This window comes from Pieris rapae, chromosome 13 (genome assembly GCF_905147795.1).
Source record: "Pieris rapae chromosome 13, ilPieRapa1.1, whole genome shotgun sequence".
Lineage (NCBI taxonomy): Eukaryota > Metazoa > Arthropoda > Insecta > Lepidoptera > Pieridae > Pieris > Pieris rapae.
The window spans coordinates 7,080,820-7,140,200 of NC_059521.1; the positions used below are offsets into that span (position 1 = coordinate 7,080,820).

At 31.8% G+C, this 59,381-nt stretch overlaps 6 protein-coding genes across 9 annotated transcripts; 3 read left to right on the plus strand and 3 right to left on the minus strand.

The window, feature by feature from the left end:
• Nucleotides 1-876: 876 nt before the first annotated feature.
• LOC111004199 (sodium-dependent nutrient amino acid transporter 1) lies at nucleotides 877-9,344 on the plus strand. The gene is made up of 13 exons (XM_022275103.2): nucleotides 877-1,209; nucleotides 4,094-4,358; nucleotides 4,580-4,796; nucleotides 5,638-5,681; nucleotides 5,764-5,911; nucleotides 6,242-6,320; nucleotides 6,674-6,777; nucleotides 7,046-7,238; nucleotides 7,401-7,577; nucleotides 7,763-7,862; nucleotides 8,178-8,357; nucleotides 8,599-8,693; nucleotides 9,086-9,344. The coding sequence occupies exons 1-13, from the start codon at nucleotides 1,096-1,098 to the stop codon at nucleotides 9,251-9,253; spliced, it is 1,884 nt and encodes a 627-aa protein (XP_022130795.1). The 5' UTR covers nucleotides 877-1,095; the 3' UTR covers nucleotides 9,254-9,344.
• A 136-nt stretch (nucleotides 9,345-9,480) lies between these two features.
• LOC111004202 (E3 ubiquitin-protein ligase RBBP6) lies at nucleotides 9,481-31,200 on the minus strand. 3 transcript variants are annotated; one of them, XM_022275107.2, is made up of 18 exons: nucleotides 30,680-31,200; nucleotides 30,371-30,602; nucleotides 29,808-29,919; nucleotides 29,578-29,705; nucleotides 29,194-29,360; nucleotides 28,683-28,773; nucleotides 27,914-28,011; nucleotides 27,060-27,104; nucleotides 25,902-26,039; nucleotides 23,972-24,009; nucleotides 23,733-23,804; nucleotides 23,565-23,617; nucleotides 23,288-23,395; nucleotides 22,500-22,859; nucleotides 22,233-22,322; nucleotides 20,207-20,389; nucleotides 18,507-18,572; nucleotides 9,481-12,288 (listed from the first exon to the last, which is right to left on the minus strand). In XM_022275107.2, the coding sequence occupies exons 1-18, from the start codon at nucleotides 30,843-30,845 to the stop codon at nucleotides 9,654-9,656; spliced, it is 4,782 nt and encodes a 1,593-aa protein (XP_022130799.2). In that variant the 5' UTR covers nucleotides 30,846-31,200; the 3' UTR covers nucleotides 9,481-9,653. The 3 variants fall into 3 exon arrangements, with proteins under 3 accessions (XP_022130799.2, XP_022130800.2, XP_045486649.1); XM_022275108.2 differs by lacking the exon at nucleotides 25,902-26,039 and having other exon boundaries at nucleotides 30,680-31,199; XM_045630693.1 differs by lacking the exon at nucleotides 22,500-22,859 and having other exon boundaries at nucleotides 30,680-31,199.
• A 468-nt stretch (nucleotides 31,201-31,668) lies between these two features.
• LOC111004226 (eukaryotic peptide chain release factor GTP-binding subunit ERF3A) lies at nucleotides 31,669-41,256 on the plus strand. Of its 2 annotated transcripts, none has more exons than XM_022275149.2 (12): nucleotides 31,669-32,031; nucleotides 32,997-33,214; nucleotides 34,211-34,316; nucleotides 34,666-34,812; nucleotides 34,985-35,130; nucleotides 35,805-35,959; nucleotides 36,086-36,203; nucleotides 36,655-36,858; nucleotides 37,263-37,421; nucleotides 37,737-37,841; nucleotides 38,640-38,808; nucleotides 39,282-41,256. In XM_022275149.2, the coding sequence occupies exons 1-12, from the start codon at nucleotides 31,800-31,802 to the stop codon at nucleotides 39,323-39,325; spliced, it is 1,803 nt and encodes a 600-aa protein (XP_022130841.1). In that variant the 5' UTR covers nucleotides 31,669-31,799; the 3' UTR covers nucleotides 39,326-41,256. The 2 variants fall into 2 exon arrangements, with proteins under 2 accessions (XP_022130841.1, XP_022130842.1); XM_022275150.2 differs by having other exon boundaries at nucleotides 31,670-31,860.
• A 527-nt stretch (nucleotides 41,257-41,783) lies between these two features.
• LOC111004227 (DCN1-like protein 3) lies at nucleotides 41,784-43,435 on the minus strand. Its single transcript, XM_022275151.2, has 3 exons — nucleotides 43,278-43,435; nucleotides 42,950-43,171; nucleotides 41,784-42,839 (listed from the first exon to the last, which is right to left on the minus strand). The coding sequence occupies exons 2-3, from the start codon at nucleotides 43,023-43,025 to the stop codon at nucleotides 41,923-41,925; spliced, it is 993 nt and encodes a 330-aa protein (XP_022130843.1). The 5' UTR covers nucleotides 43,026-43,171; nucleotides 43,278-43,435; the 3' UTR covers nucleotides 41,784-41,922.
• A 485-nt stretch (nucleotides 43,436-43,920) lies between these two features.
• LOC111004224 lies at nucleotides 43,921-45,983 on the plus strand. Its single transcript, XM_022275141.2, has 4 exons — nucleotides 43,921-44,361; nucleotides 44,475-44,690; nucleotides 45,067-45,216; nucleotides 45,804-45,983. The coding sequence occupies exons 1-3, from the start codon at nucleotides 44,085-44,087 to the stop codon at nucleotides 45,195-45,197; spliced, it is 624 nt and encodes a 207-aa protein (XP_022130833.2). The 5' UTR covers nucleotides 43,921-44,084; the 3' UTR covers nucleotides 45,198-45,216; nucleotides 45,804-45,983.
• Nucleotides 45,351-57,733, minus strand: LOC111004223 (lysophospholipid acyltransferase 6). The gene is made up of 10 exons (XM_022275139.2): nucleotides 57,279-57,733; nucleotides 56,900-57,039; nucleotides 56,073-56,150; nucleotides 55,642-55,733; nucleotides 54,739-54,980; nucleotides 53,144-53,276; nucleotides 51,074-51,294; nucleotides 48,865-49,065; nucleotides 48,085-48,236; nucleotides 45,351-47,431 (listed from the first exon to the last, which is right to left on the minus strand). The coding sequence occupies exons 1-10, from the start codon at nucleotides 57,357-57,359 to the stop codon at nucleotides 47,278-47,280; spliced, it is 1,494 nt and encodes a 497-aa protein (XP_022130831.2). The 5' UTR covers nucleotides 57,360-57,733; the 3' UTR covers nucleotides 45,351-47,277.
• Nucleotides 57,734-59,381: the final 1,648 nt, after the last annotated feature.

Here is a 59,381-nt window from a genome sequence, read left to right on the forward strand (position 1 = left end):
CAAACCAACGTGAAACACTTTCTATTACCCCAGAGAATGTTCGGTTTCCCGGAATGAAAACTTTTTAGGCTGATTTGTGAATTTTTCTTTAAATAATCCTCAGATTTCAAGTCATAAGTTATTAACTAACCATCAAAAGATAGGGTTTGATCGGAGAGGGGTGAAAATTACGAGTTGTATTTATTTTTGTATGCTGAATCATAAAAAAAATAAAAACAAAACATATTGTTTGAACAATAAAAATTTAGGGTTTGGTCCCACCACATATTTAGGGAAGTATAAAATAGAAGACGTCTGACTCAGACGTCTGACTCGCAGACCTTACCGATATGTGCACAAAATTTCACGAAAATCGATCAAGCCATTTCGGAGGAGTTTAATTACAATCACTGAGACACAAGAACTTGATATGTTAGATTGTGTTTTAATTTAAGTTTTTTTGGTTTAGTTTGATTTGAAAAAAAACTTAATTCGAACTTGCCACCTATCAATAAAACAAAAAATATGAATAAATAACGGAATACTGGTTAAATATATTTATAGTAATAATAAAAAAAAACAATAATCAAAATTGGTAAATAATTTAAATTTCATAAACCTTTATTTATCATATAAAGAGCAAAAAAAATTGGTACCTGTGCCAAAATACATTTGGCTGTGTTGCGACAAATGTTAACGTAAATCACGGCTCTAAGGGCACCTGTCATCGGGCCGCAAACTAATCTTTGATTAGCGCCATTGCACTTGAACACACGATCTTTATTTTAATAAAAAGGTAATTTTACTTTAAGCTTGCCATATTTATTGTGGTAATGCACTGTCATTCTTACTACGTAGTAGGTACATATATATATTTAGGCGGTTTTCAAATTTTGTTCAGTTGAAAGTGTAAACTTGGACAATGGTTATTTCCGAATAAAATCGTATCGTACACATCACTAGTTTTTGAAAACGATAGTAATAATATAATATTTTGATAATATCGTCGATTATATTACTTCTCGTTTCTTATTAAAGCGCTTAATCGTGATCAACACGTGCGCGTGAGTGATACGGTTCACTAATGCGAATAATTTTATATTTATGAAATAAAACATGAGTTCAGATCCAAGTTTTATAGAAAATGGGGCACAAAACAATAAAGGATTTGATCCTAGCCCTGAGACTGTGAGCCAAACAAAAGAATCGGATTTGGATAAAAAGTTAAGGGTAAGAAGATTTATTTGATCTTTAAAAATCGTTAGCGACGTTTTTTTAACACATACTTTATTAGTATAAGAACTGTTTAGTCGGTCTTATATGATGTAGGCAACAACAAATATGAACGTAAAAAAAATCGTAATCGCTTTTATATGAATTTTCATACTATATTTCTAGTAATTTAGTTCTTTAGTTTATTATGAAAATTAAATATTTAAATTGTCTATTTGGCCGGTATTTTAATGAAATAATGGTAATTATTATTTATTTATACTTTATCTTGGTAATGGTAAATTGATAATTTTCAATTAGAGAGCCGAAAATACGCGCGTTGTGATTTATTGTCAATGTATTATTTTAATACCCGTTATTCCGAAAGTATTATTTATTAGAAATATAGAAAATTAATTATTATACAAGACTTAAAATTAATAATTATACACATTGTCTTAGAAACTTATTACTTAGCTGTTCCCTGCGCTTTATCATGAGTTAATTTAAGATTAGTAGTCTTACTCGATTAATGGAGAAATATAATTCTGTAAAATACATGTGATATATGTTGGTATGTTCAACTATCTGAGGTAAATATTTTTTTAACTAACTTAGATTAATGATCCGTGTTTTAATCTATTATATTAGTTTGTAGTGTTAGTTGTACCTATGAGTTTAAGATAGTAAACCAATTATCATGCCTCGTTTCAATTTTTTCTTTTATCAAAAGAAATCAGTAGTTAATGCAAGTATGTAAGCACTTTAGTAGCCAAAGTCGAGTCAATAGTGTGTAAGTATTTTTACTATTTAGAGTAAATGCAATGCATATAACGAAGACGGCTTTTTTTCCTATATACCTGGGAAAGAGCATCTTTAGATTGTGCAAATAATTAAAAGTAAATATAGACACACATCACCATACAGTCGTAGGTATACAGAGAAAATACACCATTCATTAATTGTTTTCCAATTACTTAATAAGAAATGTTTAGAGAAAAATATTTTTTGGTATAACATGATAAATGCATTAAATAATCATAGCATATACGTAATAAAAACGATAATGATCGTTGAATTATTATTCTTCTTATTACCCTTGCAAGTTCATCGAATCGTGGAATTTTTCAACCTTTCTTACGTAAATTGATAATTACTTAATATAGATAAACCATAATTGTTTTCTTAATTTATCAAAATTTTGCTTTTAGAATTGCTTTGGTCAGCAACACTGTCGAATCGGATTAACATAATTATTACAATAAAATAGTTGAGATCTTTCGACTTTGTATATACAAATATATATATATATATATATTTGTTAACTATATAATTTCAATGTTTGTCAAAAGTCGACTGTGCTTTTAGTGTATAGAATATTGTCTATAGGTTTTGGCCTTCTTGAGATAATAGCTACTCTATCTATACTAACTCTGACATTTTAATAAGCATTGGTAAATCCATAACATGTCTGCGAAGTTCTGCTGTTTTGGCAAAAATAACAAATCATATATATACAAATATATGTATAAAATACAAATCGAGGTACTTTCTGCTTTATATTTTCCTAAATATGCAAACAAAAACTTTATATTTTCTTTGTAAAGTGAATACGCAAAACAGATAAAACTACAATCATTGTAAAATGTTGGCATTCTGAGATGTCCTCAAATATTTTTAAATAATAAAAATCATTAAAATATGAAAGATTTAAACTGGCGCCTAGTAGATAGTACCGATGAACCCCAAGGTAGAGCTTCCTACAACTTTCTAGAATAAATATCGCAATCCAACGAAGAGACGCTGCCAGCTTTAAAAGTACACTGTCACAAGGAACAAACTTATAAAAATTTCATTTTAGTTTTTCATTTATCTATTTCTATTTGGTAATGAAACGAACATAGGATAGCCACTTCTATCACTATTCGTCTCGCTATCACGGAAAAATCTGCATAAGCTTTAAGTATATCGACAATCTGAGTTGTAGAACCACCGACGCGTGACATTATTGATACTAATGATAAAGTAAGAAACTTGTCAAATACGTATCTGCTTTTTTATTACCATGTTTAACAGGTATTTATTATCTTTATTATTAGGCTAGGCTTCGTGAATAGTATCACCGTGTTCCAAGATATAATATCAAAGGATTAAACGGATCATTCAATTTATTATTAAATTGTAGGATTATTATTATAAGATATTTCACAGAAATTGACTTTTTTGGCGTCTTCTTGTTAGATAAATTATAATATAACGAAACGCGCCAACGTTTCATCTATCGTATTATATACTTAATATAGCCGGCTACTACCCACCCACACCCAAATTTAACCACAACCCAAACCACACCAAACCCACCAAAATTTGTGTATATGGCCTGCGATGACATCATTTTTGGGCTTCCCTATCCTACTATACATGTTTTCTAATTAGAGCACGTGTCAAGAATCTCGCTCATTTAGCCTCATCACTGCTTATCAACATTCCGTTTCTTTCAATGTTATTTATATATGATATCTTGGAACACTGTTAATAAGTTAAGAATGAAATATAGAGATAAGAATGTGAAAGAGAGAAAAAGTTTGCCGTATACATAAGTAATTTAAAGATTTTAAAAGACATAGTTAATAACGCTTGTTTATAATTTAATCTCAGATTTTCTTGACGATAAACAAATTTTATTCAATAATAATAAATCATATATAGTTTTGCTAAACACGCAATATCGCAAATGCAACATAAAAACAATACATATAGTTCTGTTGATTCTACTCCCTACTGTACATTTAATTGTTATATTTAGTACATGAATAGATAATCATACATGTCTTCAAGGTACTATGTGTGTATGGTGGCATACAGAAAATGTTTATTAAAAAAAGACTTAATTTTTTTTCAGTTAAAATCGGAAAGAATAAACAAAAGACCAAAATGGGACAATCAACTGGAATTTTTAATGTCTTGCATTGCAACCTCAGTAGGATTAGGAAATGTATGGCGATTCCCTTTTGTCGCCTATCAGAATGGGGGTGGAGCTTTTCTCATACCATATATTATTGTACTGATAGTAGTGGGAAAACCTATGTACTTCCTCGAGTTAGCACTGGGACAGTTTAGTAACAGCAACAGTATAAAAGTGTGGTCTTTGTCACCGGCCCTGAAAGGTGAGCTTTTTACTGACATTAATCATAATCGCTTTTTTTAAATAGATACTACAGATCTATGATGTGTAGTCTGTATTCCGTGGAATGTATCAGAATACGACAAAATACGTTTAAAATAAGCACTGTCATATCTGTTTTATAGATCTACGACTCGTGAAACGAGTTATTTTAAATTAAGAACGTTAATTTGTAAGTGCCTCAAACCATATTTATCATTTTAGGGACTGGATATGCACAGGCAATAGGTGGAGCGTATATAGTATCCTACTATGTATCGATTATTGCCCTCTGCCTTTATTACTTAGCTATGAGCTTTAGTTCAACCCTTCCATGGGCACTTTGTGACCCATCTTGGGACAACTGTGTACCTTCAGGACAATCTGTCAACGCCTCGCAAATACAAGGAAACGCGACTAGTAGCGCAGAATTATATTTTACGTGAGTTTTAAATTATCTACTCGATATAATCTCTGTTATTAATTATCTTTATTATTATTTATCCGATTAACATATCATATGTATGTTATATATATATGATAACTATCACATAAAATATCGCAAAGAATAATGATATGAGATATATACATTTTATCCGGACCAGTGACGTCCAGTATGATACAGCCAAACATATCTACGGTATTTACTTTTGCCTTTTTGTACCTAACTAACTTTTATTGCGGAAACCAGGAGTTGCTACGGTGACACCAATGCTACGGTGTTATTCAAATATTACACGGCATATTACATGAATCAGTCTAATTAATAAGATAGTTAGATAAATTTTTTACCTTGTACTGTTTACTGTTTTTGCATTCCGTAAATTTAAAAAACCAATGACATTACAACCGTTTAGATTATAAATTATTCAAATTAGATGATCAGCCTTTTGTGCTAGACACACGCCGTCGAAATTTTCCTTCACATACCCTTGAGGTCGTTGTTTCGATCCCCGGCTGTGCACCATGGAATTTCTTTCTATGTGTATTAACATTCTTTCTATGTGTGTTAACATCGTGAGGAAAGCGACATGCCTTAGACCCAAAAAGTCGACGTGTGTCGGGCTCAGGAGGCCGATAACTTACTTTCCTATTAGATTTAAACATGATCATGAAACAGATTCAGAAATCTGAGGCCCAGACTTAAAAGATGTAGCGCCTCTGGTTTATTTATTTTTTGTCCTTCACCGTACATGATCATAGATCATTATGATCATATATCATTATGATCATCAACACTGCTTAATAACTCGTAAATTCAAGAACAAAATTTATATTTTCAGGAAAGTTGTCTTACGTCAATCTAATGGAATAGATGATGGGATTGGTAAGATATTTTTATTTAAAATACATTAGTTGATTTTTAATATTTTCTCATAAAAAATACTTAATGTGATATTTGTCCCTAGGTCTTCCGCTGTGGGATTTGACACTGTGTCTCCTGGCGTCATGGCTTATTATTTTCATAATCGTTGCCCGTGGAATAAAGAGTACGGGCAAAGCTTCCTACTTCCTTGCTTTGTTTCCTTATGTCATCATGATAATACTGCTTATTCGGTATGTTTATTATGTAATCTAATTCATACAAACAAACAAATTACATACATTGTGTAAAAAAAACTTGGCGATTAAAAAGAGTGGCGCAGAGTTTATTGCCAGTTCTTCTCTTCCGTTCTACGCCCTTGATTTGAGAGCTGGCAGTAAATGTAAAATTTTAATCATTTAATGTATATTTCTTTATTTTTTTGACGTTCATAAGTGTACATTATGTTACCTATATGAATAAATGATTTTTGATTTGATTTGAAACTTATTTGTTTTCTAATTTATATTGAGGAGCGATTTATCTTTAAAATGCTTTATATTAATGTTCATCTTCATTTCCAGAGCTGTTACTTTACCTGGTGCCGTAAATGGGATATTGTTTTTCATCACACCTGAATGGAGTAAAATATTGGAAATTAAGGTAGCTATTACACTTATCTAATATATAAATTAAGGCCAATTCAATTAGGGTCCTTCAAGAAAAGAGCGTACCAATTCTTAAAAGGCCGGCAACGAACCCTCTGGCATTGAGAGTATCCATGGGCGGCGGTACCTATCACTTAACATCAGGTGAGCCTCCTGCCCGTTTGCCCCCTGTTCTATAAAAAAAGACATAATATTATACTTGCAAGATAAAGATACATAATTATTAGCATAAAGGCTTCATAATGTAATCCTTACAATAATGCATAATTATATATTTATATGTAGCAAAAACTACGCAAACAACAAAATATATTTCAATAAAATATCTACATTTTTTTTTAATTTTAGGTGTGGTATGCGGCCGTGACCCAAGTATTTTTCTCATTGTCAGTTTGCTCTGGGGCCCTTTTGATGTTTTCATCTTACAACAATTTTGACCAAAATGTTTACAGGTATTCTTATTATAACACGTATATTTAATAATTTATTTAATTTAAAATTCTTTTACGATTAGATTAGAATTTTGAAATAAATAATTTACATTTAATTTTCATCATAGATATAAATATAATGTATGCAGATAAGATATAATTGATTATACGAGTATTATTATCGTTGAGATATTTTAATAATATAGATTCAGCGTCGTGGGGGAACGCGCATGAATTTTAAAAAGATAAAAACTAATGACGATACTTATTATTATAACTTTTTTTTCAGGGATGCAATGATAGTCACAACACTAGACACATTCACTAGTTTATTATCAGGTTTCACGATATTTGGTGTTCTTGGCAATCTCGCCTATGAGTTAAATTACGATGATGTTAGTCAAGTCATTGGAACAGGGGGTACAAGTTTGGCCTTTATATCATACCCAGATGCTATCGCTAAGTCACCTATTGTACCACAGGTTTGTCAAAAAATGTTTTAATATATATTTGAATTATGGCGAAATATAAACCAACAAACTATACATTTATTATCCATTGTCTATGCCTTTTCGACCCTTGTATAACGAAATGCCATGATGGAATGCCTAAGAAGGTGAAAATGATGAATACTTCCTTTTCAGTTATTTGCGGTATTATTTTTCTTGATGATGGCTGTATTGGGTGTAGGCTCTGGTGTGGCTCTGCTTTCTATGATCAACACAGTACTTCTGGATGCATTCCCTTCAGTTCCTACTACACTGATGTCTGCCTCAGTTTGCGTGGTAGCGTTCCTGGTTGGACTGGTCTACGTCACGCCTGTAAGTCTAACTAGTTAAGCGAAAGATCGATAAATTCCATCACTTGAATTTCGGAAAACTCCTCCTATTTTGTTTTGGAATTACACCATTAAGATTACAATTTAAATCAATTTATTATAATATAATTAAGATATTACTACTTTAGATTAGATAATAATAATAATGTTTTCCAAAACTATTTTCAGGGAGGTCAATACATACTTGAATTAGTTGATTTCTATGGAGGAACGTTCATGAGACTCTTTTCCGCTATCGCTGAGACTATTGGAGTATTCTGGATTTACGGTAATCAATCATTTAAGTAATTGAACTTTTTCTGATATTGGCACAGAACAAGTGATTACTTGCCTCTAACAGTTAATTTAAGCAGGAATATACAAGCATTGTTTAGTTTCGACACGTATATAGGTACATATTCAGGTGTAAGAACTGCGACAGCCTTATAAAAGTGGCTAAAAATCTTCAGTGATTGTGTTGACATGTTATTTTTGTTAATGCAAAATCAGAGAAAGATGTGCAGTAATAACTATAACAAATATATTTGTCATTTTCTTGAATTCTTTTAGGATTATTACTAATGCATATATATTTCTGTTACAGGTTTAGAGAATTTGACATTAGACATTCAGTTTATGTTAGGAAGAACCTGCTCTTTCTACTGGAGGATATGTTGGAGTATCATCACCCCAGTATTAATGATTGTAGTGTTCTTTTACGCAATGATCACGACAGAAAGACTCAAATTTGGGGGCACATATGACTACCCTGAAGCTGCTTATAGTAAGTGAACTAAATAATATTTTGGTGACTTACGCCTGGGTTCAATATTACGAGGTTTACGAGATGTTAGCTATTTTTATTGCGATGATGATATTCTAAAGGTTAATAACATTTAAAACTGATTGATGATTATTTAGTTGTGTTATCTAACTATTGCAAAAATATAGAAAGTAGGTAATCAGGCTCTATTGCTTAAGAAATAACGAAACGCGTTTCTGACACACTAATTTGTAATTTTCAGTTGCTGGAAATTGCCTCCAATATTTTGGTATAGCGATGGTTCCCATTTTCATTATTGCTGCCTTATGGAAATACAGATCAAAGAGCATAGTCGAGGTGAGCAAAATAAAAACTAAACATGACGAATTAATTCTCTTTGCGCTAAAGACGTGTGCTATGTATTTAGATTGAGTTATCATTTGGTCTCCTTCTCCGTTCTCCGTCTCCTTCCTTTTGTTAAAGGAAAGACAAAAAGATTGTAATCTTACCAATGAAATCCTCCAAAAAAATATAAAATAAATAATGAATCTAGATTGCTGAACATAAATAACACAAAAATGTTGTAAACATTACATTTTTGATCTGTTAGTTTGTTATTGTCACATTACTAGAACTTGACGGTTTGCTAACCAGGTTTTTCATGACCTTGTGATTATACGTTCTCAACAATTATTACGCACATCAAAATCTTTCATAAAATAAGGTATATCACGTAAATATTTTTCCAGACTGTAAAAACAGCGTTCCGAAAGAAACCAACGTATGGACCAGTGGATATTCAAAAGCGGAAAGAATGGCTGGAATTCCGTGCAAATGCGAAGCACAACAGACAAATGCAACGAAAAGGATGGCTCAAACATATCTTTATAATACTCTTCCGTGGATACCAAAGATAATTAGAAATAAATTTAAAACTTTTAAATTATTTAAGTTAATTATAATTTATTCTATTAATAAAATTAAATCTGATTTAACTGTGTTTATTGATTTCGGAAATCTTATTTACTCCTGGTCGTTAGAAAGAATTAGTTTTTAGTTTTCTATCACTCGAAATTAAATTTAATTAAAAACTAGTCAAAGGTAAATATTACGAGTATTGTTACGACTAGAAATAAAAGATCAATTACTTCTAAGTAAGATGTATTCATCATTTATTAGTTAAACATATGACTACAACACAAATACATACATAATATTAGTTTCACTTTTAAATATTCAACCAAGTCTTAAGTTACCCGATAATAAAAGCGACGCAATTGAAATTGCGTTTGTTTATAATTTATTTAGGATTAAACATTACTTATGCTTTGATTTTTTCTTTTTCTTGCTTGACTTTTTCTTATGCTTACGTTTTTTCTTTTTTTTCTTATGGTCCTCAGAACTAGAGTCAGACTCGCTTTCACTATCGCTTGCCGCACGTTTCTTCTTCTTCTTAGTTCGCTTCTTTTTCTTCTTTCGTTTACGACCATCTGACGAAGAAGATGAAGATGAATCATCAGAGCTAGAAGACCCGGTATCTGTATCTGATCTCTTTTTAACGTTAGTTAGATCTAGTTTAATTGTTTCATTCTCAATCTTGGGTTTCTTTGTCGGTGTTGGGCCTGGGGATGCAGAACGTTCTCTTTTTTTGCTAGACTCTTCTTTGGTCTCGGTTTCAGATTCCACATTTTCATCGTAATCCGGCTCAAAGTGTGCTTCGTCTAGCGTTGACTTTTTACGTTCTTTATCGTTGGTCAAATTAAATTCAGAGTTATCACTTATTTTGCTACGTCCAAGTTTTTCGTCATTAATTTTCCTATCTCCGTGTGTTTTTTCTTTCTTTTTATCGTGATTATTTTCTGCTTTTAGATTATCCGTTTTGACTCGCCTGTCCGTATTTCGGTCTTTGGGCACAATGTTTCGGGTTTCTGATTTTCTACTTCGCTCTTTTTGCAACGTCACCCTGCGAATAGATGGAGTTTTAGATCTTGATTTAACACGTTCAACAGTGCTATGAACCACACGAGGTTCTCTTCCTTTATGAACATTTTCAACTTTTCCACCTAATCTGTCTTTCACTGATATTCGAGGGGGTGGTGTTTTAGAATTCCTACTTTGTCTGTCGCTAGATTCTAATGTTTTTCTTTCTAATTCAGTTACTGGTACAGTTATTTGAATATCATTTAACGTAGGTTTCGGTTGTTCATCTCCATATAACTTAACGCGGTCACTACTAATCTTCTTTATTTCTATTGGGCGCAACGAATTTATAGCCTTTGCGAATATTGCTTTTTCCGCCCGTTTAATTACTTCAGATGTTACTTTTTTAGAATCAGATTTTAGATCGGGAGAAGTTATTTCACCAGGTTCCTTTGATTTTTCTTGGTTGTCATCATCCACTTCCCACTTTGATAGCTCTGGCAATGGAGCCAACACCTCTTTATTATTACTGGAAGGAATTTCCATATCAACTGCCAATTCATCAGCAGCCGGTTGTAGTTCAATTCCATCAAAAGGTTCTTCTTTATTAGCAGCATCGCATTCTTTTACTTCCTCATTACAGTCACCTGTTTCTGATTTTACATAACTCTCTGTAATTTCTTTATCTACAACTGCAGCTGTTTCGTCTCCATACAAGTCAACTTTAATATTTTCTGCAAGCTTTTGAACATTTTCGTTTTCTTCAGACGAATGTTGTCCTAATTTACTTTCTTTTTTCTCTGCGTCTCCTTTCATTTCTTCCACTTTATTGTGTTCAGTAAGTTGTGTTTCTTTTTGTTCTCCATTATCCTCTTTTTTATTTTCTTTATCTTTCTTTTCTTTCTTGTCACGTTTTTTCTTCTTTTCTATCTCTCTTTCTTTTTCTTTCTCACGCTTTTTCTTTTTTCGGTCTTTCACTTTTTTATCTTTGTCTTTATGGTCTTTACTTTTTTCAGGAGATAATTTGTCTCGACCTCTGTCTTCTTTTCTATCTCTTTTGCTTTCACGTTCACGAGACCGGCCCCTAGACTCGCTGCGATGTTTTTCACGTATATCTCGAGAGCGACCTTTCTTTTCCTGTGAGCCACGCTCATGACGATCTTTATCAAAGTCTCTTGTTCGATCATAGTCACGCACACGATCATCACGGGATTCACGACTTTTTTCGTTGGCCCGCGATCTTTCTGTTCTCTCCGGTATTTCACGACCATCGGGATATCTTTCTCTAGATTTATCCTTTTCACGCCTAGAGCCAGTCCTGCGAGACGAATTATTGGAACGCATTGCTTGTCTGCCATCTCGACTGGTATCATCTCTAAATCCTTCGCGATAATTAGGATCATGGAATGGGGGAATTTGTTCCCTCGGATCAGCACTAGGTGGTCTAAAAGGTATACCACTTTCACGGAAATTGGGTGGAATATTATCTCTATAATTTCCATCCCGATACGGTACACTTCTGAAAGAAGTTTCACGAAATTGTGATGATCCACCTCTATAGTTGGCATCGCGATGGGCCACACCTTGTTCCCTGTAAGCCTGTCCATCCCTGTAAGGTAAAGAACCACCATCACGATAAGGGGCACCCCCTCTGAAGTTATCCCTGTAACGTGGGTGATCCAGATGCAGTGGTGGAGCATCGTTTGATATTGGAGCTACAGGAGCATCTCTGTAACTTCCAGTACCATCAACGTACGCCGGAGGACGATAAGGTTCGCGGAAGTTTGATGGCGGTAGCCTATCGCGTTCTGAACCAGGTGGACCAAATGGTGCTTTTTCGAAAGGTGGTGGCTCGAATCCCGGTACCGGTGGATCTACCCCTGGTGGAATGTCGTCGAACGATGGATCAAAACGACCTCGGTAACCTGGGAGAAGGACTTCGGGCTGAGGTTGGAGATTAAGACCCATGAGCGGAACAGGTTTAGCCCCAAGTGGCGGGAACGTGGGGCCAACATTGTTCCTAGGACCATATCTGCAAAAAATATGTAACATGTTAGTATAAATATATAAAAATATTATTTTAATGAAACTATTGCGAACCGAACCTGACATTCATCAATAAATAGCGGAATTCAATTTGAAAAGTCTAACATAAATTTCATGAATGTAAACTAATTTGTAACAAGTCATCTTTGTTTTACGTTAACTGATTGGATTAAGCTAATTGTATACTACAACAGTTTCTGGTCAACAATAAGTGCAATGATGATAAAAGAAATTTCTAATTCCAATATTTCAGATTGAAAATAGCACAATGCTCTAATCCGTTGATACTTATTCGATTTTGAGATAATGCTAGAAAAGTAAGTATAATAAAATCTATCTTCCACTCAACCCGCCCCTTTACACTTGAATACTTATGAAAACCACAGCACACCTAAAAAAATCTATAAATTAGAGGTTTCATTAAAACCAATTATTAAAAACAATGTTTTATTACAATAAGGTACATCGAAAAATCAAAACACAAAAAAATTAAACATTGCATTGCATTGGTAAAACAATTATATTGTACTTGTATAATGAACTTGTACATGGGGTAAAGGAAAGGAGGTTTTTACAATTACTAATTAATTAAGTACAGGTTATCTAAAACAACTACCGACCAACCCGAATTATTTCCGACATTTAAGAATTTAAAAAAAAAATTGGGTCTGTTTCACAATGTATGGATAAACTACCATCAAACAAAATATTAGGCTGTCGAATGACACGCATATACATAAGAAATTTACCCCAATTAATACAAGGCATTTAATAGCAATTAGTTGCTAAGTTTTACAATTTAAAAATAAAGCGGCTCTCACTTATAATATATGAATGTATATTTAAATCATCAATATCCAATTCTTGAGCATAAAAATCATGCTTTGGTAAATACCAACTTTCATACACTAATTTTATTAACCCATCTCGTATCTCATTAAAAGAAATTTGAAACTATATACTTTTATTTTTAATGAGATACGCTTCCAGTTTACAATCTTGTAACATCACATTTGACTTAAATGCCATTTTAGTGTCAAGAAAGTGTCCGACATTTTTTATATATATTACATAGTATATAATTGTTGTTATAAAAAAGAAATTACAAATGTAATCCTGAGTTCAACACTTATTTTTTCTTAGCATGCTTACAAATACCAGAAAATATATAATAACAAATTTTACACACATGAACACAAATTATATTAGAAAATGCACGCAAAACAGCAAATAATAATATAACTAAACAAAAAAATAACTCAAGCCTCATTAAAACAATCATAAACGAGATTACGATAAATAGGAAGACTTATAAATACCAATATTATCATTAATTTTCATAAATTATCAATAAAGACTATAGAGCATTCAAAGTAGTGGATAAAAACATTTATTTCTAGCAACTCTAAGACAACAAAGAACATTAACTTTTGCGTTTTTAAAGGCTTTTGTTGACAGTAAATTTTTGTGGTGTCAGTCAACAAGTCAGTGGGATCCAGGATTAGAGACATCTTTCCCAGACTTTATCTGGGAGCTAAGTCTAGAAGCCTTAACTGTATTATATCTAGAATGTCGAAAACTAAATTTGTATAAAAAAAATTTCGACACGAACTGTCATTTTCATACAAATTTAGTTTTCAACTTTCTACATACACTACTATTAACACACCCTGACTAAACCACCTGAGTACATCACGAACTATTTTCATTGTAATATAGTTAGTATATTCATGAATTAACATTTTATAATGTATGAGAATAGGGATGCATCTGATGCCGATACTGTTACCGATATATCGGCGATCTTAGGTCTTAGGGTTTGCCGATATATCGGTACGGACGATATTTTAATTGCAACGATACTTTTCAATATTCGCACTTTAAAAAAATAATGTAAACGCGCATCTTGTTTGATCTAGTGCGTTGAAAATGAGAAACGGACTATATTTACCTATCTCACCCGCTTTGTCCCCGCGTATTCCATTTCGCTCGACACAATAAATTAGTTGACTTTCGCCATTGAGCGTAGTATTTTTCGATAACAAATTAATTGAAATATAGAATTACAAAAATCTTATCAATGTTAATTTTAATAATTAAAAGTTATTTATTTAATTTTAATTATTACTCTTGATTCTGATTGTAAGTTTTTATATTTTATGATTACTTTTTACCTTAATTTACTTTAATTTATTAAGCGTTGGTATCGGTATCAGCGATATTTCTTTAAGAGTATCGGCATCGGTATCGTATCGTCAAAAAGGCGTATCGATGCATCCCCATATGAGACAAATCGACAGTGAAGCGAATCATTTTTACACATTTACAAATTCCCGTTCTTTCGATAACAACATCACGTGAATAACGATGTAACTTACAGTCTAATAAATATTATATTTAATCATATATTAAGCAATAAATGACAATTAATGATAATAACATCAATAAAAACATAAAACTTCAAAAAAAACTTTACATTACTTTATTATGATTAGAGTGAATAAATATGACTCACTAATCCATTAAATATTAAACGAAAATATACTCCCATCATAATAAATCATGTCATACATTATAATTTCATTCGAAATAACAATGTTAATTTGATTTAATTATATCGAAAAAGAAAAAAATATTGCCATATTTAAAAATGCATAGTTTCATTCAATGGAAGTCTTACAAGGAAAGAACATGCAAATAGCTGGCCTTATTCTATATAAAAAACTGGTTACTCAAGAACCCAAAACTTTACAGAATGCTTCTAATTCTATACCTTTTTATTTAACTTATATTAATAAAAAAACATATCTTTAGCATTATAAATATATTAACGGTGACAATTATTGTATATACTTCTTTAACCTCAAAATAAAACAAACATCCTTACACAAATATGTATGACAATTCCAATTTATTGTTTTACATAATTAAATTCATAAATCTTATTTTGCAATAATATCTGAATAAATGAAACTTATTAATATTTTTTATAACGTTTTACTAATACTATATAACATTTACACAAAGAAAATGTTTCTTCGGTAAAAAATAAATAAATAGCATTTACTTGTATCCATACATCGATAGGCATAAAAAAATTTAGGCAAAAATATTTTAGTATTTATTAAGACTACTTGCCTCATCATTTTTTTTTCTTTGTTATTTTGGCAAGCTTTTACCAAGCAATAAAGAATGAATTTATTTATATCGTATGCATGTGCACGTGTTTTAACACGTGATTTCATATCATCTGTATTGAAAAAGCATTTAATACTCTGAATTACTCCGATTTTTTTATTTTTGACGTTATAATATCTTATGTACATCAAAAAATTATAATCTAAAAATTAATTAAATTATATCTGTAGATAACAATGTAGCTGATAAATCACATATTCTTATAAAAAAAAGCAATAAAGTATCATTAAATATTTACGAGCTTAATTACGAGTATCAAATATTAAAACATACGTACCGTAGTTCAACTTCACCGGACGAGATAAGATGCACTTCGCAAATATTTAACATTCAGCTGTACCCTTTCCATATGTACTTTGACGAGTATTTTACTTATACTTATATAATAAGAAAAGAATGTGTGTACTAATGTACGCGTTAGATCTTCTTTGACGTATCGAAAAAAAAACTAAAATGATTAAGGATAAATAATAAAATTAATCAAAAAGATTTTATTAGTAAATACTAATAAAATCTTTTGTAAGTATATGAAATTGATTGAAAAACACCAAAATAATATTTATTTATTCACAGTGTTTAATTGTACTGTTACGAAACACGAGTTCTAAATATACAATTACTAGAATATACAACTTGAACATAGTTATCAATTTTCATGCCACCTAACCTAGACCTAACTTCATTCTGTTAATTTTGTGTCACGGTGCGCGCGCATCGTAAAATTACTCTCATCAATTTTTCATAACTTCAAAAATACTATTTGTATATCACAGCCTTTCAGTCTTTTGAAATCATTTTGTGTATGTATATGATGATGGACGGTAATTTTTTTAAATAATACTTGTCCCGAATATAAAAGAACTTTTAATTGGCGACTATAATTACACAATAAGACATCACAATCAAATTTTACATATTATTAAAGGGTGTAATTGTTTTGACAACATTAGACACTATACTGTTTTATGATGGGATTTATTTACGCAAATGCAGCTACTAATTAGATATGAGAAGTCATATTTAGAATTAAATTGTACAACAACAAACTTTCTTACTACTAACAAAACCGTTTCAAATAGAATGTTTGTTCATTATCTAAAAAAATAAATAAATACGTTTATAATGGAACATAAAATATACAGGTATCACTTATTCCACGTCATTAAATTTGAACCTGTAGGCATCCCTACTCATCGGCAATGAAGACAGAGGGTGTAGGCCGAGAGAGAAAAAGCCGGCGTAAAAAACTCTCGGTACTCTTTTAAAGAAGCAAATCATGAAACAATACATATTTTAATACAAATATAGCAAATTAAATAGAAATAGCCTGCCCAGCACTAGTTTCAGGCCCTTTTATCACTAGATAATCACTAACTTTATAGTAAGCCTTTTACACAGCTTTTCTTTAATACATTTAATAAATTCATTAAAAGGCAGAGATAAAGAAAATTAAATAAATTATTACTTGAGAAAAGATTCATAAATCAGATAAACTCGTATCTGAGTCAGAATACGATGGAGAGATAATAGAATATATAATAATAATGCTATACATTTTAGTCATAAATACTAAATAACAAATACATATTTATTTATTTAATATATTGTTCGGGCGCACAACAATAACACACATATTGGGTAAAAGTTATTAAAGTTACTATTTTTAATATTTTTTCGTGCCGTTTTAACTATGATATTTGTGTGGATTAATTATAAAATATAAAATTATTTGGAAGAGGTAGAATCACACTTATTTTTAGTTTCATACCTAACAATTTACGTTCCTCATTTTCAAGAAATCCTAACACGTATGAACTTTTAAAATTTCGTATAGGTATAATCATTCTGGGAAATGTATGTATGTGTAAAAGTATGACAACTAGCAGAGCTTAATCAAGGCTCGCGAAAAAAAGTCTTAATAAATATACATATTATTAATATAACAATAGTTATATTAATATACTTGGATAATACATTATTAAGGATTACAATAATAAATATACTTGGATGTTTGAACCAATTTAATTGATTTTATATTATATTTATTTAAATCGTTATTGAAATTTCAACAAAATTATTAATGTATTTAACAACCAAACAAAAATCATTTATTCATGTAGGTAATGTACACTTATGAACGTCAAAAAAAGAAATGATCTCAACACAAATATAATGGTACATAAGAAACTTCATACTGTATCACATTGACTTTATTTATAACAGTGTTTTTTGCTGCCGAAGCTAGCAAATTAATTGAACGCAGAACGGTATAAATGCAATGGTATAAAATTATATATGTATTATCACAACATGACTAGTAATAGAACAACTCTTAAAAATCATACCATACTAAAATCGGTTATTGAAGCGAGAAAACGTCGGACAGGCGATATCGGATCGCATCGAAACATCGCCCCGATGACGTCACGCTTCTTACGCATCAGTCAGCCTAAACATTGACGTCCGACCAAAAAGCGCAAATCAATAGCCAACAGCTTATGCAGCCTTCTGTATCATTTCTTATTAAAACATACAGAGATTTATAATTAAATTAACAATATTACTAATTTTAAAAATAGTGTATTTATTGCCGTCCTTTCTACGTTAGACCGAGGGCTCTCTCAAAAGTCAGCAACGTATCCACGAAAAAAAAGGAAACAGAGTGTGTCCATGGGCTGCGCTAGCATTTATGGCCGTACACAGGATCGTTTACTATATTGTGATATCTTACTTTTACTCTGATTTCTCATATCATCGTTACCTTATCAAATAACAGATTTCATTTAACTAAACATAATTATCGCATTCGTATATAAACCACACCATTGGGAAATCTTCATCTGGTACAAGATACGAAGGGATCTTCTCAGCAACGCGGCAAGAATATTCTTCATAAAACACTTAAACCTAATTGCAAAACAGGTTAATACGACTGAATCGCGACGTCCGCTTTCACTGATAAACACAGGTTCAATCCGAAATGCGCAATTTAAACTGATATCGTACCTGCCTCCGAAGGATGGCTCACTACGACGCGGCGGCGACAACAGTTCGTCGTAAACACCCGTGAATCTGTAAGGAAATTTTATATTTAAAGGACTAAAATTCGTAGCGAGCAGTGTTGGCCTAGTGGCTTCAGTGTGCGACTCTCATACCCGGTCGTAAGTTCGATCCCCGGCTGTGCACCAATGTACTTTCTTTCTATGTGCGCATTTAACATTTGCTCGAACGGTGAAGGAAAACATCGTGAGGAAACCGACATGTTTTAGACCCGAAAAGTCGACGACGTATCAGGCACTGGAGACTGATCACTTAATTGCCTATTAGATTTAAATATGATCATGAAACAGATTAAGCAATCTGAGGCCAAGACCTAAAAAAGGTTGTAGCGCCACTGATTTATTTTGATTTACCAGCGGTCCGTCACGGCTTAGCAGGGGTAGATATTAATTTGTTTTTTATATTGATTGAAAGATATTAATGTGCTCCATTTTTTCTTCGACAGTTTTCGCAGCGCATGGGATGAAATATATTTTATTGGCTTTTTTGCACCTTAATTAACATTATTATAGTTTTAGTAGGGATCCTTATATTTTTCTTACAATAAAAATGTAGCACACAAATGGTGAAAGAATTGTTAAAATCGGTCCAGTACTTTTTGAGCCATTTCATTACAAACTTACTTGCATACATTACTTTTTTTAATTTTTATTAATGAGATGAAAATGCGCTTACGCAGTCCCGCGCCAAGAATATCGAGCTTGATGCGGGGACTACACTGAAATCCCTTTGCTATTCAGAGGGGTAGCGAGACCCCACCCACTAAAAACACAACCCTTCACACGCCCTTGAGATGGGGGTTCGCCAGGCCTTCTTCTACCCAAGGGACCCGGGCATAAAAGGAATTACTGACCACATGTGATTACCATCCTCGGCTTAGAATGTATGTATGTATGTAATATATTTATTCATAAAAAGTTAGACTTTCAATTCAACTATAGATACCCTGCAAAACTTCATACGCAGTTTGACTGCAGGTAACTCGCTTTGTATAAACATAGCTTATTAATTATTAAATAAGGTTACATTAACACAAATAAATCACGTAAATATTTACAAAGTATTTAACAAGTGTTTTTTTTAATAAAATTTAGCAAGTTTAGGTTCACGTCTTATGTCCTTGGGTATACTATTAAGTATGGAACTCGTTTTTTCAATGTATATCCATAGTAATTTTAGACCATGGGTATTTCAAATTTACCTTTGGATACTGACCTTGTGCCAGTTTTACCTTGCACATTAAAATTTTACATATTTTATATAGTTTAGAGTAATCCCCTTTACATTTTACCTTTGTCTTTTTATTTAAAAGTAATTTTAGAAATTTTGTTTGCAGTGATTCTATTTTATCTGTTTATTTTAAATTTTAATTAATATCAATGTATTGGTACATTCTAAACCTACAGTCTCCTTTCTATAGTTTGATGCCCTGTGCATACTATAGAATTCACAATTCTTCATGTACGGTTTAAGCACCGTACAACCCTACCAAAGGCCAAGAATAAATTTAAAACTTACCGTCGAACCGGGAATCGAACCCAGTACCCACATAGCAGCCACATACAAAGACCACTAGGCTATAAAGTTACTAGACCATCACTACTCTACTCTAGAAGCTTCGAAAATAATTTGATAAGGATAAATACCTATGTGGCGACATCTGCCTTGGCGGCGAACGAGCACCTCGAGGCGGGGAGCGTGGCGGCGAGCGGAGCGGAGAACGCAGCGGAGTTCGCACCACCGAGTGGAGTGGTGATCGCCCAACAGGAGAGCGCAGCGCCGAGCGATAGCGCAGTGGAGAGCGGATACGACGGCGGGGAGATGGAGATCTGAAATGTATATTAATGTTCAATTTTATGTCCTCTTTAACCAATATCAATAGAATCTGGAGGTAAACAATTCGACGTATTTTTGTAGTCGTGTATTTTTTGTCATTCACGGTGATGTTTTGATAGGAAAATATTATTATTTCATTAAAAATAATTAAATTTATAAACAAAATCTGCTTTCTTATAAATTATTGTCATGGTTTATAATAAGTTTTAAGATATAGTGTATATTTATATTGATTATCTCTGCATATAAATTCGCCGAAAACGATGATAATATGTGCATCATTATCGTTCCAAACTCACTTATCAGACTCGAATTACGGCAGTTGCACACTGATCAAGAAATAATCGAAACTAGGAGTGATAATAATTCAAACCACGAAAATGTCACAAATACATTATTACTCAGAACAAAAATTAACATTAGACGCTGAGGAATTCTGAATATAAGGGTCAGAACCAGGATAGAAACAGTAAAAAAAACGATGGTCCGACATTGCGGTATGCCGATTTATAAGTTATACGGTAATGTTTTTACTTACTTCGCAGTAAAGTAAATCAGAGACTATTATTATTACTATACAGAGAGTATTTCTAGATAGTTAATTAAAGATCGATATTCAATCTAGTCGCTAGCACTATGATACACTTTGATTGTTTACCACTTATAACTCAAGACCAGTGGACGGATGTAAGTTATATCTTTTTTAGTTGATTCTTCCACGCTCCAAAATCCGAGTAGCAGAATCAGTAATAAAATATCGGATAAGTTATCGAATAACAATAAATAAGTAAATAATGTTTATGACATTTTCTTTTGAATTATTGTATGTAAAGGGAGGATAAAACTTGCTGAGTTTCTTGCCCGTTCTTCTCAGAACAAGACCTCCTGGTAGTCTTGCGAACGGATGGCGTAGTTTTGCTCTTTCGCGAATTTTGTAAACGTTTTTGACATTCATAAGCATGCCTTAAGTCGCATCTAAACTGAATAAATAAATTTTGATTCATTTGATTGATTAATGTTACAAATGAAAACAGCACGTGGTGGAAAAAACTAAGCATCATTTTACATCGAATTCGTGTCAGATCATGAAATCTTGACCTGAAAGAAGACATGCATTAGATGCCATGCTTGACATGTTACCTCATTAAAAAAATACGCTTTGGCGCTAGAGAGGCCTGATGTGTAAAACTGCCATTATTCTATCGGAATAACATTTCTGCATTTGAAAAAAAAGTTGTATTCGTGTTAATATAATCCTAAAAAAGTTTAACTAAAGTAACACCGATATTATTACATTTTAAGGCGAAACGAAGTTAGCCGGGTCAGCTAGTATAATTTAAGCTAATTTAAACGGATAGCAATTTATGTAACAGCAAGAAAATTAACTTTGTCAATTAAATTCATTAAAAAGTTAACTTAGCGATCCTTACCTCAGTGTCTTTGCAAAAACGTAGTCGTTTCTATTTAGTTGCATTACTTAAAACTATATTTAATGTTTAAAGAACTTTATTTCTCATTACAAAAAAAAATATTTTATTTACATGAGAAAATTAATATTAATATGTATATATATTAGCGAGATACACGTCGCCATAAGCCGTCTTAATTTAAGTCAACTGTGTTCATTCTAACATGCATCTTAACTGGCTTTTTGAATTCGTCAAACACTCCAATATTACGAATTTGAGATGGTAATTGATTAAATAATTGCACAATTTAAGATAAGCAAACTCGCTCGGCGAGTATTGTATGTAGTTGTGTACTTAAATATATTTAAAGCTTAGAGATCTTTATTTTAGAAACGACTATCATGACCAGACCCTGAAAATTACATACCGCGACAGCGAAACAGATCTATCCCGCGAACGTCTTCTACGCGGCGACCACGGAGAACGGCGCAAGCGTCCACGCGATAACGACCGCGATCTGAAAAAAAAAAAATTCAAAACTAAAATTTGATATGAATGAATAAAATTAGATGTGCAAACTTATTTGACTGGACATGCATACTAAATATGGAAGCAGTGAGCCAAAATCTACATCAATAGCAGCCCTATAAACCATAACCATGCGAAACTAGAGCGCAAATACAATGTAACGAACCTAGAATATCTTAGGCGACTGGAGCCACGGCTACGAGGGCGGGCGCGAGGGGACCGGGATCCCCGCGGAGGGCGCGGCGATCGGGAGTCCCGAAGGGGCCGGGGGGAGCGGGATCCCCGTAGGGGGCGCGGCGAAGGGGATCCACGCGGGGGTCGGGGAGATCGAGAGGCGCGCGGCAGACGCGGGGACCGAGATCCCCGTAAGGGGCGGGGGGAACGCGACAGCCGCTGGAGGCGAGGCGACCGCGAGAGGCTCCGCGAACCCGATTTCACTCGACGCCGCTCCTCTTCTCTTCTTTTCGCCCGCATCTCCTTCTCGCGTATCATTCTATTGAACGCCTCCAGCGGGTCCTCACTGCGCCTGCACCAATACACGACACTATTAATACCAGTTGCCACGAACTTTGCATGAAAATTTAACAGCTAAAATGTATCGACCCAACTCAAATGGAATTACAATCACTTTCCGCTTGATTCTATAATTGGAGACAACAAAGATTTTATTTAAATGCAAATAATCTGAACCATTGAGATGGTTTATTTCTAAGGAAGTCATTCGATGACTAAACATTACAATATAAAGGTGTATAATTACAAAAACGAGTCTTAAACAAAAGTTAAAAAATCGAGACGAACGGACCATAAAATCTAAGAAAAATTACATACAATTCACTTTTAAGATCAATACTATTATCAAGGGGAACTATGATTTCTTCTATATAAAAATATCATTTCACCGACTGTTAATTTTTGTAAGATTTTAGAAAGTAAGATATAGTAATTACTTACCCATTTGGAGAATCCTTGATTCCTGGCGGTGGAGGTTGATATGGATCGTGATGCGGAAAACGTTCTGGATATGGCCTTCCAATTGGTCTGCCGTAAGGAGGTGGCGCTCTAACGAAACCCATCAAAAACTAATCATTAAAAATGTATACACAAGTTTTGTAAAATTATAAATATTACTGATTAAAAAACTATATACCATGTAAAAAATCCTTAGGAAACTAAGGTAAAAACACACATTTTAATTACAATAAAAATAACATAGTGATTTAATATTTACCCGTAAATAGGCTGTGGTGGTATATACGGTAGAGGTCCACGATTGTACACTCCCTGCAAAGACATTATTTTTTTTAAACGAAACGTTTGAGTTAACAGACTCGATAACAAAGATAAAATAAATTTACAATTAAATATAATAGGCCGGTACTTAGTATATAATGTTTACCTGTGGCGGTATATTCGGATCCCTTCTTTCGTCAATCGTTGGTGTGCTAGACCTTTGCTCCTCCTTTGACCTCTAATAAAAAATAGTGACACGATTCAACTATATTAAATATATCCGTGTAGATGTGTTTAAGAGGATATCCTTGAACTGGGAAATCATAATGATTGGTGAAATGCATTAGAGAAGTTGAAATATGTACTTATAGGGAATTAATTCTGTGTATACTATTAAATACTTACATTTGGAGGTATTTCAATTTTCAGGTTTTTGGAAGGTCCTGAAACAATAAATATTTACCATTAGTATTTTTTTAAATTATTAATGTTTACCGAAGTGAAGAATACCGAAACAGATAGACTATTGTGCGCTCCATTCGATTGTGATTGGTTAACGATACGTCATGACGTCATCGTATTATTTCCCCTTGACCAATCACAACTGAATGCAGCGTTCCGTTTTTCTGTCTTGCGTTTTACATTCTCACCCCCGTTTCATTTATTATATGCAAATTAAAATTTAAGGCCTGATGATACAGCACATGCAACTCATATAAATAATAAAACAAATGAATTCAGTTTTGTACAGTGCTTGAAACTTCTACTTCTACAACTATATCTATTAGGCAAAATAGGCGGTATTAATTTAAATATCTTATAGCAAAAAGTCTTTTAAATAATTCTGTAAATATCAAACATTTTCACACCTCATATAGATTTTTGTAGCTGGAGTCACCAAGCCGATCTCCATGTTTATAATTACTACTAGGAGTTGACAAGCTAGGGATAAACTACGTTAGCTCTAATATATCTTTTATACAAACATTTTCAACAGCAATACAAATGCACGTGTATTTATAACTTAAGGTGACATAACAAAAATAACACAGCATAAAATTAAAATCATGAAGCTGAAAATACAACTAATGTAGCAAAACATGAACTGTTTTTACGGATTTACTTATTTAAAGTACAGTTTAAACGTTACCCACTAAGGGTCGTTTCACGATGTCCTGATAATTTCCAAATAAGCTATTTATTACTTATTGGTAGGATAAACAGTATTGCGTTTCACGCCTGTCAGATAGCGCTTTTCGTCATGAAACACGAGGTTTCTTATTCGGAACTATTATCTTCCGAATAATTTATGGGTTGCATAGCTATTTAATACTTTATCCATACATTGTGAAACAGACTCTAAGTCTTTTTTTTATACCGATGCGGTGTGCAGATAAATGGTCAAACTGAGAGCAAAGTTTACAGAAAAATATATGACCTACTATAGTATTCTATTTTGATACAACATTTTATTCACGTCATATGGAAACGATATTCTCATTATGAAGTACATAATTAAACAGTTTGCATGAAATGCGTTATAAGAGAAGGACATACATAAATATTCAGACCAAAAAATTTCATATTCGTTGAATATTCATTTCCGTCTTTGCCAAAATTTGTGTATTAGTATAACAATATTATATGTGAAATATTCGAATCACAATTAACTACCTCAAAGCTTAAATGCATTTGCAAACATTAATAACAATGGGCTATTTGACAAACATGTTTAAACAATTTTGACTATTTATTAGTCACTATAGATCCTATTAGGCTTTAAAAATTCAAATTGTACATAATTCCTCAACACCACTAATTAATATCCAGCCTGTGATGTTTAACATAACAACTCGTACGAGAAGAAAATAGATTTTTTACTTAATAAGGAGTATACACACAAAGCTAACAGTAAAAATAATTGCGATTTTCTTAGGATTTTATTATTATGATTTTAAAGAATATAAAATTAAGGTTTTTAAAATTATTTCAGATGACTATATTATATATATGGTAAAGTAAGTAACTTCAATATAGTTCGGATTAAACAAACGAAGAAATATTATCTACTGGCATTCATCATCGTCGATTCGATTAATCTGTAACCATTTTGTCACGTGACAAACTATACTAACAAAAAAAAATATTTCCAATTATCCATTTTTTTATTCATTAACAGTTACTTACATTTACTTTATTTTTCATACTGTCATTGCAAACATTAAGTGCATGCATTAAAGGCCGTGTCTACATTGAAATTGAAAACATTTCGAGCAACATGCCTAACATAACATGCAAGCGTGTGATGTATGCATGCAAGGTTAATCATTAATACCGTATCGTGATCGATGTTCGTATCGTGGTCGTGGAGGGGCGGGGCCCTGCGTGAGCGCCGGTGGCACTGTCACCGTAATGTTGTCGTCCACAGAACCGTCAGATTCCTCCCTTCTCCCGCCCCTTTCCTCTACCGCGTCTGACACACATGTTAAACCACTCAACACACATGGACTAAGCAATTTATTTTTATAATGTTCTTAAATTAATTTTTGTATTAAAACTTCTATTGCGTTTTAAGTTACTGTAGGAGAGAAAATAAGGATATACATAAATGTATGTTTTTTATTAAAACAAACAACACCCAACACATATATGTGTAGGAATTTTATATTGAGATATATGCAAGTAGTATAAATTAAACTATTAAAGTAAACGTTTATTAAATACAGCATTTATAAATGCCTGACAATCTTCTATATACCTGGGCATTGCAATAGAGTAAAGAGGCATGTTTGAAGCCCTGTCCAGTCGTATAGTCCGTAAAGACACAAGTAAAAATATACTCATACCTCCATAAACAATTGCATAATCATTACTCATTAGAAATCAATCAGTCTAATTTTAAACTTAGTAGATTATTGAATCTAATTGTTTACTTAAGAAGTACTATTTTCAAAACGTATAATGAAAAATTAAAGCCCCCTTAACAATATAATTTTTTTTACCTTTGGGACCCCCTACATTCGGAAACACTGTTCTCTTTTAACGAAAGTTTACTTTCGTCTGTTTGTCAGTGACATGACATGAGTGTTTTAATAAAAACAATGCAATTATACTCTATTTAATGCCGAAATTTTTTGAGCGCTATGCTGTAGCTAAGGAAATAAAAACCAGAGTTTAGACTGTATTTTTATGAATGACTCGTTTTTACCATTAAATTTCCCCAACATACCGATTGTATAAGATCGTTATTTATCTATATACATTTTTAACTCTGTTGTTTTGACATTGACTAGAGATAGCTCAGTCCATTATTATTAAACACACACAATTAGTTACAAATGACACATTGAACAATTATAACTATATTTAAGTGGTTATTTCAATAAATATTAAAATCCTAATATGCCAAGCTACCTAGTTAAAAAAATACAAATACTTTAATATTAAAGTTATGTTTTTATGGCTTTTACAGAGAAAAAAAAAGTGTATTCACCATTTGCTGAATTCTTTGGTGAAACTGAAACTGATGGAGCTTGTTCTGGAAGAAAACACATAAAATTACGTTAAAGTTCCATACAGCACAAATAATAATCTTTGTTTAAAGGAAATAAAACCTTACAATACATAATATTTTCATAAACATATAACAAGGGTATTAATTCCTCAAATTTATCTCTCAGAGATTGCCTACATCTTAAATTATAGATTGCAACTCTCTTTTGCAATGAAAATAGTTATAATAATAAACAAGTCTATCTGTATCAACATCAGTTAGTGAGCGAATCTTCCAAACCGCGTAAGCTACAGAACTAAGTTTTTTCGTAAATAACCACTGAAGTTTTGAATCCATGGTGAATTTGCAAGAAAATATCCATAATCTTTTTTGTAATATATAATAACTTATTTATTTATTTTATTAAAGTATTCCAACTACTAATCACTAAACAATATTCAAATAACTATATTACCAAAGCAAAAACGGAATACACATTGAATCTCGGGATCGGCTCCAACGATTTTCATGAAATTTTGTATACGGGGGGTTTTGGGGGTATCTAGCTAGGAATAAATGATACTAAATAACAAATAGGTGGTGTTTGAGAAGTCCCAATTTAAACTGAAAAATGAATATTCCTGACATCTATCGGCGAATAATAATACTATTTTTTTAAAATTGCTTTAACGACACAACAACTCTAAAGCTAGTCCAGCATATATATTCTATATTGTTCATATTTCATCATTTTATTAGTATGTAATTCGTACTTAAATATAACTTCCAAAAAACACAATTTATAAAAAATAAAAATACCGAGCAAAGCTACTAATAATAAGAAATAGTTTTACCTTTCTGTTGCGCTGGCTGAGCCGCAGACGGGCGATGCGGCGCTCGCCGACTATATCCTGTCTGATTACGGAACGACGATACAGAGTTCCTCAAAAACCTGCAAAATATATAATTTATGATTTTTCAATAATAAATTATAGTATTGTCTTTTATTAACATAACTTTTACACATTTAAAGAAAAACACTGTTTTAAGGTAATGAAGTTATGTATTATTGTAAACTTATAATTATATAAACATAATTTTAAATTTAAACGACGTTTCGCGTGCTTTACACTTGAACTTTTAATGAAATTTTCTATTGAATTTTAATTGAAATCAAAAAACACGCCAGTAAATAGAGAGGACGGCCTAAAATTATCAAACACCTGGGATCCAATAATATCCAAATTAAAATCTCAACACAAACAAAATAAAGCGAAAATGGAGGACAGCGTGAGCAATTTCTGCAGAAACCCTACATCTTTTAGTCAATACCAACTCCGGGGAAACCAACTCTTAAAATGTGTAATGTTAATAAAAGACAATACTAAAAATATATGTATATAAATTCTTGTGGTGGATATCGCTTACGGGTCTGTGAAATAAATAGTAGCATCGGCTACTAAGATGAGAGATCTGAGAATCGTCTCAGAGCTACCGAATATGCATAAAAATAAAATTTGATGAAAATCGGTCAAGCCGGAGGAGTATGGTAACTAACATTGTGACACGAGAATTTTATATATAAGATATTAGAGAATATTATTTATTATATACTAAACTTACCTATTGGGAATTAAAGTAGTAGGTGCTATCTCCTTTTCACGACAATCTGGACATTCATGGTCTTCAGACTCCAATAAAGCTCCTCGTATACCTTGAAGTATATTATAAAAGATTTATAACATAAATAAAAAAAATTATTGAATAATAATTATTCAGTTACATTTCAACCCTGTATGCAATATATTGAATTAACTTTAATTACAATATTTTAGTCTTTACCTGGCATCACTGCCTATTAATTCCAGGTTTAATAAACCTTAAAAAATAAATTGTTATCTTTACTTGTGCATTTTTTACTGTTTGAGATAAAAAGGGACTTTATTATCACTCGCCATTAAACAACTTTTAATGTGGAGCACCGCACTTAATCAAATGGATACATTCACTAACAAATACTATGTAAGTATAGACTCAAATGTTCATACTCGTATTACAATTGAGAAAAGTGCCCGGCCAAAAAGGTTTGTAATCTCTGTCAAAATTTAGAAAAATCCTGCAAAGTCATACTAACATTCATCACAAAATGAGTTTCCGCAGCACGGTATCATTACGGCATCAGTAAGAAGGTCCCTGCACAAGCTACATATCAACTCATCAGGAATAGTTGGTTCAGGAGCCGCTGGAGTATTGGGCAATGTTTCAGGCCCTACTGCACTTTCCGATGCTAAGTAGGCCTCACTGAAAATACCAGTCAATAATTTATACAAAGTTACTTTTTTACCCAAGTTTTCAAACAAAATGAACTCCCCAGTGTCTTAGAAAAACTCTATGAAAAACTTGCATAGAGTTTTTCAGAAGAGTAGCCTTTAAAAATAATAAAAAGTGAAAAAAAAAATTGGAGGATGACCCATTGGAAAAGGAGGGGAATATTATAAAAATGAAAGCAAAAACTCACCGGTCTACAGCAGGAACAGCAAATGTTCCACTTGGAGTCATCATGGCTCCAGGAGCTTTTGGACCATCAACAGGGACCATAAAACTGCGAGGTATCCCTGAACTTCGTCTTATTTCTATTGGGTCACTCTGAAAACAAATTTATTAACTATAGTAGGCACTATTGTTAAAATATAATAGTAAAATAAACTGTTTAAAACATTAATAGTAACAATATAGTACAGTACTCACAGAATTAGCTACAGGACAATCTTTAATCCAATGGCCTCTATTCTGACATTTGAAACATATATAGTTACTTGGAACTGCACCTCTTTGATTTTGACCTCGTATCTTTTGGTAGCTAAAATCATTATTTTTTTATTTTAATTAATTAATAGCTTATAAATATTTTTATCAATATAATGAAAACAAATTTAAATATCTAATTTATATAATCAGTATTAATTAATTAAAATATTCAGCTGTAGACTTTTACTAATTAAACTAGACAGCAAAATAAACCATACTTGTGTGAGACTCCAACATCTTATACAAATTTATTAATGCACAATTATTATTAAACCTATTTGAATTGTTATTATAAATAGCTTTATTTTAACTTTCAAGGAGGAGTGGTGTTAAACAATAATATTTTTGATGGGAATTTAACCTACTACTACAGAATAATTGACTTCAGGAAATTAACAAACTAAGCTAATGAACTTCATAGCATTCACAAATAGAGAGTCTGGTAGTGGACAACATAAATATATGGACCATGTATAAATTTTTGAAAGTAACAGACTACTCACTTGCTTGGGTCGTAATCAAAAGTTGATTGGGTAATCATAGCATTAATCTTGTCCTGCTCACTGCCCTCCATGCGAGACAGATCAGCCACCCCTTTATTAACAGAGACATCTTTGACAGGTGCTCCTTGACTGTTATTATTATCCCACTGTTTCTTTGGCTGTTGAGCTAAAGGAACTCTGGCCACTAGTAAAGATGTATTTTTGGGAATTAATGTACCGTCATCCACATACACTAAAACAAAAAACATATATTATTAAAATTGTTAACCTTAAATATATATCATGAATAGAATAAACTAAGAATCTTACCTTCTTTGGTCTGTGCATTCGTTATTTGAAGGTCAAAATCAGAAGTTTTTCCGATACGTTTTTGCTGCGATATAGCAGCTTTTAAGTCCCCTACCGATATATGTAGGCCATCAAAGGTTACTGTATCGTAATCCAACGCACTTTTAAATTTATAATGCACAGACATATCTGTTTATAGCAATAGTATAAGGTTACTTTATCTATCATGACACTGTCGCCTTTACGATTTTCATACACAGAATTCTTATTATAGTAGTCACACTCATAAAAAATATAACCACACAAATAAAATAACTGTTTAACACCGGTTTTATATCCACCTATGTATTATAATATATCTTTATTGTAATACTCTTTAAATGTATATTACATAAGTAATAATTAATACCAATACAATGCACTTATAACAGTAAATTCATATCTTCAATTTTGCATTGAGATTTGAAAATTACATGAAAAGGTTTGTCAATTAATGAACGCCAAGCGGCCATGATGCGATTTAAAAAAATATATGTATAGCAGATAGCTACAATTGTCGATTAGATGACGAATGACGATTGACGTTTTACCATTAGACTGTTCAAGGTAGTTGGCATTTGGCATATAGACATTATTGACATTTATTGGTTTATGTTGCTAGTTCAGAGTTATATTTGAAAGAGTTGATGCAATTGTTTTTACTCAAATAAACATACTTAATTAAACAGCCAGTTTTTGAATTAAAATATATTAGAATTATAAGACTAGAATAGCTATATTATCTTGCTTGAAACAATGATTTAGGCAGAAGCTCTGAGTCGTACATGGCAATATACCGGATGTAGTCATTTTTAGCAAAAGTAACTTATATTTTTTTCACATTAAACAAATGGTTAAACAATTTGAGACGTATTAATTAGACCTAAAAATAACTATTTTAAAATTTTCTAAATATTATTTTCTAAAAGAATAGGATCGTAAAAAATATTTCACTTAACATAACTTATTTGGCAAATTGCCATGTACTTCCGGTGTGTAAGATAAAGACACACGCGGATCTATCGAGAAAAGAACGCGAATTATTATTAAAATAGGTAGTAAAGCAGGAGACACAAAATATTAGACTGCATTGCTTTTCAAAATGTCCAATAACGGTGCTCCGGACTCATGGGAAAGTCAAGCTGAAGTTGTGGGTGAAAAAGGTGCAAATGATTCTAATGAATTGTCTCCGAAAACATTTTCCACGTTGAACGTAAATGCCGTGGAATTCGTGCCTTCTTTTTGTACTAAAGCCTCTCAGGATGAATCACCAACAAAGTCACAAAAATCTGAAAGTAGTCCTACGAGCTCTGATGGAAGTCCGGTCATGAATGGTATGTCATGTCATTATTTGTAATACCTGGATTTTATTTGCATTGAATTTATATCTATTCCTTTTTGTTGTTATTAGCCTTAAAGGTTAAGTTTGGATTTTTAAAAAAGACCACGTTTAAACATTTTCTATTTAACTTGCGTGTGAAGACTATTTTTTGCCGAATCCAGTTCTAACGGGTTATGTCAGGACACGCGGCGTGACTGCTATTACATTCTTAAACTTTCTCTTATTGATTACGAAAATAAATAGAGTCTTTACATTGAGATGATGGAGACTAAACTTAATGGTGAAGTTAAATTTACAGTACACATTTTTTGCTTAGTACATTGAACTTTTACCTTAGATATATAGTACTCTGTTTGTAATTGAAAGTTTTTTAATATTAGTTGACTTAAAACTTAATCATTGTTTAATAAAAAATTGTTTAGTCTCACAGCTGAAGTTAATTGGGTTATGTTAATGCAAATAAAAATACAACAACAAATAATGACTAATGATTAGCCCCTGTGATTTTATTAATATAAAATGTGTGTTCATTGAAGCTTGTAGTGTTAGTGTTGTACAGGTCTTGCAAGTATAGTCATAATACCTTTTATCTAGATTTCCTAGAGCTTGTAGCTGCTAACTTTATGCATGTTTTATTAAATAGTTTTTGAACATTACCCATATTGTATTTACACTTCCTTCACATTGTTGAAACCTAAATGTATATCATAATTTACTTTAAATCCATGGAACAAATATTCTATATTACATATTTGAACTTGGAATTTTAAAAACTCTGTGCCTTAGTTGAATATGTGAAGTTATGACTTTGTATTTTGGATTCATGTAGTGGAAATTCTAAACATAAACATAATAATTTGAAATATATGTCCTAAGTTGTTTTATATAAATCTATTTAATATGTATGGTTTATAAACTTTGACCTAATATTAATTTTTCAATTAATTTAATTTTCAGGGTGCGGTGAAGGTGATAATGGTGACAATGTCGCAGCCTCAGCATCTCCACGTGTTGAAGAGCCTCCTCCTGTGCCGCCAGCCACAGCAGTGGCTCCTGTCCCTGAGGTACCACCAGACGACAGCTCGCCAACTGTTGACAGCTGGGAAAATGAAGCTGATAATGCACTGCTCACAGAAGAAAACAACGAAGCAGATGAAGAGGAAATTGAACCACAGGTGATAATTCCTGTAATAAGCATGAGATTAAGTTCCTGTAATGTTTCTTTTTTTAATTTCTTAGAAATGTAAATTTCTTTGAAATGGCTTTATTCTATTTGTGCATATGGAATAGTATATTTAAAGTATAAATTATATTTTGTTTGAGCCAGCTATTGTATGTTTTGTGTTGAAAATAATATAATTTAAGTATGTAATCAATTCGAGACAGTTACTAATTTGTTACACAATTTATTTGGTACAAAGAAAAAAAAACAATCCTCATCCATATATGAAACTAACAAATGATTGGTTTAATTTTTTTGGTTAAATCTAGTTGCATCTGAAGCTTCAAACTCAATTCTTAAAGGGATTTTTACTTATCTTTATATATTATATCAACGAGCTTACAAACATTTAATGATTAGCATATATTAACACCGCCACAGATAGAATTTTAGTAGTTGCTAACAATGATTTTACTTGAAATTCCTATTAACACATCTGAAATACGAAACTGACTATAATAATAAAAACATATACCTCTATTGTTTGGATTAGCCTGCAACACATTTATTGTTGGTTTAGTTTACCAAAAAAAAGTAAAAAAAGCTGAAATTGAAATTCCTCATAATTTTAATAAGTTTTGGAATAACCCCCTTAGCAAATATGAGGATTACTCCAATACTTACATATTAAATACATACTTTGATATTTTAAACCAATGTTGGGCAACATAAGAAAGTTTTTTAAATAAAGCTGAAGATCTACATTCATAATATTATACTTTATTGTTAGCACATGTGACAAATTTATCACTTCCTAAAATGACCATGTCCTTGGTATGAGTATGAGTTTATTTGTATAACACAAGTTGGGAAAAATTATTTATTAATCATCTAAAAGACACGATAGTAGTAATAAAATATTATATTATCTACATAATTACTATATAGGTATTTTAGAATCCAAATATTTTCGTGTTTTTAATTGCACTATATCAGTACCTGTTTTTAGGAGGATGGTGAATTGGCAAAGAAAGTTCCTAAGAAGAAACCTCCACGGGTGGAGGACACGCGAAGCAAAAAGGAACATGTAAATGTTGTATTTATTGGACATGTAGGTGAGTGTTGTGTTGGTTCTATTTATTTATAGTCTTAACCCATTTTAGTTTACTTCTAACATTCTTCATATTTAGTCTTGCTACCTTTGTTATTTTAAATACATAGTTGTACATAGGGTTTCATGTAAGTTTGATTTTGGTGAATAACTGATTACTAACTTAGTTTAGGGGCTAGTTTCCCATTAAAGTTTTTTACTTTACAAAGAATCCATTTTGCTTTAACATCTTTGGTCTATTTATATTATTGCCTATATTATGTAAATCAAAAAGTCAACCTTCAAATTGGAATATGTAAAATTATCATAATAATATTAACTAAAGCAGTATTCATTTAATATTTGTCAATCAGATGCTGGTAAATCTACAATTGGTGGGCAAATCATGTCATTGACTGGAATGGTGGACAAGAGAACATTAGAGAAATATGAGCGTGAGGCCCGAGAGAAATCAAGAGAATCATGGTACTTGTCATGGGCACTTGATACTAACCAAGAAGGTATATAATTTATTGTATAAGTTTTATAATTTCACTGTATAATGAAATTTATTGCAATTTACTTATTAATTATCAATTCCTCTGAGCTGATATTAGGGCCATGTGGACTGGTGTTGATTGTTATGAAAGAATATTTTTATGTAGACAATAAAATAAATAATGTTTATACTAGAACGTGACAAGGGAAAAACGGTGGAAGTGGGACGGGCGTACTTTGAGACTGACAGAAAGCATTTCACTATCCTGGATGCACCGGGACACAAAAGTTTTGTTCCCAACATGATTGGTGGTGCTGCTCAGGCCGACCTTGCTGTACTTGTAAGTATTATCTTATATAATTATTCACATATTCAATATCATGGTAACATCCAACTTTTTATTTACATAATCCAATAGTGAATACACTATTCTAACCTAATATTGTTATAAATGTGATTTGTAACTATTCATTTTTATGCTTGGTTGATACAAATGCACTATTTTTGTAAAAATTATAATATTACAAAATCTTCCATCATATGTCATCATAGGATGATCAATCAACTAATATCTTGATCTAACCTTGTAAATAAGTAGGATAAATTAAATATGTGGCCATAATCAGTAGCTTTAAGAAATTCCTATATATTTACTAAATGCAGCATAACATGTATTTGTTTGTTAGGATTCATACTATGTGAGTGGCTATTGAATGAATGAGTGTTGGTGTGAAGTGAAAAGTGTGTGAGTGCTTGAGTAAGAATTGCAAACTTACAAATACATATTAAGGGTTTATATTTAAAAGCCTTTACAACATACCAGTTTCCCAGCGATATTTTGTTTACATATTTGAAATGAAAAATTTAAAGCGCGCACAGGTTGGGTTCATGGCGTGTTTGCACCAACTCTTTGTTGGTTTGTTTTATTGTACATGTTAATTTGAATTTGTATATATTTTTTGTATGTATTTTTTATTTTTACATTACAGACATTGAAATAAATTTTCTGTTTAGGTAATTTCGGCGAGGAAAGGGGAATTCGAAACGGGATTCGACCGAGGGGGGCAGACGAGAGAGCACGCCATGTTGGCGAAAACGGCTGGCGTGAAGCATTTAGTAGCACTTGTTAATAAAATGGATGATCCCACTGTCAACTGGGAAGAAAAAAGGTATTATTCTATTTATAGTTATACAAAACCTGAAAGATCATATGATTTAGTTTTGGATAGCAAAGTATTAAAGAATAAATACTTCAATAATTTTCAAATATTTAATGAAGTAGTGATTGTTTTCAGATACAATGAATGCAGAGACAAAATTATGCCATATCTGAAAAAACTAGGATTTAATCCAGCTAAAGACTTATCCTTCTTGCCAGTTTCTGGGCAGACTGGGCAAGGATTGTTGGAAAGAGTAAGATTCTGTGTCTTTTTACTTTTGATGTTTTTAATTTCCAGTCTGCTAAACCTTTGAGCTTATCTATTTTGGAAAGAAGTAAATATATAAATGTAAATAAATTTAAAAATGTAATTTATTGTATCATAACAACTAAACTACAATGATTACTAAATTAGTCTTGTAAAGTTACTCATAAAACACTGTATGCATTTTAAAACGTGTTTTAGTTATCCTAAAAGCAGGGGCAACACAAAACTTTTAAGATCATAATTGTAAAAATATTTTATACATTTTTTTTTTCCAAGAGCGCATCATGCAATCAGTCTTCTGACTATGAGCAGATAAGTTGTAGGAGGACTAACGGGTGGAGAAATTCCTCAATAGGAATATCTACCATTATAATATTAGCTCAGACAATGTTGCCGAATTTTATACATATAATAACAAAATATGTTTCCTTTTTCAGGTCACAGAGGAAGTATGTCCATGGTACCGTGGTCCGTCCTTTATACAACTCATTGATGAGTTGCCTTCCCTCAACAGAAAGATGGACGGCCCATTTATAATGCCAGTGGTTGACAAATATAAGGATATGGGTACAGTACTCATGGGCAAAGTTGAGGCTGGCACTACCCGCAAGGGTAGCTTATTATTTTTAATGCCGAACAGGGTATGGTTATTTTTCTTTCCCTATATATATAAATATAATTTTCAACTAATTATTAAAATCTTTTGAGCTCATGTATTTTCTGAAAGCAGATGAATTCAGTAGGAAAGTATTTTTTTATTTATTGACAAAAAAACTATAATTATAGATTGATGTACTTAATTTTTAATGTTAATTTGTCCACTTGAGTATTCTAATAAAAAAATAATTAAGGGGCCTTCAGTGTAGTGCTGAAAACATGCATACCACCATTATTATTATTATCATCCCTTTCCCTTAATATAAGTATATTTTGCTAAAAATTGTCTCGAAACTGTCAAAACTAAATACTCCATACAAAAATTACAAGCCACTACAAATAGTAAAACAAATCTGTATTGGGTAACATAAATTCATAAATTTTGAAGGTTAACGTGACTGTAGATCAACTATGGTCTGATGATATTGAAGTGACATCAATCGGTCCTGGTGAAAACGTGAAAGTTAAACTTAAAGGAATTGAAGAAGAAGATGTATCACCTGGTTTTGTACTTTGCGATACTATTGATCCCATTACTACTGGAAGAGTAAGTATACTGGCTTCATATTTAAATTAGCAATTGTGATATTTGTCCCAGTAATCAATAAATATATTATATATAGGTATTGTAATTATATGTGTTTAAAAACTGTAAAAGCCCAATCTTCTTATTGCCTTAATAATACAACAGATCTTAGTCTCAGTTTCAGTTCAGAAACTACAGAAAAACATATATGTATGAGTTGTGAAGATCAAGAATTATTTTTATTTTAAAAGTCAATATTATATTAGTAAAACAAAAATCAAATAACAAACTAACAAACCAAAAACTAAACTAAAAACAAACTTAACTATTTTGCAGGTATTTGATGCTCAAGTGGTAATTCTGGAACACAAGTCCATTATTTGTGCGGGATACTCAGCCGTTATGCACATACATTGTGCTGCCGAAGAAGTCACTGTAAAGGTAATTAATTTAAATTGCTTTTTATAAGAGATTTCTTCAGGTTAATTATATTGTACAGGACTAATTTAATAATGAAATATAGAATACCAAACATGACAATTATAATCAACATAATAAAGGTCAGGAAGCGATCACATATTACGTCACGGATTTTTGGAGAGTTGCCCCCCACCCCCTACCATTGTAACGCGCCGTAACGTTCTTTGTACCGAATATTTACTATTCGTTTCGTTGCCACCCAGTGACTTATTACACCTTAAAGTTGCCATTTATGTGGTGTATAGTAATGGAAAGTCGAAAATAATATTAACAATAATACATAATTCAATCCCCGCCCCGCATCGTAACGTTTTATCCCAAACCCCCTCCGCCATTCATTACGTAATGCTTGAACGCTCCATCTTGTTCTGATTGTAAGATCTCAAATGACTCAATGTTGAAATTATTAGTAATTTTTACATAGTAAACATTGTAAAAACCAAACTCCACTAAAAATTCCGATATTATAACTGTAGTTAATAGAAGAAGTTACATTATTTTTAGGTATTTCGTATGATGTCCTATTTCGTGTACAAATCGATTCTATCTATACTAATATTATAAGGTGTGGATGCATTCATATGTTTGTAATGAAAAAACTATTTGGCTGATTCTAGTTCTTGTAAAATGTCATTTAATGAAAATTAAATGAAACAGAAAACAAACTGGTTAGTGACAGTCCAATCACCAAATAACATTAACACAACCTACTAATCGACATTATTATCGAATATTATAGATTATTTCTGGGAATTGCAGGCACTGATATGTCTAGTTGATAAGAAAACCGGTGACAAGTCAAAGACGCGGCCGCGCTTTGTAAAGCAGGACCAAGTGGCCATCATGAGGATAGAGTGTGCCGGTATCATATGTCTTGAGCCTTTTAAGAAATTTGCGCAGATGGGCAGGTTCACATTAAGAGATGAAAGTATGTATAAATTATAATTTTTGTTTAAATATATATTTATTAAGTTTATGACAATTCAGACTTATGTAATAAGTTGACAATATAATTGTATTTAATTCTAATGTACCTAATAACTAACCTTAAAATTTAATAATTACAGTATATTATTAAAAGGAGTCCCTTTAGGCAAGATTCCGAAGATTATTGATAGATTTGATAATTTGATGTGATATTTCCTTTGGGTATAAAAAAATAGTTTATTTCAAATAATGTAGTTGATCTAATCAGTGTATCAAGAAATTCAACCATACAAAAGTTTTGAGGGGAACCAGTCTAGTAGAGATTTTTAAAAAGCATTTCCTTAGTAAATAATTATCAACAGTAAATTCCTTAGACATTTTTATGTCTACTTATCTGATTTGCTTTTCACATACAAGACCTATTTTTTAATTAACTAAGCCTATGATTAATATTCTGCTTTTTCTTTTTTTCAGATAAAACAATTGCAATCGGCAAAGTTCTCAAAGTGGTTGAATAAATTTGGCACTACAATTTGTAATTTAGCTAGGTTAGGCTTTCAATATCTTATATATCAGAGAATGCAACTATATAATATGTAATCCTCAACTTTGGGATCCATATGAGAGCATACCAGATTTCGGATTAATAGAAAAGCTAGTTTCACACAAATCATTCATATCCGCTGCCGTACAACATTAACACCAAAATTTCTCAAAAAAAATGTACCCCATCAACTATTCATTTTATAGCTAACCCCTTAAAGCTTAAGGATAGTTGGTGAAAATGATTACTTGAGCAACATTAAATTCTGTTCCTATTTGGGCCATGGATATTTATATATATTTATGATTAATGTTGATATTACAGTGTTGAATGTTTGGTAGATTATTTAAAATATTGGATAAGCTGATATTTGACATTTATATTTATACCTGAAACATCGAAAATTGGTTTCATAAAAATGTGAACAGAAGTTAAAAGTTGCTAAAATCTCAAGTAAATTAATAACAGTGTTTGATGGATGTTTTTACGCTTTGTTCCATAATGGTTGGTGTGCCACCATTAGCTATTTCTTAATTGAAATTGATCAGAAATATCTAATTGTCGCATTATCTGACCTGTAATGTAAACAAAGAGTGGAATTCTTCATTAGTATAGTTTGTATGGAACAATTTTACTGACATTTACACATAAAACCTGCAAATTAGTGCGCTTTAATAACACCAACTAAATAAATACGAATTGTTAAATCTATTCCATATATGTGGTGTTCCGTTTTCTACAGTTTAACGTGATAGCGTTCTAAGTGCTCTTATTTCATGTGTACCCGCAGAGTATAAAGCAGAAGTTGATATTTTTATACGTCAAAGTCCGATATGAAAGCCGATGTGGGTTTGTAAAGTAAGGATGTGTATATTATTGTAATGTCGTTCTCTTAAAATTATGATAGTTTAATTTGATTCTTCGCTACATGAAATAATAAGAGCACGCAGAATTACTCGAGATGTGGTACTGCGGATGTACAATGGCTTACTAGTGTTATAAAGCAGTTTGACACATTCTTAAACATTGTTTGCTTTTGCTTTGTCAGATATCATTTGCTGAAAATAAATATAATTTTAGGACATTTTATTTTTCATCAGAAGTGTTTGTTGAGTTATCTGTTATGATAATTTTATGCTTACCTCTCACTCCCAATTCAGAGTTTGAGTATCAAATTTAATTTTCAAAAGCGTCAAAGGTTTAATGAAATATCTAGTGTGTGATTTACATATAAATAAAGATATCATATTTGTATAACTTTTCAATTCTTTTTGCAACACTTTGCATGTATAAAATTAAATATAATGGTTTGTATATTTTATATACACATTACTAGTAGGAATATGCAATAAATATTTTGTTTCGGTAATACGTCATAGTTATTAAAATTTAATAATTTATTAATTGCAATGTATTTCTTTAGTATTTTATAATTTCCATTATCAGAGTTACATCCTTAACCCACTACACCTGGTTAACTAATCTCTCAGGTGTTTTCCACATTAAAATTACTTCCTAAAGTATTAATGTAGGTACAAATACAAGAGTACTTATTTTAAAATGATTTGGGAGATGAGTCTTTGTGTCGGTTTGACCTTCCAGTTGTTGAATATATATTTTCTTTTTTAATGTTCAGCTTTTTTAACATAATCAATTTTATTTAGGGCGATGTATAATAATTATCGGTATTTTATGTATGTTAGTGGTAATAATCGTGGTGGCGAATGTAAGCATTCTGGGGCCTGAAAAGGTCGGGCGACAGAGACCTGCATAGAGAAGTATATGGGGCGCCAATAGTGCCTTTATCTTATTGGGTGCCACGTTCGCCGCACGACTCTGCACGAGCATTTGCATACTTATAATATTTTGTTTAAATTTAATAAAATTTTATTAAAACTGCTCCAATTTTAGTTTTTTATTTATTTTACCGTTAATAATTAATATAATTATCTTTATGGTGTTCCTCCTACAGTAAAGGCAATGCATAGTTTATTTAATTCTAGTATTATAATTATTTTAGACAAGAGTGCTCGGCAGATATTGCGCTTGTCAACAGAATTGTAAAGCAATGTTGAAATTAAACTTCATAATAAAATAGCCTGTCTATTACTTTATACTAATATTGAAAAAAATAGCATCATAAAATGTTCCCAAAAAGCCCAATTTATTTATCAAAATTTAACAGTAGCTTGATAATGAAAGACAGGTATCTGTAAAATAAGATATATTATGCAAGTCAGGCATTTTTGAAGTATGTTAAACTGTGATGCGATAAAAAAAATACATAATATATACATTTAATAAACTTTGTTTCTCTAAAGCAATCTTGTGTGATTGGCAGAATATTTACAAATTTCAGCTAATTCCAATAATGGAATGTTACATTAGGTACTTAATATAAAGCTATATAATTATTTTTCACAAGTAGATACTATTATTTACAACATTCTTGAACTGGCTCTGCTGTCAGTAAATAGAGTGGTTTTATACTAAGACCTTTCAATGTAGTTATTTTCAGTCTTATTAAATTTAAGTACTTACAACATCTAAAAATTTGGCAAACATAGGAATTCAGTCCTGAATAATCATATTAGTTTTAGATACATTCTGATTCATTTGATCATTCTCAAATTCAACAAAATCGTCAAATAAGCTAGGCCATGCTTCAGTGTCATCATAGCTACTAAGGTCATCTCCAATAAACTCACAGAAATTTAAAAACATGTACCAAGTGTCCTTGGGAATGCCTCGTATATGTGGATTCTTCTCTAAGTAATTTAACCATTTCTCCAATAATGGAGGCTCATTATTTGTAAACACTAAGCGCCATAACAAAATAGCTATATCAGAAGGAAGAATTCTCTGACCAGTACTAACATCGAGACCAAATTTAAAGGTAAATCTATACAAATCCTTAAACTGTTCAGACTCGCTTTTCAAATTGTTTGATATTTCACTCAATTTTAGTTGTATACCTTTAACAGAGTCAGTTTTCATACTCTTTAAACCTTGTATAAATTCAGCTCTTGTAAACCTACACATCTGACTAGCATTCAACTTCCAAGCTAGAACTAAGATTTTAAAATTGTCAGGGTCTAATTGTAAGTCATTGCATAAATTTTCAATTCCTTCAGCCAGAATAGCATCTTCTAAAGAATCTTTATACTGATCAAATAACTGGTTGATCTTATTCTCAGACACTTTTAACTCACTTGACCCCAATGATGACATTGTTCTTGGAATGGAAGGAATTATGTTATGGTAAAATGCTTTACTTTTTTCTGAATGACTATATGTTTTCTGTATGTCATGTACATCTGCTAAATTTTCAGAAGTCAAACATACTCTGTTTGTATTGTGTCCAGGGAAGGATTTGGCTTTACATGAATTTATATGGTTTTCATTATTCTGTAACAATGGTTCTTCTTGAGGAAATTCTGATGTCATTGAATTTTGTGCTTCGTTACTTGCAATGTTTTCTGTTATATCTGAAATATTAAAAATAAACGGAGGAATATATTTACACACATACCATTTTTATGCGATATTGACAGTTATAATCGTAAATAATTAATGCTATGTATTAATGATTTTTTACCATTCTCCTTTGAATTTGGCGATGTTACAACATCGGCATTTGTCTGGTTGTAAAAACAGCTAAGACAATGGCCCATTTGATTAAGCGTTATTAAAAAATGAACGATGTTGAATACTATGTTGAATCCCAACAGTCTTTTTACTTCCTTTGATAGATTCACTATGCAACATTATGAATTAAAATCCACTTGGAAATTAGCCCTAAAAATGTTTTAACGAAGAGCTGTAAAACCGTGTAATGTAATTATTATACAAAACAGTACATGAATTATGTGTATATAATCATTGAAATTTAATAGTTCACAAAAATGTAAATACTAAACAGGTACCATCTTTAGTGAGTCTCGTTAGCACGAGAAAGATCAGTCACATACAAAAACACATTCATAAAAATTATTTCTTTGTACACATTTTTCTTCCAACGGTTCAATTAATTATCTCAAAGATTCTATGAGCTATAATTCCAGAATTGAAAATTAAATCAAAATTCGAGGGTTTTTATTTAGTAATTTCTATGACAGATAAAAATTTACAATTTATTATAAAGTAAAAGTCAGGCAAATGTTGTCAACTGTCAGTACTGAGTGAACATAGGCCGTTTGAGGAAACACCTATGGATAAGCCATTGCGTGGGCTCTTGTTATATTATGATCAATGATTCAAATTCTATAAAATTTTAAGACAAATCTATTTATCCTTTTTGTTACAAATAATTTAGTATCTTTAGATACTTCTTCACGTTTTTTTTCTATCCAGCCACCATATACAGATATTTTTTGCTAAAACAATTCGGACTATTTAATATGAAAGTAAACATAACAAAGAAATTATACATGTACGTGGTGTTCACCCAGGGGCCAAGATTTTATTTCTTACATAAAATACGTTTTCTAAGGCTTAATGTTTGGGAGCAATATTGGATTTCGATAGTCCTCCTATTGTAACGAATTTGGATTAGTCTTCATAGTCTGTGATATTTATGTTTGGATAATGGATCGTCGTTAATTCAAATTGTGTTATTGTTTAAAGTTTATGTGCTTGTGAGTTAGGTACATTTATTATAAAAGTATATTTTATTCATAAAATCAAATCTGAATCCTTACTGTTGCGTGGTTTATGAGTAGTCGTCTTAAAAAATGCATGCTACAGAAGAATTCCTCGATTTCGATAAATTAGAAGAAAAATTGTATGGAATATTTGAGACCAGTGTTTTAAATTATACACAGGATATACTAAATGTATTTGATAATCGTAGTATTTTGCAAAAACCCATATACCGACAAAATTCCGCAAATACCTTAGAAGAAGAATTAGAAATACTACATCGATTAAACAAGAATTTAAGAAAAGAAATTGATGAAAATCTAGATAAATTATCTCAAAAGCAAAATGAATACGAACGTTATAAACAAGGTAGAATAAATTTATATTTAGCAGCGATAGATAAGATCGAAATAACTACTAATTTTACAGTATTTCAAGTTATAAGTGTAAAAAGTTTATTTTATTTGTTCATTTATTTACAGATCATAAACTTATAACAAATCAAATCAAGGAAACCCATGAATCCTTATTGATGGCCCGAAGGTGCTATAAAAATTTCTTAAATTTTTATTACACTATTGAATCAAGACAGACTGATGAACAAGTAATATTTATACAGTTTTTCACTCAAACTAAAAGAGATTCTGAGAAGTATTCCATAAGGCTATTACGAAATACACAGACAGGAAAATATTCATGTATGTATTTCCTTAATTTAAATGAAAATTGAATAATAAATATTGCATCTCCTCTTAACAAATATTGTTATTCCTTGGTTACTCTTGCTGCTTAATGGGTTTCTTGACTCTTCTTTAGAAGCGACGAATTTGATAAGCATTAATGTGTATACCCTCAAATCATAGTGTACTTTGATTTGAGGGTATACTTGGAGGTTATTAGAGGATAGCATCTACTGTCTTTTATGTTATTTTATATTTACATATTTTAGTTCATTTTAAGTATGAGTTTGGCCATGTATGGGCTGTATGTGAATAAATAAATCTTCAAAATAAACTTAATATTTTGTTGTGCTTAAAAAATTCTAAATATAATTTAAGTGTTGTTCTATTTTAGTGCAAGAAATTAACCCATCACTGAAAAATAACAAGTATGCAGAAAAAATTTTGGAACACACAAATAATGTGCCTGGAGTTTTGGCATATATAAGACTAGGTTTTATTTCCCTGAAAAAGAATAAAAAATAATCTGGGTCATGTTCTTGAGGTATACATATACATAATAAGAAACATATTACTGCTATTATTATTGTTATTTAAACTATAATATGTAATGCATTTTTACACAATTTTTAAAGTACCACTAACTATATTTTAGAAAATGTGTAATAAAACACAAAATAATAAAATAAATATTTATTGAAAACTTTATAAATGTAACAACCATTAGTAAATAATTGCTCTTATATATTTTTTAAATTAATGGTGATAACCTATATAGATGTTTGTGAAAAGTCCTAAACATAATTGTTGGAATTGGCCTTATATAATAGGTTTTATTGCTGGTTAATCAAATTAGTATGGTAACTACTATTGGAACTAATTTTTATGTATACATAAACAAAACTAGATTAATTACAATATAATTGTAACACAATTAACAATTGACATTGTTTAACTCCAGCCAGTTTAATAAACTCACTGTTCTATCTAAAAATATTGAATTATTTTAACTTGAGATTTTTAAAATATTGTGTTAACAGTAAATACAAATAATAACTCACAATTGTGGATTAATTTCATTATATATCAACATATTATAATGATATGTTACTTTATACCTTTTTGTTACAGGATCACAAAAAAGGAAAGTAATGGTATTCCATTGAAGTGTTCTGTTTTCAGATGATAAACAACATTAAAATTATTATTATTGTAGGCATATTAATAACAATTTTTGTATAATATACTAATTACTAATACTGTAGTAAGTGTAATTCATGGACTTTATAATAAAATTTTATTTGTAACTTAGTATTGAGTTTTACTATTAAATACATTTCGTACATACTGAAACTTCAACCAGTGCTGAAACATGTAAGAATAAACAATTGGTAGCAACCCATAATGTATGTTAATTTTATACTATGGCAACAAACAGTTATTTTTAAGTCAACAGCTATATTATATAAATACAAATATTGTGCAAATTAACCATTCAGATTTATTATATTTTATACAAACTAAAAATGCTGTAATCTATGCTTAAAAGACTTATCGTCGACTTGTCGTATTCTAAAATAAATTTTTGACAGCATTATTATACACTAAATTTACTGACACTTAAAACATTATTTAATGCTTTCGAGTCATTTAGTCAGTCAAAATATATTGATATGTTGCATTTTAAAAACGCTAGTACATATAAAAGAAGTTTATAATAATGTAACCAATAAATATATGCAAATCGTACCTGCCACAATATTTTTTGAAATCTGGTGAGAATAAATAATTAATATTATGACGAATACGAAAAATAAGTCAATTAAAATTAAATATAATTCAAACCAGCAAAAACAATATTTTATTCTCAACATGAATAATCTTCGTAATAATTAACAGTAATCATACAACCGAACTTTGCAATACGTTAAATTAACAAATACATTTATCATTTTGAATATAAATAATATATCAATACTATGGTTGGAGGTAGATTTTTGTGCAATGTTAGATTATAATATATATGCGACACGGACCTAAATAGAAAAGTCGTTATTGCGATGATAATACTGATAAATAGATTATTTTTAAATTTATCTTTATACCTCTTTAACAAACTGCAATAAAATCAATTGCAGAAAGAAACTTAAGACGAGGAACTTAAATTAAAACCAGTAGTTTCTGGAAATAGATTTACCGAAAAAACAAATTTTCCAGCTTACAATTATAAATATAAGGTGGAGGGCAATCTGCACTAGAAAATTAACTTGATTAACATGATGACAAATTTTGTTCCATTTCATGTCATTTTTTAAAGCTAAAAGTACGTCCATTATGGTCTTAAGAAGACTATAATGAATTATTTTCATAAGTGTTTACAATTATGTGTTGCGAAAAATAGAAAAATATTTTTGCCCAGAAAATAACCTATGGTTTACAATTGGACAACATTACTACTGACAAAATATTAATATTTCATAGACATAGGTATAAATAATACAACGGTTATTTTAATTACATCCTGATTATCTTTTTAAATTTCCTTTGTAACGCAATAGAAGTCAAGATCCGAGTGACCCTATTAGTACTTAATTATGTATTGTATTTAGGATATTTTTAATTTCCCGTTAGCTTCACCATTGGCTTCAATACTTTTACTGTTTGACTTACGCGGTTCCGTTTGAGAAGCGACGGCATGCCTCGATTTTGGCAACAACATAGCTCCCAGTGCTAAGAAGTGTAGCGAATAATATAGGCGCCTATAAAGAAACAATCCTTAATTATATGGAAATTATTCTAACAAGCTATTGCTGAGAGATTGAGAGATATATTATATATCTATCTTCAATTTTAAAGAGTAACTTTTTAAATAGACGATCAATTTCAATGATAAAAAAATATTTTAAAAACCAGTGCCGCTATAGGCTATGCGGCTAACACTTCTCTTTTACATTTCGATAATACAATCATAATAATAAATTAACGTGTTTAAACCTGAAGTATAAGTATAATACAATGTGAACTAATCCTTTAAATTAAGATATAAGGGTATTAATACTATAGATATTTCGAGGAATATTAAGTGAAGCGCTGAGCTTGAAGGAACTAGATTCGAATTCCAGTGAGAAAATCCAGAGAAATATGTCGTACATTTAAGGGCTTCACAATTGAAACCTTAATTAATGTTACATTTTAATAAGTATAACATTTTGTAAAGTTTATAAAATACTTCGACAAACAAATTCTTTTATTATTATTTCTTATTTGAAAATGTTTTCTACCTTATGTCTATATATACGCACAAATCAACTTGGCACCTGCGTGGATTATACTTCCCCTCCCACCACACTGTCATCAGCGAGGTGCCTAGTTAACTTCTGCTATCGTACATTTTATGAAAGTAAAACTTTACCCATAGAATGCGAGACTCGGTGACAGATGCAACAATACAAATGGGACAGTGGCATATGTCATCGCTATACGTGTCGTGAGAAACGTCAGCGAGTCATAGAATAACTTGCTAATAGCGCTGTTTAGGAACAGCGGTCTCGCAAAAGCTCGGACCTAGAAAATAAAGTAATGATTCAATATTTACACTTAGTACAAATAATAACTAACATTCTAGATCAATAGTTTGAAGCTGTATTTTATCATCTTTAGTATCATTCAGTTGTCAAGAGAATGTAAGAAACTAATTTGACGTTTTAGATTTAACAATAACATAACTTTGACAGTACGAGCCAACGGAGTACATTTTGCTCACGTTTTCTTAGCATAGACGCCGGCACTGTTTAGCATTTTTTAATCCATTTAAGTTAGCTTTTATTCGTGAAAATAATTTCCTCTTATGTACGTATGCACATAGATCTTATAAACACGTGTTTGTGTTTTCGTTTGTTTGTGTTTGTTTTCTTTTGCATATTTTTTTTTAATTTTATGTTTTTTTATGCATATTAACCGACGAAAATCTTATGTTAATATATATAATCTTATGTTGATCGAAAGAAAAAAATTATACACATAAAAGTTAGTTTATTTTGTTTCAGCATTATCGTGATGCACGGTTTGTGGTACTTATGTTATTTTATGTATTTTTAATCTATAATACACAATATCAGTAAAATCCTACAAAAATGACACATTTACTTCAATCAATAATATAATGTAGTGGAAATAAATAAATAATAATTACCTTTTTAGCAGCTTCAGTAAAGAGTCCCCCTGCGAAAAATGTCATATAATAACCCGGATGAAAGCCGTGCCATACCGCGGACAGCGAGTAAACGCGAGCCGTTCGCCAGGCGGCGCCGCCTCTTTCGTACGCGACTGTACGTAGCCACGCGTTCGTATTTTTGTTCCAGCTGGCAATTGCCACGCGCATGTTTTGGGCAAACTGAAAAAGAGAAGACGGTAAAAGATTTGTGTATTTTAATCTATTGTAGTCGTAGGTAAGGAAGTCAGTTCTTTCCATACCAAGGAAATTATACTATCAAATACGTTATGCAATATGGCGAGTAATTCAACTAGTAAAAAAGTAGTCTGTCACGCTCTATCAAGCAATAAATGAAACTATATAAAATATACTTTACTAGCTGACCCGGCTAACTTCGTTCCGCCTAACAGTCTAATGATATAGTGTTAACTAGCGACCCGCCCCGGCTTCGCACGGGCGCAATTCTGATACTAAATACACTACAGAAAATCTGTGAATGTTGTATATAAAAATGTGGGTTATCATAAATTAATATTAAAAAAACCGCATGAAAATCCGTTGCGTAGTTTCAAAGATTTAAGCATACAAAGGGACATAGGGACAGAGAAAGCGACTTTGTTTTATAATATGTAGTGATATAGTTCAAGTTAATTTAGGATTTCATTAAATACAACTTTTTTTCACATACAGAAATGTTATATTCCTGTTTGTTTTACGTCATAAAAGACTCGGGGGATTCTTTATGCAACGAAATGGTAAATATATTAACTTTTCTGCAACGTAACCGCTAATCAGTTACAGTAAGAATTTATGGTAGGATGATCTCAACAATGACCAATTCGATGTAGGGTCCTTCAAGTAAAGAACGTACCAATTCTTAAATGGCCGGCAACGCACGCGCGATCTCTCTGTCATTGAGTGTCCATGGGCGGCGGTATTACTTAACATCCGGTGAAAAAAATGAGAAATGTGCCTTCAATGAATTTCGGTGTGTGCTATCATATTCGTCCGCTAAGCACCTCAAATTCAGTACGTTTTTAACAGACGGGAGTCATATTAAGTATGTCTCTTATAACCTTGCGTCATACTTACGTTATTCATTGGAGTCGACAAAACCCCTATATGAACTAGATTAACAAGCCAACATTATTATTTGCGAACATAGAACTATTATACTCCATAAATAGCTTTGATAACGCTGCTAATGAACAACCACTAAAAAACAATATCAACTGCGTAATGAATCATTGCTGTATGGATTTTCTTTAAACAAGGGGAAGTGGGCAGGAGCTTCGCCTGATGCTAACTGATACCGCCTACCTACCTAGTTACCTAGTGGCGTAACTACCTTGGATGGCACTTGATGCGGAATTTGGTGGTTCCCACACCATTAAAAGTAAAAGGCAATAAATTTTATATGATAAAGGACATGGATAATTAACAGATCGTGAGTATGGGACGGGGAATTCCTCACGAGAGCTTCAGGCTCTTTCGCGGGAATCCCCGAAATGTACATAGAGCTGAGCTAATGATAGCGGAGGAATCCATGAAAATAAATTTTTATGCTGGCAATTTTTTTTGTACATTGTTCTTAAAGTTGAGAGACCGGGTGGGTGTCACCCCAAAAAAGGTGACACCCGGTGCGGACCGCCCCGCTGCCCCCTTTGCTACGCCACTGCCGCCGCTCATACACACTCACATTGCTTTTAAAGAATTGGTGCTATTTTCTTTAAAACCCCAAGTCGAATTAGTTCGTAATTGCTATTCAAAAGTAAAAAATCATTTATTCATATAGGTTATGAACTACATTTATGAACGTCAAAAAATATACATTAAATGTTACAAAATTTACATTTACTGCCAGTTCTCAAATCAAGGGCATAAAACGGAAAAGAGAAGAACTGGCAATAAACTTTCCGCCACTCTTTTTAATCGCCAATTTTTTTTCTTTAACACAACGTTTGTAAGGAGCTGCAACCATTACACCATGATCCACAATATGACATCTTAAGTAATAAATAATAATAATATAAATTAAAACCAAAGATTTGTCAAAGATCCTCTATCAGCAGAAGGCATGGTTAATTGCAGCACATACTATATTTCGATATAGTTTTATCAATAGCCCTAATACGGTACAAAAACCTTTTATTATAAAAATATTTTTTATCACACTATAAGAACTTACCTCGAATCCAAAAACGTCGATATTAGACATTTTATCCCACTTCGGCGTTCCATCATTGTCATATCCGTTGAAGCCCATGCCAGAGTTATTACAAATTGCCTCAGAGAGGAGCCAAGCGTGGTAGTACTTGCATCTTACGACTAAAGTTGATAGGTACGCGTACCAAAGTAGGTATACGGCTGACCACGAGCGAGACACTTCTGATGTTGGGTCCACTAGACCTGGAATACAATTTCAAGTCAAGTCTGGACACCAAGATTTTTGATACTATAAGACATAATTTATTGTAACTCTTGTTCTTAGAAAAAAGAGTTTTACTGATTCTAAATATATATACATATATAACTAACATAATAAAAAGTATTATTTTAGTAAAAATTTGTGTGTGTGTAAAAGCGTGCGTCTCATAGTAAGAATAATATTTATAGAAAGACTTGCGAGTCGAAATGAATATGTCAAGTGTTGAAAAACGTCGTATACTGAATAAATATATATAACTGAATAAATAACGAATAACGTAGTTATGTAACGTATCATGAACTGAAAGCAGTGAGGTACTTCTAGTCCTTGGCGACAATTTTTGTATTATTAAGTTTACCGTATAGGAACATTCATATATGTATACACACAATCAATAGTAAGAATTATAATATTTTTAACGCATTGCAGACTTCCATGAATAAATAAATATAAGCATAATTTTAAATATCAATGGTGATTAACACGCCATTTAGACAATGCAAGTTTCTTGCAGCATACAATTATAATAAATAATTACAGACCGCGACGCAGTAAAAGATTTGCATGGTCTAAACAAAACGTAACATTCTTGATCAATGGGAAAAGTTTCCTTTCAAAACTATTCTTGATGTAAGCACGTACAATCATTTCATACGGAAATCTCGTACACAATTATCTCCTCATTTGCAAACATGATTCTTTACTTTGTTTATTATTTCGTTCGGTCGCAAACCGTCAACTTCAAATTCCTGTGAAAATGTTGTAATGCAGCAGCAGTAGTAGGTTGTGAAGGGCAAAACAAAAGACGAAACGTTGCGTTTGATTTTAATTGTATAAAAGGAAAGACGTACTATGTCGTGTGTTTACGTATGTTGGACTACAGTCGTTCTAGCCCGATCCTTATCAGACGGAACACTTCGTCTTTTCTCTTTCACAGACTCAGTTAAGCGCAAACTAGACCCCAGTCTATTAAAGATAAATTAAAATACAGATTTTTCGTTGGATCTAAATAATCCATAATAAATTCAAAAGTTCCTTCATTCGTATTTAAAATATCGTTCAACGTTGTTTACAAATTTGTTAAACAGGTAGAACTGGTTATTATTTATAAATAGACCGCTTACGAATCTGGGTTAATGGTTATATGCAATACAATGGAAACTCATAAAAATATTTTCAATAGAAAATTTATGAAACGATCATTGTAACAAAGAGTTGATAGTTTAATCAGCGTAATTAATTATTAAGTCACTATTAATTTCCTTATTTTTTGTGTTTTTGACTTTAAAATTTCATGTTAATTAAAACTATTGAGACATAAATCAGTGGTGCTACAAGGTTCTCTTTTAGGTCTTGGCATCAGATTTCTGAATCTGTTTCATGATCATTTTTAAATCTTATAGGCAAGTAGGTGATCAGCCTCCAGTGCCTGACACACGTCGTCGACTTTTTGGGTCTAAGACATGTCGGTTTCCTCACTGTGTTTTCCTTCACCGTTCGAGCAAATGGTAAATGCGCACATACAAAGAAAGTACATTGGTGCACAGCCGGGGATCGAACCTACGACCTCAGGTATGAGAGTCGCACGCTGTAGCCACTAGGCCGACACTGCTCTATATTGAGACATAATATAATCATTATAATTATTAATTTGCGTTGGTGAGAAACTGTCTTAATAATTGACAAACAGAACAATTTATAAAAATATTCAACTGTCTCTTTCTTTCAAATAGCGTTTACGCTGTGATTAAAACATGGACATGTCTTTTTGAAGAAGAGACCAAACATAATATTTTAATATTTAGTCATGGTATATTTACTGAAGTTTACCTTCTAAAGCTCTTATTGGGTACTTCTTTGCCAGAGACAAGTAGAGCAGAGCAGCGGCCACAGATCCAGCTACTTTGTATATTACTGCGCGTCTTGGAGAAGGCTCGCTCTCTCCGGTTTTATCCTTTGCCATCTTAAAAAAAACTGATTGTTATATTCTCCCAGTGTCTCGTCGTATAGAATATAGACCGCAATATAGTGACGAAAAATAGTGGGTCATTTGTACCAGTATGGCGGTTCTTCAAGGGTCCTATTACGAAATGAAAAAAGAACAATGATGGTCATAGCGCTGCTACCGGCGAACCAAGCGCGTTAGTAGAACTCGTCGGATTAAATACGACTTTCAAACGATTTGTTCCACAAAATTTCTAGTATTTTGTGAAGGTCCGTAAAAAAATAATAGGCAGCAGTGTCATACCATACTTCTCCGGTGTGACTTACAGCCCGCCATACTGACGCGAATGCGTCGATTTAAAAAAAAATAACCATTTGTACCAGGCTAATTTTTGCACAGTTAATCATCGTCGTGCAGCCATTTACGCAATTCACCATACCATACTTTTCGGACGGCCGCCATACCGCCAAAAATCAGCAATTTTTTTGCAAAACGATTTTTACCAGCCTAAATTTTTTCAAACAGTCTCAGTTTGATCATAAATAGAAGTCTGATAACCATACCTATGGGAAGTGGCAAAAAAAAAATTGCAGATTTTCAGCTACAATAATGACTAAACCCTACGCACTAGAGTAAGAAGTCCTATAGAAAACGTAATATTTATTTTGTACATAGTTTATTTACTTTCCCATAATAATCAGTCACTACTAAGGCGAAACAACGAAGTTATTTAATAGATTAATTATATTACCTATTAATTGTAGACACCAAATAAGTTTTCTATTCATTATTTCAAAAAAAAAGTACCTACACGTTTAACGTAAAATCTAAAACCTTTCTTAAAGCAAAATTATATTATGAAATACAAATACATATCTTCAAAATACTATATAACAAATTAATCTTCAATCGCTTTACTTAAACGACTCGAGCGATTATATATTGCTTTAGTTCATTTTTTTGATAACTAGGAAAATTTACAAGTCCCTTAATAATTAAATATACATGCATAAACATTTAAATGCACACTTAAAGTTAAGCAAAATGCATTAATATTCAATTTCTGACTGGATTTGTATTTTGCATTTCATTGCTGAATATGTATACCTAACACACGAGGCTAAACGTGCCGCATACGGTACGTGACTCAATATAAATTTTATTGGTATTATAAAACCTCATATTATAGTCGACAAACCATATAATTTCTCGATGGTACTTTTAATTATAACGTAATAACGACAGTGCAATTGGCATAACAACGCCGGGTTCTCAATACTATTATTTATTCTACGAGACGCAATTTTGATTATTAAAAAAAAAAATAAACATTGTCTGCTATACGTTTTCCGTAAAAGTTCATTCTAAAATTCAATTCGGAACTTTATATTCCATTAACCAATTGTTTCGCCAGGAATCGGACCCAAGCCCCTAAACTGTGAAAACGATATATTAAAGACTATAAAAGAATAAAACTTACCCCATCATCTCGAACACACTCAATGAAGCTGATATAATCGGGATAAAACACAACAGGTCCGCACATAAGTGTCTGAAACGCCAATGTATACGCAAAGTATTCCAACGGCGACGGTACCTTGTCAATTCTATTCTTATCATTCAGATTTCCTGTAGAGTTCGCATTAATTTCTTTCCTTATTAAATTATCTTGCAGTGAATACGCCAGTGACGTCACCCTTTGTGTTATAACCATCAAGGGTCCTAAAGGAAACATATTACATATACGATTCGATTTGGTCCTCACACAAATATTCTTTCAGAAACAATATGTATATAGTAATGATAATTACTGTTTATATAATAAAATGGGGCGCCCTACAACCCTTCGTATCCCCATCGTTTCTTGAACAAGTTTTATGATAGGGTAGTAGGTAATTTAAAATAGATATGAAATATTTGAGATTTAAAATGGATTTTTCGCTTTAAAGTTAAGTTTCAAAGTATCACTAAAGTATGTCAAAAAGCTATTGGATTTTGACATACGAGTCATAGTTCACGTTAAGTCTTGATTTTGAATCTTATCCTAAGACACGCCAATTTCATAACAATGTTTCCTTGAACGATAGAAAAATCCATTTGTAAAAAAATACACAGCCAAGATTCGAACATAGGATCTCAGGGTTGGGTTGCTCGCTAATTGCTTTTATTATTTAAAACTGAAGTTCATAATGTGAAAATAATGGTTGCGATACTTCATTAAGGTAGGGCTTTCAGATGTAGGTTAACATTTTTTTAATGTGAGATCATAAATCAAAGACAACTTTGGTGTAGAATGACAATCAAACGAAACGCGCTAACAAACGAACAAGTAACAGGACCCATATACAATTTATTATAATCAAGTAATATAATAAAAACATACCTGTTATATCAAGAGTGTAATCCGCAGTATGATAAATTTGTCGATGTAAATGTATGCACGATAGATAAACCATAGACACAGCTAAAACAATACTGAAAAAAAAATTTCATTATAAACTACGCGGGAGTTCTATGAATTGAATCATTTTCAATCATGTCAGAATTAATTATGCATAGAGACTAGTTTACATCAGAAACATGAGCATTAATACTCAGTTATAAGTAATAGCTTGATTAGTACTATATTATCTACAAAGATTGAAATTTCTTACTTTCTTATTTTGCACAAAAGGCTGCTAACCATGATGCCTAAAAACTATCAATGAAACAAGTAAGATGCCTGTCTGATATATTTTGGTGCTTTGGTTCCCAGTGAGAACTTTTATATGCATTATGGGTATATAGTACATAATATACTAATAATATACATACTTTCCTATTATATGTTGTGGAAATGTTTTCAGAAGAACATATGTTATCATTGGAAGCACTGATAAGTGAATTGCTTGTCTGTAATAAAACATATATGTTACCAACCAATACCAATATCAGGCCAATTAATTCTAGGATGAACGAGTTCACTGGTTTCGGGATACATTACTTTCATGGGCAGAAAATAGTATATGTATTGTATTTTTTTTTTTACATTTATTTATTAGCCGGATACAAAGTCTGTTGGCAATTGTAATGTTATATTATAATGTTGCCATTTACATTCTCCAGTATAAATAAAAGGTTGATCAACGAAAAGGGTCAATCAAAATATTATTCCAAACTACACATTTGAATAAAACAACTTTTACAGACATACCCAAATATAACTGATCATGATTATTGCAAAGCAATTGAAACAATGAGGTATAGAAATACATAACATAATACATACTATCTTTATTTCATACTTATCAAAAATATATAATTTTTACCAGTTACCAAACCTTGAGGTATTTTTGTATATCGCAAATATACAAAAACATCCATGGTTTTTTATCATAAGATATATTTTCAGACATGTGGTCTGAAAATAATTTCAGATTTTCAATATATGTTATATATTTATAAGTATTTTCTTTATAGACTAAGTGTTATTTATTTATTAAAAAATAAATTTGAATAATCATATGGTTTATAAAGCATTCTTTTTAAGTAACACAGTGACAGAAAATCACTAAATTTTATTTATATTTTATATTTAAAAAGCAAGCATTTAAGGCATTTTCAAAGCAAAATTAAAGTATTTGTGTATTATGCAAACTTACTTTCCAAAGCAGAAATATCCCATAAGCAAACCTATAACAAGGCATACTAAATGACGAAATTCTGGTGAAGCAACTCTTAATGGTTTTCGAAAAAGTCGGGCCAGGCAAAGTGCAGCTATTTGTGCGATCAAAAAATTAACCTAATGAAAAAAAATTAAATGTACTATTAAATAGTGCTTTTGAGGCTTTTACAAAATATACGAAAGACCTTTACTTTCTAATTCATACAAAAATATAAGCATCTATTTAATAAAAAATGTAATTGACTAATAATTTAAAGATAAATAAAAATGGAATAAAAATAATAAATAAAATTTTCTTTGCAATTCTGTTGACTTCAATTTATTTCACTATTGTATATGAATTAACTGGTACTTACTAGGTCAATTGGAAGACCAATCCTATTGGAGAAAAAACTGAATATTTTGCTACCATCGTAGCAATCGGTGAACGAAGACATCGTGACAAATCTCAATAAGGCATACGTTAGCCCTTAAAGACACTAGTTTTTAAGTAATGTATCACAATTCACACCTACAACTTCCGATTTAAAACTTAACACAGAAAAAAATGCTTTCATAAAACCAAATTCTTTTAAACGTTTCTTCAATTATGATAGTTAATATTCCGTTTTTCGTAGAATTTAAGGCGATAAATAACTAGATAACAGTCGCCAGGAAGTAGGGGATCTAAGTTTGAGCAATATTGTATTCATACGGAAGAAATCTAAAACAAAATTAGGGCAACCACCACATAAGACAACACATAGCAAAAGCAAACCAGAAATCAAAATATTTTTATGATTTGACTTTATTAGAGATGTACACAATACGCAGGACGTAAGTCTACGCACAGATTAGGGAGAATAAATGTATGAGACTATGAAATGTGTACATGTTTCGAGTACCAAAATCAGCTTTCGAAGAGCACAAACTAGGAAAACTATATCTATAAGTTCATTATGAGCGACTCATCACTCTATAACTAGAAGTTAATGCGACAGTAATAGGGCATACCGTCTAATAAATTTTCACTTCTGAACGAACCCAATCGGAGTGGTGGATGACTTATCACCAAGGTGGGTTAGGCATAAATTTAACCTCGGAGCACGTCTACCCAGTAGCCCGTACCTATCACAACAATCCTGACCAGGCTCAGTAGTGGCTAGGCCATTGTTTACGATGGCCACGTTCCTTTTACCTTGTGAGTTTATTTAGTGCCTCTTTCGGGATGTGGTTGTGCCATCTCAACTGGCCATACAAAATCTGGTGGTCGATTGGCGTTTACCAGCACCGTTGCTGGCTAGAAGATTCCAGGATCTGTCTTAGGCACCGGTTAATAGAGACCTAGATCATTGGATGGTGGTACGGAAAGAGATGTTTGATTATAAACCAGTCTAGTATCTACAGAGGATTGGTTCAACTGTTACAATACAAAAGATTCTGGAAGGAATAGACAGTTAAGCTATATTCAATTGCCACATACGGTAAGGTCCTCTTTTTTGGAATAGTGATTGACCCTTGTCTAATCCCCAGAAAGAGTTTCAAAGTTTCAAATTGTTTTGATAAGTAACGTTACTGTTTCAGTACCTGTTTTAACGTTTTAATGGATTCCGCTGGTAAAAAGTCTACAAATTTCTCTACCTCCTTTGAATATAATAAAGGTTTATATGTCCATAAGATATGATGTAAGTTAGTTAAGTAAGAGTTTGAACAAGTTTGGTAGAATCAGTCTCCATTATAGTAAAAAAAGTAGAAGTATCGTCTTGAGAGCCTTAGCTGAGCCACTAAGTTTGCAATGAAGTCATATTGAGTAAATAAATAATCGAATCGTAGGAAAAAGTCGTAAGAAAATAATGACTTAGTATAAGTCTGTGTGGTGATATACAGTTACCAAAGATTTTCTGATTCAGCACCGTTTCAGCCATTTCATAAGCCTAGAGTGTTATAGTTGATGCGTTTGAAAGCTTTCCTATACTGCTCTCTAAGGTTATTTCTTTCGTTTTCTGAGGCTGCCAACTTTATATGTAGTATTCTTCGGGCCTCAAAAAGGTCCCAGGTCTCCTGGGATATCCACTTGTTATGCTTTTTATTATGTGTCCTAAGATTTTAGTGCTGGTTTTTAGATAGACCACTTTGATCTAATACGTCTACAGTAGTTGGATGTAAAGCAGAAAAAGGGTTTTGCAGTAGAAGTGTAAATGTATTTAATTTTTCAACGTGGTTAGGCTTCGCCCGAATTTTCCTTCCATTATGCTAACCCCTGTAGTTCAGTTAACCGCTGCCACTTTCGGATACACTACGGTACTATTCCTTTAAGAGATAGCTGTCAATATCCGCACCCTGTAAATTACAGACGTCGAGCAGCAAGGATATCTTTCACATTTGGTCAAACAAGACATTGTCTATCTGGTTACATTACTCTAGTTCGGACCAGCTACAGTAATTGATATTCATGTTTAGAATGTACCACTGATAATATG

Coding starts and splice junctions, on each gene's coding strand:
- LOC111004199 (XM_022275103.2), top strand. CDS start 1,096: ATGAGTTCAGATCCAAGTTTTATAGAAAATGGGGCACAAAACAATAAA. Junction 1,210..4,093: donor ATTTGGATAAAAAGTTAAGG/GTAAGAAGATTT, acceptor ATTTTTTTTCAG/TTAAAATCGGAAAGAATAAA. Junction 8,694..9,085: donor GATCAAAGAGCATAGTCGAG/GTGAGCAAAATA, acceptor ATATTTTTCCAG/ACTGTAAAAACAGCGTTCCG.
- LOC111004202 (XM_022275107.2), bottom strand. CDS start 30,845: ATGTCTGTGCATTATAAATTTAAAAGTGCGTTGGATTACGATACAGTA. Junction 27,105..27,913: donor TCAGCCAGCGCAACAGAAAG/GTAAAACTATTT, acceptor GTTTTCTTCCAG/AACAAGCTCCATCAGTTTCA. Junction 22,323..22,499: donor AGTCGCCTAAGATATTCTAG/GTTCGTTACATT, acceptor TTTTTTTTTCAG/ATCGCGGTCGTTATCGCGTG.
- LOC111004226 (XM_022275149.2), top strand. CDS start 31,800: ATGTCCAATAACGGTGCTCCGGACTCATGGGAAAGTCAAGCTGAAGTT. Junction 34,813..34,984: donor ACTTGATACTAACCAAGAAG/GTATATAATTTA, acceptor TGTTTATACTAG/AACGTGACAAGGGAAAAACG. Junction 36,859..37,262: donor TATTTTTAATGCCGAACAGG/GTATGGTTATTT, acceptor TAAATTTTGAAG/GTTAACGTGACTGTAGATCA.
- LOC111004227 (XM_022275151.2), bottom strand. CDS start 43,025: ATGGGCCATTGTCTTAGCTGTTTTTACAACCAGACAAATGCCGATGTT. Junction 42,840..42,949: donor GCCAAATTCAAAGGAGAATG/GTAAAAAATCAT, acceptor TTAATATTTCAG/ATATAACAGAAAACATTGCA.
- LOC111004224 (XM_022275141.2), top strand. CDS start 44,085: ATGCATGCTACAGAAGAATTCCTCGATTTCGATAAATTAGAAGAAAAA. Junction 44,362..44,474: donor ATACGAACGTTATAAACAAG/GTAGAATAAATT, acceptor ATTTATTTACAG/ATCATAAACTTATAACAAAT. Junction 44,691..45,066: donor ACAGACAGGAAAATATTCAT/GTATGTATTTCC, acceptor GTTCTATTTTAG/TGCAAGAAATTAACCCATCA.
- LOC111004223 (XM_022275139.2), bottom strand. CDS start 57,359: ATGTCTTCGTTCACCGATTGCTACGATGGTAGCAAAATATTCAGTTTT. Junction 57,040..57,278: donor TTGGTCTTCCAATTGACCTA/GTAAGTACCAGT, acceptor TTTTTTCATTAG/GTTAATTTTTTGATCGCACA. Junction 47,432..48,084: donor CCGAGTCTCGCATTCTATGG/GTAAAGTTTTAC, acceptor GTTTCTTTATAG/GCGCCTATATTATTCGCTAC.